The following is a 72089-nucleotide window of genomic DNA, read 5'->3' on the forward strand; positions in this document are numbered from 1 at the left end:
AGAGAGGAGTGGGCGGGCGGGTGTAAGAGAGAGTGAGAGAGTGGTGGGCGGGCGGGTGTGAGAGAGAGAGGAGTGGGCGGGCGGGTGTAAGAGAGAGAGGGGTTGGCGGGCGGGTGTAAGAGAGAGAGAGAGGGGGGGCGGGCGGGTGTAAGAGAGAGAGAGGGGTGGGCGGGCGGGTGTGAGACAGGGCTGGGCGGGCGGGTGTGAGAGAGGGGTGGGCGGGCGGATGTAAGAAAGAGAGAGAGAGGGGTGGGCGGGTGGGTGTGAGAGGGCGAGGGGTGTGTGGGCGGGTGTAAGAGAGAAAGAGAGGGTGGTGGGCGGGCAGGTGTAAGAGAGAGAGAGAGAGAGGGGGGGGTGAGCGGGCGGGTGTAAGAGAGAGAGCGAGAGGAGTGAGCGGGCGGGTGTAAGAGAGCGAGGGGGTGGGCGGGCGGGTGTAAGAGAGCGAGAGGGGTGGGCGGGCGGGTGTAAGAGAGCGAGAGGGGTGGGCGGGCGGGTGTAAGAGAGCGAGAGGGGTGGGCGGGCGGGTGTAAGAGAGCGAGAGGGGTGGGCGGGCGGCTGTAAGAGAGAGAGAGGTGTGGGCGGGTGGGTGTGAGAGAGAGAGAGGGGTGGGTGGGTGGGTGTGTGAGATAGAGGTGTGGATGGGCGGGTGTGAGATAGAGAGGGGTGTATGGGTGTGAGAGAGAAAGAGGGGTGAGTGGGTGGGTGTACATGAGAGAGAGGGGTGGGCTGGTGTGAGAGAGAGAGAGGGGGTGGGTGGGCGGGTGTAAGAGAGAGAGAGAGGGGTGGGTGGGCGGGTGTAAGAGAGAGAGAGAGGGGTGGGTGGGCGGGTGTAAGAGAGAGAGAGAGGGGTGGGTGGGCGGGTGTAAGAGAGAGAGAGAGGGGTGGGTGGGCGGGTGTAAGAGAGAGAGAGAGGGGTGGGTGGGCGGGTGTAAGAGAGAGAGAGAGGGGTGGGGGGGCGGGTGTAAGAGAGAGAGAGAGGGGTGGGGGGGCGGGTGTAAGAGAGAGAGAGAGGGGTGGGGGGGCGGGTGTAAGAGAGAGAGAGAGGGGTGTGTGGGCGGGTGTAAGAGAGAGAGAGAGGGGTGGGTGGGCGGGTGTAAGAGAGAGAGAGAGGGGTGGGTGGGCGGGTGTAAGAGAGAGAGAGAGGGGTGGGTGGGCGGGTGTAAGAGAGAGAGAGAGGGGTGGGTGGGCGGGTGTAAGAGAGAGAGAGAGGGGTGGGTGGGCGGGTGTAAGAGAGAGAGAGAGGGGTGGGTGGGCGGGTGTAAGAGAGAGAGAGAGGGGTGGGTGGGCGGGAGTAAGAGAGAGAGAGAGGGGTGGGTGGGCGGGTGTAAGAGAGATAGAGAGGGGTGGGTGGGCGGGTGTAAGAGAGAGAGAGAGGGGTGGGTGGGCGGGTGTAAGAGAGAGAGAGAGGGGTGAGTGGGCGGGTGTAAGAGAGAGAGAGAGGGGTGGGTGGGTGGGTGTAAGAGAGAGAGAGAGGGGTGTGTGGGCGGGTGTAAGAGAGAGAGAGTGGGGTGGGTGGGCGGGTGTCAGAGAGAGAGAGAGGGGTGGGTGGTCGGGCGTAAGAGAGAGAGAGGGGGGTGGGTGGGCGGGCGTAAGAGAGAGAGAGGGGGGTGGGTGGGCGGGCGTAAGAGAGAGAGAGGGATGGGTGGGCGGGTGTAAGAAAGAGTGAGAGGGGTGGGTGGGCGGGTGTGAGAAGGAGAGACGGGTGGGTGGGCGGGTGTGAGAAGGAGAGAGGGGTGGGTGGGTGTGAGAGAGAGAGGGGTGAATGTGTGAGTTTGTTTGTTTGAGAAAGAGGGGTGTGTGAGACGGAAGGGTGTGTGTCTGAGTCAGAGGTGTGAGTGTGTGTGTGAGAGAGATGCTGAGTGTGTGAGAGAGTGGTGCGAGTGTGTGTTTGTGAGAAAGAAGTATGTGTGTGTGAGAGAGAGTGATAGAGCTGGTGAGTGTGTGTGTGAGAGAGAGAGGGGCGGGTGTGAGAGAGAGGGGTGTGTATGTGAGAGAGAGAGAGGGGTGGGTGGGTGTGAGAGAGAGTGCGTGTGTGTGTTTGTGTGTGTGACAGAGACGGGTGTGTGTGTGAGAGAGGGGTGAGTGTGTGTGTGTGTGTGTGAGAGGTCGAGGGGGGTGAGTGTGTGAGAGAGATAGAGAGGGGTGTGTGCGAGAGAGATGGTGAGTGTGTGTGAGAGAGGGGGGTGAGTGTGTGTGAGAGAGGGGGCTGAGTGTGTGTGAGAGAGGGGGGTGAGTGTGTGTGAGAGAGGGGGGTGAGTGTGTGTGAGAGAGGGGGGTGTGTGTGTGTGAGAGAGTGGTGCGAGAGTGTATTTGTGAGAGAGAAGAATGTGTGTGTGTGTGTGAGAGAGAGAGAGATAGACGGGGTGAGTGTGTGTGTGAGAGAGAGATAGACGGAGTGAGTGTGCGTGTGTGAGAGAGATAGACGGGGTGAGTGTGTGTGTGAGAGGTCGAGGGGGTGAGTGTGTGTGTGAGAGGTCGAGGGGGTGAGTGTGTGTGTGAGAGGTCGAGGGGGGTGAGTGTGTGAGAGCAAGATAGAGAGGGCTACTTGTGTGAGAGAAAGATAGAGAGGGGTGTGCGTAAGAGAGAGGAAGAGAGGGGCGTATGTGTGTGAGAGAGAGGGGTGTGTGTGTGAGAGGGGCGTATGTGTGTGAGAGAGAGGGGTGTGTGTGTGAGAGAGGGGCGTATGTGTGTGAGAGAGAGGGGTGTGTGTGTGAGAGAGGGGGGTGAGTGTGTGTGAGAGAGGGGGGTGAGTGTGTATTTGTGAGAGAGAAGAATGTGTGTGTGTGTGAGAGAGGGAGAGATAGACGGGGTGTGTGTGAGAGAGATAGAGGGGGTGAGTGTGTGTGAGAGAGAGAGATAGACGGGGTGAGTGTGTGTGAGAGAGAGAGATAGACGGGGTGAGTGTGTGTGAGAGAGAGAGATAGACGGGGTCAGTGTGTGTGAGAGAGAGAGATAGACGGGGTGAGTGTGTGTGAGAGAGGGAGATAGACGGGGTGAGTGTGTGTGAGAGAGAGAGATAGACGGGGTGAGAGTGTGTGAGAGAGAGAGATAGACGGGGTGAGAGTGTGTGAGAGAGAGAGATAGACGGGGTGAGAGTGTGTGAGAGAGAGAGAGGTGGACGGGGTGAGAGTGTGTGATAGAGAGATAGAGGGGGTGAGTGTGTGTGTGTGTGTGAGAGGTCGAGGGGGGTGAGTGTGCGAGAGAGATAGAGAGGGGTGTGTGCGAGAGAGATGGTGAGTGTGTGTGAGAGAGGGGAGTGAGTGTGTGTGAGAGAGTGGAGTGAGTGTGTGTGAGAGAGTGGAGTGAGTGTGTGTGAGAGAGTGGTGCGAGTGTGTGTGAGAGAGTGGAGTGAGTGTGTGTGAGAGAGTGGAGTGAGTGTGTGTGAGAGAGTGGTGCGAGTGTGTGTGAGAGTGTGGAGTGAGTGTGTGTGAGAGAGTGGTGCGAGTGTGTGTGAGAGAGTGGTGCGAGTGTGTGAGAGAGAGTGGAGTGAGTGTGTGTGAGAGAGTGGAGTGAGTGTGTGTGAGAGAGTGGTGCGAGTGTGTATTTGTGAGAGATGAGAGAGAGAGATAGACGGTGTGAGAGTGTGTGTGTGTGAGAGAGATAGAGGGGGTGAGTGTGTGTGTGTGAGAGAGGTCGAGGGGGGTGAGTGTGTGTGTGAGGGATCGAGGAGGGTGAGTGTGAGAGAGATAGAAAGGGGTTTGTGTGTGTGTGTGTGAGAGAGAGGGGTGGGTGTGACAGAGAGAGGGGTGCGTGGGCGGGTATGAGAGGGAGAGAGGGGTGGGTGAGTGTGAGAGAGAGAGTGGGATGGGTGGGTGTGAGAGAGAGGGGTGAGTGTGTGTGTTTGTGTGTGTGACAGAGAGAGGTGTGTGTGTGTGAGAGAGGGCTGAGTGTGTGTGTTTGTGTGTGTGACAGAGAGGGGTGTGTGTGTGTGAGAGAGGGGTGAGTGTGTGTGTGTGAGAGAGGGGTGTGTGTGAGAGAGAGGGGTGAGAGTGTGTGAGAGAGTGGTGCAAGTGTGTATTTGTGAGAATGTGTGTGTGTGAGAGAGAGATAGACGGGGTGAGTGTATGTGTGTGTGTGTGTGAGAGAGAGAGAGAGATAGAGGGGGTGAGTGTGTGTGTGAGAGAGATAGAGGGGGTGTGTGTGTGAGAGAGAGAGAGAGAGAGATAGAGGGGGTGAGTGTGTGTGTGAGAGGTCGAGGGGGGTGAGTGTGTGTGTGTGAGAGATCGAGGGGGGTGAGTGTGTGAGAGAGATAGAGAGGGGTGTATGAGTGTGAGAGAGAGGGGTGTGTGCGAGAGAGATGGTGAGTGTGTGTGAGAGAGGGGAGTGAGTGTGTGTGAGAGAGTGGAGTGAGTGTGTGTGAGAGAGTGGAGTGAGTGTGTGAGAGAGTGGAGTGAGTGTGTGTGAGAGAGTGGTGCGAGTGTGTATTTGTGAGAGAGAAGAATGTGTGTGTGTGTGAGAGAGAGAGAGATAGACGGGGTGAGTGTGTGTGTGTGAGAGAGATAGACGGGGTGAGTGTGTGTGTGAGAGTGAGAGAGATAGACGGGGTGAGTGTGTGTGTGAGAGAGATAGAGGGGCTGAGTGTGTGTGTGTGTGTGTGTGTGTGTGAGAGATCGAGGGGGGTGAGTGTGTGAGAGAAAGATAGAGAGGGCTGTTCGTGTGAGAGAAAGATAGAGAGGGATGTGTGTGAGAAGGAGATAGAGAGGGGTGTCTGTGAGAGAGAGAAAGAGAGGGGGTATTTGTGTGTGAGAGAGAGGGGTGTGTGTGAGAGAGATAGAGAGGGGTGTCTGTGAGAGAGAGAAAGAGAGGGGGTATATGTGTGTGAGAGAGAGGGGTGCGTGTGAGAGAGATAGAGAGGGGTGTCTGTGAGAGAGAGAAAGAGAGGGGGTATATGTGTGTGAGAGAGAGGGGTGGGTGGGCGGATGTGAGAGAGAGAGAGGGGTGGGTGGGCGGGTGTGAGAGAGAGAGGGGTGGATGGCTGTGAGAGAGCGAGTGGGGTGGATGGCTGTGAGAGAGAGAGAGGGGTGGGTGGCTGTGAGAGAGAGAGAGAGAGAGAGAGAGAGGGGTGGTTGTGTGTGAGAGAGAGGGGTGAGTGTGTGTGTTTGTGTGTGTGACAGAGGGATGTGTGTGTGTGTGTGTGTGTGTGCGCGAGAGACGGGTGAGTGCGTGTGTGTGAGAGACAGGGGTGTGTGTGTGTGTGAGAGGGGTGAGTGCGTTTGTGTGAGACAGAGGGGTGAGTGTGTGAGAGAGATGGTGAGTGTGTGTGAGACAGAGGGATGAGTGTGTGAGAGAGGGGGTGAGTGTGTGTTTGTGAGAGAGAAGAATGTGTGTGCGTGTGTGTGTGTGTGAGAGAGAGATAGAGAGCGGGTGTGTGAGAGAGATAGAGAGGGGTGTCTGTGAGAGAGATAGAGAGGGCATGTGTGCGTGTGAGAGAGAGAGTGGCGTGTGTGTGTGAGAGAGAGAGAGTGGTGTGTGTACGTGAGATAGAGTGGGGTGGGTGGGTGTGAGAGGGAGAGAGGGGTGGGTGGGTGTGAGAGGGAGAGAGGGGTGGGCGGGTGTGAGAGGGAGAGAGGGGTGGGTGGGCGTGAGAGCGAGAGAGGGGTGGGCGGGTGTGAGAGGGAGAGAGGGGTGGGTGGGCGTGAGAGCGAGAGAGGGGTGGGCAGGTGTGAGAGGGAGAGAGGGGTGGATGGGCGTGAGGGAGAGAGAGGGGTGAGTAGGTGGGTGTGAGAGCAAGAGGGGTGAGTGCCTGTGCATGAGAGCGAGAGAAAGGGGTGAGCGCATTAGAGAGTGGAGTGAGCGTGTGCACATGTGTGAGAAAGGGGTAAGCATGTGCGTGCGAGAGAGAGAGCTGAGTGTGCATGCGTGTGCAAGAGAGAGAGGGGTGAGGGCATGCGCATATGAGAGGGTTGAGGGCGCGTGCGAGAGAGAGATAGGGATGAGGGCACGCTAGAGAGCGAGAGAGCAAGGGGTGAGGGTGCGCATGAGAGCAAGAGAGAGAGGGTGAGGGCACGCGCACGTGTGAGATAGCGAACAGGGTCAGGGCGGGCTCGGGAGCGAGAGAGGGTTGAGAGGGAGTGGAAAGTATATGTATGGCTCACTCTGTCCCTCGTTTCTCATTCACCTCATCCCCACATACTAACAGGTGTTCTCACTCACTGTCCTGGTGGGTGAGGGTGAGTGAACTGTATACACACATCTCACCCTTTCATACTAATCATTGTCTTTATTTATTACTTAATATTTTTAAAATTATCAAACTATGGTGTGATTTTTTCACTCAGCAAGTTGTTTATTTTCATATGTCAGCTTTTGTTTTGAAATTCATGTTTAATGTTTTGCCAAACCTTATCTTTCTGAAATTTGCTCATTGCCACCCCCCACCCACTCCACACAGTGGGGGCTGGCCACTGTGTGAGAGAAAAATTGACATGGCCATCCATGTGAAAAAGTTGTACAAGCCTGACCTAGACGAATAAGGACACACACCATCCTAACTTGGAACTATATCACCGTTTGTTTATTTGTAGCTGGATCACAATCTTGCACTCCCTTTATAACAGCACTGTAGGTATATGTACACCATGTGGACTGCAGTGGTTCAAGAAAGTGACTCACCACCACCTTCACAAACACAATTATGTTTGGACAGTATAAGCTGGTTTTGCCAGTAATGTTCACATCCTACAAATGAATAAAAAAGAGAGGTTACCCTGTCCTTTCTTCTCCCCCAGATCCGTCTCTGACAATTCGTTGGGGGCTCTTATCCTAATAGGCCATTCAACATGCTTTCTCCTGCTGCCTTGTTTAAATCTTGTAAGTAAATCAACAGATCAGTGGAACTTTGTGAGGTCATAGAGTCATAGAGGTCTACAGCACAGAAAAAGGCACTTCGCCCCATCGAGTCTGCGCCGGTCAAACAAGTACCTAACTATTCTAATCCCATTTTCCAGCACTAGGCCCATAAGCCTTGTATGCCATGGCATCGCAAGTGTGCATCCAAATACTTCCTAAATGTTTCTGCCTCTACCACCCTTTCAGGCAGTGAGTTCCTGATTCCCACCACCCTCTGGGTGAAAAAATTATTCCTCACATCCCCTCTAAACCTCCTTCTCCTTACATTAAATCTATGCCCCCTGGTTATTGATCCCTCCACCAAGGGGAAAAGTTCCTTCCTGTCTACCCTATCTATGCCCCTCATAATTTTATACACCTCAGTCATGGCCCCCCTCAATCTCCTCTGCTCCAGGGAAAATAACCCCAGTCTATCCAATCTCTCCTCATAACTAAAACTCTCCAGCCCAGGTAACATCCTGGTAAATCTCCTCTGCACTCTCGAGAGAGCTATCACATCCTTCCTATAATGCGGATTCCTGAACTGTACGCAATACTCTAGCTGTGGCCTAACCAGCCTTTTATACAGTTCCAGCATAACCTCCCTGCTCTTATATTCTATGCCTCAGCTAATAAAGGCAAGCATCCCACATGCCTTCTCAACCGCCTGATCTACCTGTCCCGCTACCTTAAGGGACCGGTGGACATGCACACCAAGGTCCCTCTGACCCTCGGTACTTCCCAGGGTCCTACCATTCATCGTGCATTCCCGTGCCTTGTTTGTCCTGCCCAAGTGCATCACCTCACACTTATCCAGATTAAATTCCATTTGCCACTGATCAGCCCATCTGACCAGCCCCTCTATATCCTCCTGTAACCTAAGGCTATCCTCATTATTTACTACCCCACCAAGTTTTGTGTTATCCGCAAACTTACTGATCAACCCTCCTACATTCAAGTCTAAATCGTTTATATATACCACAAACAGCAAGGGACCCAACACCGATCCCTGTGGAACCCCACTGGACACAGGCATCCAGTCACAAAAACACCCCTCGACCATCACCCTCTGCTTCCTGCCACTTAGCCAATTCTGGATCCAATTTTCCAAATTGCCTTGGATCCCATGGGCTCTTATCTTCATTATCAGTCTCCCATGCAGGACCTTATCAAAAGCCTTGATGCAGTCCAAGTCGACTACGTCAAATGCATTGCCCTCATCTACACACCTGGTCACCTCTTCGAAAAATTCAATCAAATTGGTCAGACATGACCTCCCCTTAACAAAACCATGCTGACTGTCCTTGATTAAGCCCTGCCTCTCCAAGTGTAGATTAATTCTGTCCCTCAGAATCGCTTCCAATAATTTCCCCACCACTGAGGTTAGACTGACTGGCTAACCATGGTTTATCCCTTCCTCCCTTCTTGAATAATGGTACCACATTGGCTGTCCTCCAGTCCTCTGGCACCTCTCCTGTGGCCAGAGAGGTATTGAAAATTATTGCCAGCGCCCCTGCTATCTCCTCCCTTGCCTCACTCAACAGCCTGTGATACATTTCATCTGGGCCTGGAGATTTATCTACTTTTAATGCTGCCAGACCACTTAGAACCTCCTCCCTTTCTATGGTAATTTCTTTAATTATATCACAGTCCTTCTGCCTGATTTCCATACCCACGTTGTCCCTCTCACTTGTGAAAACCGACACAAAGTATTCATTTAGAACCCTACCTACGTCTTCCGGCTCCACACACAAATTACCACAATGGTCCTTAATGGGCCCTACTCTTTCCCTAGTTATCCTCTTACTCTTAACACACTTGTAAAATAAGTTTAGATTTTCCTTTATTTTACCTGCCAGTATTTTATTATGCCCCCTTTTTGCTCTCCTAATTTCCTTTTTAAGTTCTCTCCTACACATTATATACTCCTCTAGGGCTTCCGCTGTTTTGAGCCCTCATTATCTGCCATAAGCCTTCCTTTTTCTCTTTATCCAATCCTGTATATCCCTCAACATCCAGGGTTCCTTGGATTTGTTGGTCCCACCCTTTGTCTTTACTGGAATATGTTGGCCCTGCACTTTCCCTATTTCCTTCTTGAATGAGTCCCACTGCTCTGACGCAGATTTACCTAAAAGTAGCTGGTCCCAGTCCACCTTGACCAAATCATACATGATCTTATTAAAATTGGCCTTCCCCCAATTTAGAACTCTGATTTCTGGCCCATCCTTGTCCTTTTCCATAACAACCTTGAATCTGACAGAGTTATGATCACTATCTGCAAAATGCTCCCCCACTGATGCCCCTACCATTTGCCCGGCATCATTCCCTAATATTAAGTCCAGGACCGCCCCCTCTCTTGTAGGACCTTCTACATACTGGCTTAAGAAGCTCTCTGGGATGCATTTTAAGAATTCTGCTCCCTCTAAACTTATCACACAATGACTAACCCAGTTAATGTTGAGGAAGTTGAAATGCCCCACTATTACTACCCTATTATTTTTACACTTCTCTGAAATTTGCCTACATATCTGCTCTTCTATTTCTCTCTGACTGTTTGGGGGCCTGTAGTACACTCCCAGCAATGTGATTGCTCCTTTTTTATTTTTAAGTTCTACCCATATGGCTTCATTTGAGGAGCCTCCTAAGATGTCATCCCTCCTTACTGCTGTAATTGATTCCTTGATCAATACTACGATACCCCCTCTTCTTTTACCTCCTTCCCTGTCTCACCTGAAGACCCTATATCCTGGAATATTGAGCTGCCAATCCTGCCCCTCTCTCAACCATGTCTCTGTGACAGCAATGACATCATACTTCCACGTGTTAATTTGTGTCTTCAACTCATGTGCCTTATTCGTCAGACTCCTTGCATTAAAATAAATACCATCCAACCATGCCATCCAAACTCCCTTGTGCCTTAACTGGCCTATAATTTCTATGCCTTCTAGACTCACTTGCTCTCTCTTCTAATTTTGGCTATGCATCTCCCCCTGCTGAACCCCCTCTCAGGATCCCATCCCCCTGCTAAGTTAGTTTAAACCCTCCCCAACATCACTAGCAAACCTCCCCACAAGGATGTTGGTCCCATTTTGCTTCAGGTGCAACCCGTCTGCCTTGTCCCACTGCCCAGAAACCTAAAGCCCTCCCTCCTGCACCACCTCTCCAGCCATGCATTCACCTGAACTAACCTCCTATTTCTATACTCACTAGCGCGTGGCACCGGAAGTAATCCAGAGATTACTACCTTTGAGGCCCTGTTTTTTAATCTTCCTAGCTCCCTAAATTCTGCTTGCAGGACCTCATCCCTTTTTTCTACCTATGTCATTGGTATTAATATGTACCATGATTTCTGTCTGTTTGCCCTCCTCCTTTGGAATGCCCTGCAGCTGTTCAGTGACATCCTTGACCCTGGCACCAGGGAGGCAACATACCATCCTGGAGTCACGTCTATGGCCGCAGAAATGCCCTGTCTGTTCCCCTTACTATTGAGTCTCCTAACACTATTGCTCTTCCCCTTTATTTCCTCCCCTCCACCCACCGACCCCGTGCAGCTGAGCCACTCAGTACCATGAGCGTGGCTGCACTCCCCAGAGGAACTGTCACTCTCACTGTTTTCCAACACAGAAAGACGGTTCTCGAGCGAGATGCACCCTGGGGATTTCCTGACTACCTGCCTGACACCTTTCTTCTTAATGATGATCACCCATTCCCTCTCTGTCTACACTTCCGTAAGCTGTGGGGTGACTATGTCTAAAAACGTGCTGTCCACGAAACTCTCAGCCTCGCAGATGCATCTCAATGTCTCCAGTTGGCGCTCAAGCTGCGAAACCCGGAGCTCAAGTAGCTGCAGCTGGTGGCACTTCCTACACACGTGGTCGGTCAGAGCGCAAGGAGTATCTAGGACTTCTCACATGTTGCAGGCGGTACATAACACAGGATGGAGCTTCTCTGCCATACCTCTAGTTGAAAAATAACTCCTTACTTTGAGTTAAATACAGTAAAAAAAAGTTAAATTATTTTGTACTTTAAATAAAAACTAGAACTCTTACCTTTCCTTAGCTTAATCTTTTTTAAACCGGAGTAAAACTGGAGAAAACTGTGATGAAAGTAATAATTTTCATAATATTTTTCTGGTTTATTATGAAGTAGGTTTATGGGGGTCAGTAAAGTTGGATCTGTGTGTGATATAAGTACATTTGGAGTCAAGCAGGCTGCAAGTTTGAAATCATCAAAAGAAGCTAGATGCTTGACATGTGAATGAGTTAACATGGATGCTGGCTTAGCATGGAAGGTGTGAAAGGAATTTGCATTTTTAGATAAGTGAAGGGATATTTGGATTTCAGGGGGATCTTAGCCTGTTTACAAGTGGCCAGATAAGCAAGACTAAGGAATGTGTTTATTTTTCCCAAAGGCTACTGACAATATATTGGCAACATGAAAGGTTTTATATTATGAGGAAGATACAGTTTGAAAGACATATGGAACAATAGAATTTACATATTAAAAAGAGGGAAACGTATATAAACGAGAATGAAAGATTGTGTGTCAGAAGGCCATGTAAGATCTAACAGGAGTGTGTGAAATATCCTTAATGAAGCCTCCAGCATTTGTGAGTAAGTCTGCTATATAACGAAATTGAAGTTGGGGAAAAGCCATTTGGAATTCCACTGTCAAATGGGCATTGTGCTAACTTGCTGATTCTGTTTTAACTCTAAAATCTATTTTGGACTGTTGCCTTAAAAGGAGTGTAACAGGGCCTGGTTAATTAGGAATTTTAAGAGTTATAGTAGTAAGCAATTGTCTTATGTATATGCTTGAAATCTTGTATATTTTGTTAATAAATATCTTAATTTAATTTTTAAAATCTCTAAAGGTCTTGGTGGACTTAATTGTTCTGAATTCAGTGCACACATCTCGTAATAAATACAAATTGCAAAATTGTTGTGATAGCGTGACCAAGTTTCCCTCGTGGATTTGGCCTGCCTGGCACACATCATCTGCCACATCAAAACAGAGGTAAATGGACCGAGAATTAATCAAAGAGCCTCTGTGCATGCTCCACTGAGCTCACCTTTTGCTTCTCAGCTAACTGCTGCTTGTCTGTGGCAGCTCTTCACAGAGCCAAGCACAGCACGAGCTGCTGATCAGACTTGCTGCTGCTGCCTGGAGTTCATGGTCCTGTGCCTGAGTCCCAAGGCATCCCTCATGAGTACTGGAGATGGCCATGAAAGCTTTTATATTGGAAAGTGAGCTGGATCTTAGATGTACGTCATATATGGTGATCCATCTGATTTTCTATTGTTGGAATTTGCTGAGTGTAAATTTGCTGCTAGTTTTTAACCATGTTAAAGGAGTCAATCTTAAAAACATCGTTGTGCTGTGTGACGAGGAATTCATGGAATTATTATAACTCTGCAGGGAGCCTGAAAAGCAAATAAGGTGAGAACCCCGATCCAGTACACACTACATCTGGGTTAAGTAATAATCAAGAGAGGGCACCAATGATACATTTTATTCAGTGATGGGAAGTGTAGCTGGAGTCTTGTATCTAACCTGACTGTCTCTGACCTGGGAGTTTGATAGAACAGTGTAGAGGGAACTTTATTCTGTATCTCACCTGTGCTGTACCCACAATGTGATATGGGCCTGGGAAGGTAAAAAGTGGGAAAAATTTTATGTTTGCTCATCCATTGTACCCTCACACTAAAAGTAGTAAGTTTATGAATTTGTGCCCTGTTCTGACAGTGTAATTTTGCTGATTCCCTGGAGTAAAATAAATTATTACTAACTCAGGGAAGAAACCAAACACTATATATACATATTAATGTCTTTATTTGTGGTGATGAGATGCATAATTAGCAGCAACATATGTTTTGTATACATAAATCCCTATCGTATACAGATATCAGCAACTCAGTCAAAGTGTGGTTAGGTAAATATAATAACACTGTAAATGAAATACTTATAAAACTATCAATAATAATGATCACATTAACACACTGAGCAAGATGCATAAGCTCCCAAGTAACACTCATAAAATCTTCCCATGGGACCTTGTACAATCCTGGTCTCCCTTCCAGTGAGAATAATTAGATCGGGTGTCCCTCCTCCATTGCTCATTGGAAGCAGCTGCCCCTGATATGACTGGGCAAACTAAGCAGTAATGACATCAGGCACCAAGGTGGGGGGATGGCAGCAGAAAACTCGCTGATTTTAACCCCAGGCCAGGTTTACACAAGGCTGGCTGACTGCTGGCCAAAAAGGCCACAGAGTTGATAGGTGGTAAGGGGCAGAGGGTTAGGCAGTCTGGAAACTGCCTGTCATGCCCGCGGTACAGGAGTGAACAGGAGGGTACAGGTTGGGCAGGGGCCTGCAAGCAGTCCATTCTGAGGCCTGGTGGAGCAACTTACTGTTGGAGTGGGGAACACTTCAGTGGTATGGCCAGGATTTTGGTGTCAGGCCAAATGCTATGGGTTGCCATAGCATTCACTTTCTGGTTAAGATATTGTCAGGATCCTATTAATGTAATATGATGCAAATTTTCACATGTGTCTGAGGGACCCACTTGACTCAGCTGGGCTCCTCACATGCCTGAAAAGTCAGACACTTTAAAATCGCAAAGGCTGTAGAAGGAGCAGGAAAATCACCTACTCCATTTTGACTCTGGAGGTCTTGTCCACCTGGATGAAGGGATGTGTGGAGAGTTCAAATTTCCAGCCCCTTTTTCCTGTTATTACCAGCATGGCAATAGTGGGGTCTGGAACACCAACCTCAGTGACATCCAGAGTTGCTTAGTCCAGGAATTACCCACAGAGAGTGTAGTGGGTCACAGATGTGATTTGTCTCACCTTCAAATATTTGCAAAATCATTAGGTCCATTAGGACCCCACAACTGCCATTCCTCTCACCGGGTTGATCAGAAAGGGAGTGCAACCCCCTTTGGATTCCTGAACTAAGCTCCATCTACACCCGCACCTCCACCCTGATAAAAGCAAGCTCAGTGGAACAGGTGGGTGACATGTTAATTAGGCTGACCTTGTTATGTTTCCAGGGGAAACATTATACATTCAGTGTCTCAGTTCATGGTCCTCAGGTAGGCCCCCCACACATCCAGAATGACATTGCTGCTGGAGTGAAAATTGTGAGATAACAACCCTGCAGAACGCAGCCCAGTGAGGAATCTTCACCTTCAGGGGAGGAGAGAGGGCAGAGGAGGGCAGTAAGAGGACTCCAAAATAAAAACAGGCAATTCTGGAAACACTCAGCAGGTCAGGCAGCATCTGTGGAGAGAGAAACAGAGTCAATAGGCTGGATTTCCATCTTAAGAGGGTAGCTGGAATTGGGAAATTTCTAGGCTTGACGTGCCCACCTCGGGAAAAAGCATGTCGAAAGGTGTAATTTTCGTTCCGGTGGGGTGGGTGCATGCTGGAGTTGGACCCATTGCCCCCGTAAACAGTTTGGAGGCAGTCACGGCAGATACCGAGTGTCAAGGCAGGTTTTTTAAAAGGCCCACCTCTGTTCTCTTGGACTTTGTCCTAGTTGTTTTATTCAATATTAGGCCTTCTAGCTGTCACATCCCTTCAGGCCCCCACCCACCCCTTATGCTCCACCCATGCCCACCACCCACTCCCAATGGCCCTTCATACCCTCCATGCACCTCTATCCATTCCAATGGTCCCTCATACCCTCCACACTTCACCCACCCCAATTGCCCTTATGCTATCCATGCCAATTCATAGTACTTCCATGCCCACTCATTCAATATGCACTCTATACAGAACATATGAACCCTATAGTAACAATGGCATGTGTGGAAAAACTTTAAAAACAAACAGCCATTCATAACTTTCTTTTAAAAACTGCTGTTACTACAGCCCTATAAAAGTGCCAATCATTCAGACCTTTTAAAGCAGCAATAGCAGAAACCATAAGCACTTAAAACATCTTTATCTTGTTTAAATAAAAATTGGGCCACTGACAAAATAGATCTAAGAAAGAAAAGCTGTCAACCATGTATGATTTTCCTTTTCAACAATCTAATAGAAATTTGGGCTCTTGGCCAAGCATACATAATGAGGCATGGCTGAGATCCCAGACTTTAACATTACTTTGTTAGAACAGGTGCACACAAGAGAAAACATTGCTTGATTAACAGCTTTCTTTTCTTAGATCTTCTTTGTGCAAGATAAAGAAGTGTTAATTGCTTTTAGTTCTGCTATTGATATTTTAAAGGTCTGCTTGATTCACAACCTTTATAGGGTTGTAATGATAGTTTTTTTTAAAGAAAGTTATGAATGGCTTTTTTAAAGATTTGCCAGGCATGCCATTTTTACTATAGGGTTCATTGATTTTGTATAGAGTGTATACTGGGTGAATGGGCATGGAAGTTCTATGAGTTTGTATAGAGGGTATGAGGGGCCACTGGGGGTCAGTCGGGCAGGGTGGGTGGTGAGGGGATATGAGTGGGCATGGGTAAGACCTTTTGAAGTTACCTTTCAAAAGGTTCCCTCATCCAGACTATGGTTCACAGCATCTTTTGGGGACCATGAACCACGAGTCTTGAGAAGCTGGCGTGACTTCGTGAAAATTATGGGGGATAGGCATGTCTACCCCCCACAATAGAGCTGGCCTGATCTAGAGTGCAGGGTGTGGACTCGTTGCCTGCACCCTTCTTCCACACTAGTGAAAATTGGGCACTGGGAATGGGGGTGGGAATCGCAGAATTGTGTCCCATCCACCATTTTTAAAGGTCTGCGGAGTCTCCCCGATTGTGCAAAAATTCAGGTCAATATTTCAGGTTGATGACATTTCATCAGAACTGGGAAAAGTTAGAGATGTAATAGGTTTTGAGCAAGGGGTGAATGGGACAAAGACAAAATGAACGCCTGTGATAGGGTGGAAGACAGGAGAGATTGAATGACAGAAAAGTTAGTCTTACTGAGCCAAAGGGAATGGTGATGGGGCAAGAAAAGAAACAAAGAAAGAACAAATGTGCCTAGAGCAGGTGTGCTACTGTCTGAAAGTAAAAATAAGAGAAAAACTGAAATATGCAAAGAAAAAAACAAAATAGGGGGACAGAGATTACGGTCTGAGTTTTTTGAACTCGTGTTGAGTCCAGAAAGCTGTAAAATGCCTGAAAGATGAGATATAGGCATTTTTCAGAAACTCTGTTTCTCACTCCACAAATGCTGCTTGACTTGCTGAGTACTTACAGTATTTTCTGCAGTATTCTGTTTCTCAAGTGGGGGGACTCCTGCTGTTAACATTGGCCCCAGGAAGCCAGTCAACATGCGCAACCCTAAGACATAGTCATAGTGAGTACACTGACTGGATGCGGAGTCATTGTGGAAGTTGCTGCTTCTCTGTTGCTGCTGGAGGGTAGGTTGCTGCCATCAATTCCATCAAAACTCACGGCCACCTCTCTTTTCTCTGTCTGGCATCCGTTGGTCATATTGAGCCGGAGCCCAATCTTTGCAGGCACCAGATCATGGCTGGTATCAGATTGAGAGAGTATGCAGTATTCATCACTGTAACTGTACCCACCATCCGGATCCTGGGGCACCATGGACAAGGTAGCAATAGCTAGGTCCTCAAACAGCAACCAGCTCTCAGCCCTATTCTGACCCTCAGCAAGCACAATGGGCAGGTTCCCACTCAAACCAGAAATTCTATCACAATATTCCAGCATCGAAGTGGAATAAAAACTTTTGCTGGACTCATTGTGATAATTCCTCTTTACATACATGGCATCTGCATCAAAGTTATGTTTGATGCTGTCTGGGTTTAGGGACAATGTGTGATTGATTGGGATGGGCTTTAGGTAGGCGATGTTAGAAACATCTTCAACCCTGGGATTCACAATCACTAAGTCAGCTTCACCTTCCAATGGTCTCTTCATCTCTCTCACCTCCTGGACTGAGCATCCGCCAGGGTTTTGCCGAGTGATTGATTGGTTATTGTGGATCCATTCCTAAAAGACAAAGTCAAAATTAGACAGTATTTCTACATCTTCTGTTGCAATGTTGCACAAGCTTGCTTATCATCCATTGGTGCTGCTACTGAGTAGCTAGGTTCCTCATTCTCATCCCTCTTCTAAGTTGCCTCCTATCCTATGGGAAAAATCTCTAATCCTCCTTCGATGTGCCCCACCGCTGTCCCCCAAACACCCATAAAGATGGGGATCAGAAATTATCTATTTGTATGAACTGATGAACTGCAACACAGTCATACAGTACCAGGGTGCCAACACTCTGCCCCTCAGTGTTAATCTCTAGGAGGGTTTGACGGATACAATTTAACTGACTGTTTTTCACAGCCCCTCACTTTCTCTCGCTGTCCTCAATTTTAAAACCATCTTTGTTTCCAAAACTCTCCATGGCTTTTTTTTTCATCACTATAACCTCCTTTGGAATTCCATCCCTAAACTTCTCTGCTGCTTTCTTCTCCTTGAAAACCTAATTCTTTGACTAAACCTTTGACTAAGGCCTTCTGAGCTAATATAGTCCTTCTGTGCTTGGAGTCAAAAATGATTTTTTTTTTATTCGATCATGAGGTGAAGCACTCTGGCAAGGCCCAGCACTTTATGCCCATCCATAACTGCCCTTGAGCTATTAGTGGTGAGCTGCCTTCTTGAACCGCTGCAGTCGTGTGTGGTGTAGGTACCCAAAATGCTGTTAGGGAAGGAGTTCCTGGATTTTGGTAATACTTTTATTAAGTGACTTGGTATGTTTTGCTATGTTGAATGGGGATGTTCGCTGATGATTGCACAATGTTCAGCAACATTTGCAACACCTCAGATACTGAAGCAGTCCATGTCCAAATGCAACAAGACTTAGACAACATCCAGGCTTAGGCTGGCAAATAACCAGTAACATTTGCACCACACAAGTGCAAGAGAGAACCAATCCATCGCCCCTTGACATTCAATGGCATTACTATCATTGAATCCCCCACTATCAACATCCTGGGGGTTACCATTGGCCAGAAACTGAGCTGGACTAGCCATATAAATACTGTAGCTACAACGGCAGGTCAGTGGCTAGTAATCCTGCAGAGAGTAACTCACCTCCTGACTCCCCAAAGCCTGTCCACCAGCTACAAGGCTGCTCTAGTGCAGCTGCAACAACACTCACGCAGCTTGACAGCATCCAGGACAAAGCAGCTGCTTGATTGGCACCCAAATCCACAAACATTCACTCCCTCCACCACCGATGCTGAGTGGCAGCAGCGTGTACCATCTACAAGGTGCACTGCAGGAATTCACCAAGGCTCCTTAGACAACACCTTCCAAACCCACGACCGCTACCACCTAGAAAGACAAGGGCAGCAGACACATGGGAACACCACCACCTGGAAGTTTCCCTCCAAGTCACTCACCATCCTGACCTAGAAATATATCGATGTTCCTTCACTGTCGCTGGGTCAAAATCCTGCAACTGCCTCCCTAACAGCATTGTGGGTATACCTATACCACATGTACTGCAGCGGTTTAAGAAGGCAACTCACCACCATCTTCTCAAGGGTAATTAGGGGTGGGTAATAAATGCTGGCCTAGCCAGTGACACCCACATCTTATGAACGAATAAGAAAAATGTTAAAGCTGCTATATGAATGCAAGATGTTTTTGTTGTTATTGTCCTGGCCTACGCAACCATGAGGTGTTTCACTGGCCAGCCTGACTCTGCCCTGACCTGCAATCTACACATATGGGAATTATCTGGCAGTGGTCAGAAGTGGAAACCCTAGGTGATATTGTTTCCTGCAGCTAAATATTCTGGGGATAACTGCATAGCCTTCTTACCAACCCACCAGCAGCCAGGTCATGTGGACCAGATGCCTGGGACTTCCCCTCCCTGACAGTATGCTACCTTTACCCAGTAAGCTTTGGGGTCTGAGAGTAGGTAACCTCAGTTGTGGGTGTAATTGCATAGAGCATAGCTGCCTTTACCTTGAAGTTTCCATTGTGTTCACTGTAGAGTGGCTGGAAAAAGGTGGCTGGGTTTGGAACATGAATCCATACCTTATTCACAACACTAGAAATGGATAGAAATTAAAACTGAAATTAACATATTTAATATATATTAATTGGATAAAAGACATCAAATATTTATCATATACTGTGAGTGAGAATGCGGGTGGTGGGGAGGAGATCTTGTCACTGACAAGGTTGGTAGATGCAGAAAATGTGTCCTTAAATGAAAAGAGCAAATGAGAGAAAACATTAAGTCATCAAAACAGAATGAGAGTGAGAATGAACGTCCTACATAAATGGTGACTGGAATATGGGCTCATTTCCCACAAAATGTGATGAAAACCTAGTCATTCACTGAGAAAAATCAGAGAACTACTTACAGAGGAAAAATATTAATGAGTTGGGGAAAGGGTAGGGAATGAGGACAGGGTGGCTGTTATGGACAGAGAAAAGTGGTGGGATAACTTTCCCCTTTCTCCTTACCTCTGGGATGTCTGCAGCAAGATGTGCTTTACAGGGAGTGTTTTAATCCTTTTTTGTGCTATGATTTCCAGTAATAAACACAAAGCAGCTTTCAGGTAAGTTTAAATCAAAAGGAAATAATGTTTATTCACACAACACTCCGAAATGTAAATGCTACGAAACACACTCACTCCCTCATGCACACAGGCATACGCACAAGTAAAGATAGATTCTAGAGACAAAGGTCCGGATTTTTGCCATGAACTGGCCGACGTTTCTAAGTCCCGCCTCCAACTTGGCATTTCCCACCATCGCCTGGGTGGATTGGAGTCAAAGAAATTACAAGAAGTAAATCACATGTCCAAATCTCAGTCCTTTAAAAATGCACGCATAGCAGGTCTGGATGAGTTCTCTCACATTATTCTTTGGGTGAATGGAAGTTGGCAACTTTTGGGTCTCCAGATAAAGTCCTGGCCAAGATTTGTAGAGGCGAACCTTTGCAGGTGAAAATGAATTGGTCCCCCTCTCCACTGCCTGGGTTAGCTGGTTGTTAGGCAGAATTCTATTTTTGCTGGAGGATGGTCCCTCTTGTTCTGTTGGTTTGCAGACTCAACAGTGTCCCCACCCCCCTGCCACCATTCTGGGAGCACAAGAATTTGTGATCTGGAGTTGGTTTTGGTCATGTGACCCCCATGATCAACATCTTCATTGTCTACCTTGTTCAAAGTTAGAAGCTACTGCTAACTACACAATGGGGTTTTAATGGTAGCTGTTCACACCTACTTGTGATAAACTAGTTCCCCTGCATGTTCTTTGTCAAGGGTTGAAACTTGCAGACAGTGCATCTGGGAGGCTTATTGATTTTGAGTTTAGGTAAATATCCAGTAAATTCACAAGGGGTTTCACGTTCTGAATAATAGCAAAATACTGCAGATGCTTGAAATCTGAAATAAAAACAGAAAATGCTGGAAAAACTCAGCAGGTCTGGCAGCATCTGTGGAGAGAGAAATGGAGCTTCTTCAGACTGAATTTGAATGTTTATTCAAAAGTGGGCACCCATCCACTGTCATTTGCATTTTAAGAGCTTTCCATAAGCATCGTCAGATATAAGTTAATCCGTTGTACAGAAAGTCAACTGACCCTTTTCAGCTACCTTGGGCAGCATTTTGACTGCATTTTAAAGTCAGTATCTTGAAAGTTGGAAATATGATGTTCTTGCAGGCATGACATGACCAACACAACTCTCTGAAAAAAGGGAAAAAAATGAAATTCCTTCATATTTCCTTTTTGGTTTATTACATCATGGAGAGTAAAAAAAAATCGGTAATAGATAATAGTGATCATTCACACAATTTGTTCCTTGCTCTCCTCAAAGACATGTCCATTAACCTTTTACAGCTTACTTGTAACTTTTTGCTTCTCACTTACAATTTGGAGTGCACATTATCCTTATGATGAGGCAAAAATAAAGATTTTTCTTTCTTTGGTCATAGTGCTTGGGAGTTAGGAAGTCTAGAGAAATGAAAAGAAACTTGACGCCTTCTGTGCCTGTCCCACCTTTAATTCTCTTTAAGTCTTGCCAAAGGGCATTACATTCTTATTAATAAAGGCTGGTGGTTCTCCTAATAATCTTACTCAAAAATACTGATTTCTGGTGACTGACTGGTGTGTGCAAATTCTGGTTACTACAGTCTGTAACTGTTTCTGCTGTTCGTACTATAGCCTGACAAGATTTTAACCATTTGACTGCTGTCTGCACAACCCATGGTTTAAACATTTCAATTTCAGGCAAGTAGGTAATCCTGATTTCAAGGGTAATATTAGCTGTTAGACTGCCTCTCAGCACATGCAGTGAACCTTCCTCCTGCATTTTGTTCCTCTTGAGGTTTAAGTTTGGGTGTCCAGGTTCAGATGGCCTGAAACTGGAACCTCAAAAATCTGCATGTCTGAATCTTCAGTGACAAAACTGCATTGACTTTATTTTCAGTCCTCTGATGGTTTTCACAGGAGTCTTTTCATTTTCCTTATACTACTGTCCTTCTTTCCTATAGTGGTGGGGTGGCTTTTCCCCTGACTTGTCCCATGTCCTCTGGGACACTATGGACCCCCTCCCCCAATGGCTGCTCATCTTCCCCTGCACTTCTCTGCGGCATTTAGATTAGGTGATGCCTCTTCCTCACTTTCTGCTTGCCTGTTTGGGAACTTTTTTGATCCCTATTTAAGTCCTGAAAGAAGATTTCTGCCAACCACACTTCTGGTGAATTTCCTTCAACCCTTTTACCCTAGCGTCTTTGCTTTCCTCTAGCCCTGTTTCAGCCACTTTAAATTCCACAAGCTCTCGTTTCTGGCCCTTTTTAATTCTACTGGTTTTCCTTCAGCCTCCTTAATCCTTACTGGCTCTATTGACTCCTGTGGGACCTTTGAAACTTCCTCAGCCCTCTGCATCCATGCAGAATTTTGCATGTCCCCATCTGTGTTCCCGGTCTCAGTGGACTGTCCTGGACTCTTTAGGGATAATACCTTCCAACTCGCTAAATCATTACTTAATAAAAGATCCAGTCCCTGCATGGGCAGGCTTGGGATCACTGACCATCACTAGCCCCATAACTAGCTCACTCTGCAGGTATATCTTTATTAAAGGAACCTGTACACATTCTCCAGTGAGTCCCTTAACCAGCACACTGGCATTCACTTTGCTTTCGGGCAGAAAATCTCCATCTCCTGCCTTGAGCAAAGTTTGCAAACAAATATTACCTCTGAGAATGGTTATTTCTTTTTCACGTTTCTGGTAAAAGCTGGGTATCATTTTCCTTTTAAATGCAAATTCCTGACAGACTTTTGGGTCAGTTGCCATAACATTTGAGCATAGGCTGACTACTTTCATAGCTACAGCCACGGGTTTAACCACAGAGACCGCTGTAATGCCAGCAGTCCATCTTTGCATGTCTGGGCTTACATAATGGAAGCAAGTTGGATGAGTCCCTTCCTGACTTCTCCTCCTAAAAATTAGAGAGCGGTTTGCCTTTTCTACCAGTTCTCCTTCGTCTTTTGAGTTTTTCTCTCCATTTCCTTCTACCCTTTCACTTCCATCCCATTTCTCATTGTTCTCTCACCAGACCTCCGGTGATTATTGGGAAAGGTTTTCCTGCATTAAAGGGTCTGTGCTTCAGTTCATAATCGTCTGTCATGATAGCAGCAGCTCTCACTCATATTTTTTGTTCCTCGATATGAGACCTTATATTAACTGGGACACAGTTTTTAATTCCTCTAATAAAATTATTTTACATAGGTTTTCGTTAGAGGGTTCTAATTTTAGTGATCTTACCCAGTGATGAAACGCCATGTGTTTCCCTCTCTCAAACTCAGTGTAAGTTTGGGCTGGTCATTTTTGGAAGTTTCTGAATTTATGGCAGTATGCCCTAGTACTAGCTCATTGGCGTTAAAAACGGCAGTTTTCATTTGTTCATAATCAAGAGAGCTCTCTCTTCTGATAACGTGGAATAAGCTTCATGAGCACTTCTAACTAATGCAGCAGGGTCCAATTGTCCTTTGGCCATTTTAGTCCTTTTGTTATTTTCTCAAAGGGAATGAAGTAGGATTTGACTTCCTCCTCTTCACTAAATTTGGATACTAGCCATAAATATATCAGAAAATCAAAACACTGCTCTGAATCCGAGAGAATTGGAATTTCTAGTGGTACCTTCGCTATTCAATCTCAGTTTCACCTTTTCCAATTCAAACGGTCTGATTTCTCTGTCTTCCGCTGAATTCTCTCTTCCTTTCTCTTTCCTGTCACTACTCTTTTTTTCCTCTGCATTTCTCTTTGCTCTTTTCCCTTTATATTTCAAACTCTAATTCCATCTTTCTTATGGCAATTTCCATCTCTGTTTGGATCCCATCTAACATTACTTTGTCAGTTTCTGATTCTAGGTTTGCTTCCTCTGCCTCCAGTTCAATATCAAAGTGATTGGCTGGGATTTTGATGATTTTGGCTTTTTTTTCACTTTAGGTCTGCTTAACTATAACCCTTAAATCTTCAATATTTAATGCTTTTAATGCAGTCCAAGTTACCTCACCATGATCTACAAAGGTTTTAGCATAAAATGTGGCTATCTTAGATAATTAGTACAGTGAACCTACAAGAAAGCCTGCTGATTGATTTTTTCCTTTTATTTTCTAGGTTCCAGTAACCAATTTTAAACTTCCAACTTAATTGCCATCAAATGTGTTCAAATCCGGACTCAAGCCCCAATCTGTTAAGGACGGGGAGAGGCGGTGGGATAACATTTTCCCTTTCCCCTCACCTCTTGGTTGGATGCAACAAGATGCATTTTAGAGGGAGTGTTTTAAACCTTTTTTGTGTTGTGATTTTCAGTAATAAACACAAATCAGGCTTTTGGGTAAGTTTAAATCAAAAGGAAGGATAATATTTATTGACACAACACCCCAAAATGTAAATGCAATGAAACACACACACACCCCCATGCACATATACAGGCCATTGTCAGCTTGCCTCCAGTAGCCTAGACAATAATTATTAATAGCCAATCCTTATACTTATGACCGTACATGTGGTGCCTTGTAAGCCATGACCAGTACACTGGGAACATTGAGGTTTGTAGTGTCCATTTAGCTTCTGTGCAGCAGATTGATTGTTTACTCCTCCTTCTGTTTTCACAATCCTTTGTGAGGATCAGATAGCCATTAAGACCAACTGCACTGCAGCACCAAAACTTAATGGATTCTCACCTGAATGCACACCTTTAGCAAAGAAGCAAAGCTCGTTCATTGTGCATTAGACCCTCGAGTTCAGCACTCAGCTGAGCCATGTTCTCTATGGTTTGATGAGGAAATTAATAGGGTGCCCCTTCAATTGGCCCAAAATTGTTTTGTGGAACTCCTTCCATTCGCCTTGAGACATCTCCCATATCATTATTTTCAAGCTTATTTTTCCAACTGTGTCATTGGTCACTGGATGCGAACATGGTGCTCATTACATTCATAAGTACATTCTTCAATGTTGATGACCCCATGCCCTTTGTCAATCTGACCCCATCCCTTCTCCAGGCCACATGCACCTTTGCTTTTTGAGACCCCCCCCACCACGAGACCATCCAATAGCACCCCCCATGACTTTTCAGCTACTGAGATGCAGAATACAGATGCCTCCCCTGAATATTATTGTGCCCTCTTTCTCCCAGTACTATTACTCGAACCCCCGGACCAAATGTCTTAGTTGACTGACCACATCCTACACACAGCTCTGTGCCTGATCGTCACTGCTCAGAAGGGCTTTCCCCCACTCAAATCTGGGACCAAGATATGCATACCATGCAGAGCACTCTAACATGGCCCGTACAGCCCCAGGACAGCCTCTGAAATATGTCCCTGCAGCATGGCCACAGTCCCAGGACAGCCTCTGAACCTTCCCCAGACAGTCTTTTAAACTTTGCCCCCAGATAGTCTTTCACTCTTCACTGGACGGTCTTAACTTTTGCCCCTGAACATTCATTCATTCTTCACCAGAGAATCATTTGATTTTTGCCACCGGACAGTCTTTTAACTTTTGTTCCTGGACAGCCTTTCATTCTTCACTGGATAGTCTTTCACCTTTTGTCCCCAGATACTTTTGCTCTTCCCCTCTGTTCTTTGCCCACCCCTAGTTCTGTCTCCATCTATACTTCCCCTTTTGTCTACCCCCACTTCCCCCCACCCTGAGTCCCGTCTCCATCTCACCCTCCCTACTCATCTTCGCACTCCCAGTCCTGTCTCCATCTGACCGCCTCCAACCCCAACCCCCGAATCCTGCCTTGGCCTGACCCCTCCCTGACGGTTGTGTCTCCCATGCCCAGACTTGGTGCAGCTTGTGCCACAGACACACAATATATGTAGTAGTGACAGGATTAAAGGAAGGTGAAAGCAGCATCTACTGACCTCCCAAGTCGTGGATGAAGTGAAGCATGCTGGGTGCGTACCACTTATGTATAGCCATAAAGCAGAATGTTCTAATTAGCTGCTGATGGGGCACTTAATTTGGAGGAGAACATGATTCTGGTGAGTTGACCTTTAATGAGCATTCATGAGAAATAAATCAATGCAAACGGGGTTCCTGACATTGCTCAGCAGGAAACTTGACCCTCCTTTTACCTGCCTTGAAAGTCTGGAGAACAAAATTCCAAACTTTTTCTGCTGAAACTGATATTTTTCATTCGCGCCGAATTTAGTGCCCCCACCTGCCACAATTCTCACCACTGGCATGAACAGAAAATTCCACCCCTGGATAGGTTCTCTCTCCTGGTTCTTTGGGTGGATGGAAGTTGAAAGTCTCTAGGTCTCCAGACAAAATTGTAGCCAAGTTTTGTAAGAGACGAACCTTTGCAGGTGAAAACGAGTTAGTCCCTCTCGCTGCTTGGGTTGACTGTTGTTAGGCAGGGTTCTGTTCTCCTTGCAGGAGGATGGTCCCTTCCTAGTTCTGGGAGCAAAATCAGTTGTGATCTGGAGTCTGTTTCAGTAATGAAATACTCCATAGATACCCCATAGAGCAATACCTCCATCATCCACATAACTGGTTTGAAGTTAGAAGCCACTGCTACACAATGGGGCTTTAGTGGTGGCTGTTCACACCTACTTCTGATAAATTGGTTTCTCTGTGCCTTTCTTTGTCAAGGGTTGAAACTCGCAGACACTGTGTCTGGGAGGGTTATTGATTTTGAGTTTCAGTAAATATCCAGTCAATGGGAGGTGTAAATCCACAAGAGGCTTCATTTTGTGAATGCCTATTCAAGGGAGGGCATCCTACCCACTGTCATTTACATTTTAAGAACTTTACAGAAGCATGTTCAAACACAAATTAATCTTTTGTCTGTGCAGAAATCAGAGAAGGTCACCTGACCCCTTGGCAGCCATCTTGGGCAGCATTTTGACCACTTTTAAAGTCAAATTTTGAATGTCAGCATCGACTGAAGTCTGTATCTTGAAAGTTGGGAATACAATACCCTTGCAGCCATGACAGGACCATCACTGTGATGGATGGAGTATAATGTGGGGAAGTGTGAGGTTCTTTATTTTGGTTGTAAGAATAGAAAAGCAGAGTATTTTTAAAAGGCGTGAAACTTTTAAATGTTGATGTTCAGAGAGACTGAGTTCTGTTGGAGTCTTCTGGACTTGAAACATTAACTGTATTCCTCTCAGCAGATACTTACCTGGCAGGGGAGAGACCATGAGCATGGTTCTGCCAAGGCAAGGTCGGGAAGCAAAGGCTATAACCAATCGAAACCCATACCATGGGGTATCTAACACCGTCCGAGTCACGGTGAAGGACAGCGAAGGAGGATCACCTATGGATCGGGCCTTCTTTGCCAGGAGGATACTGTTGAAGGCGTGCGGCTTTGAAGCTCCGGAGATCTACACCCTGCAGGACTTCCCCAGCGCTGGATTTTTCGACGTGACGTTCAAGCGGGTGGCAGACTGCGTCCAGCTCCTGAGGGTGTTCGAGGAGAAGAGAGACCTGCCGGAGATGAAGATCCTGACGGCGGAGCCGCTCTTTGCTCTGCCGTTGCAACGGGACCGGGTGGTGACGGTGCATCTGTACAACCCCTTCGTCCCTGTCGCCGACGTGGTCACCTTCCTCACCAGGTACTTCGATAAGGTGGGGAGCGGCACCGAGATTCGAGACGACTTGGGGATCTGGACAGGCAAACGCCAGTTTAAGGTCACGCTAAAGACCGACGGTAAGGGACCACTTTCCACCCTCCTTCCAGATTCGCTATCGGGGGAAACCGTGACTACCTGGTCTACGCTGGGCAACCCAAGCATTGTCGCTCATGCGGCAAGGCTGGTCATGTGGCGGCCAACTGCAGCGCCTCCCTCTGCAAGATCTGCAAACAGGAAGGGCACCAGACAAAAGACTGCAAACAGGCTAAGTGCTGCAACCTGTGTGGCGAGGCAGGTCACCTCTACAGGACCTGCCCCAAACGCTGCCGTACTTATGCACAGGCAGCCAAAGCCAACGAGGGGGAAGCAGAAGAAATGCATCGTGTCACTCCAACCACCAAGGCCCCCAGGGAGCTCACCGGGACAAAGGAGGACACAGAGAGAAACAAGGTGGAGGAAGAGATTGAGGCAACAGATAGCCAATCAACAGAACTACCCCCTGAACCTCCCAGTCCTCAGGACAGCGAATCAATGGAGGAGGAGGCAGCAGTGGAAAAGCAGCAAGGGGAGTGGCAGACGGTGAAGAGAGCCAAAAGGAAGGAGGAGGGAAGAAGAAGCAAAGCCACTTCCCAGACATGTGGCAAGAGGCGTCTCCCATCCGACATGGATGACAAAGGCAGCAGTTCTTCGGATGAAGAAGTGCCAGAGCGGCACCGACAGAAGAAGCGGCCAAGCTCCAGGGCGTTGGAGGACGAGACACCTGAGCTCCAGAACATTGGAGACAACAAGGAGACCAGCGCATCCCAACTTTGCCTGCAACCCGAGGAGGCCAGTGCACCACAGCCCCAGGAATCTGGGAGCAGTGAGGCAATCATCGCACCCCAGCTCCGGGAAGCCGGGAACAGCAACGCCCCAGAGGGGGTGAGTTTTGGAGAAGTTTCTCCAGCAAAGGTCCTCTCAAAACCCGCTCTCTACGCGAACCCCCAGATGCCACCTGAGCAGAACACTGCCAATGGGAACTTCCTCAGCCCATCCAAAGTGAAGGATTTTGAGCTCACTACGGGTATGAAGGAGCAGACTAAAGGTCTGTGACTCTCAGAGACAACAGGTTTGGTAGGAGAATAAATGCTTTAAAATAGGTTTAAAGATTGTATCCATATATGTGCGTAGCATTAAATCTACTACGTGATGTGTTGCGACCTTGGACTACCTTGCCAAGGTCAAAGCCGACCTGTTGTTTCTGCAGGAGTGTGCGATACCGCACCTCAGCTTCTACAGGCAATGGTCACGATGGTGGTCCCATGGGCCATCGATCTGGTCGGGCGGAAACGACTCTCGTTCCTCCGGCCTGGGTATTCTGCTGCGGGGAGGCAACTTCACCGTCTCCGAGGTTAAGGAGGTGGTGGGTGGGCGCCTCCTCGTAGCAGACGTAATGTACAAGAATGCTCCACTCCGGTTAATTAACGTGTATGGCCCGTCACAAGGGGCCGAGCGACTGGAGGTTTTTCAGCAGCTCCCACTGCTGCTGGCGACCTCCAGACCGGTCATTCTGGGCGGTGACTTCAACTGCATCATCGATGCGGCTGGACGATCCGGCAGGGCCGACAGCAGATTGGACACTACGTCCAGATCCCTGATGGAAACAGTTAAGGATGCCAAGCTGCACAACGTCTTCAGCAACCCTGCAGACGGAGCGCAGCGTAGATACACCTGGTCGCAGCCAGACGGGTCCATCCATTCTAGGATAGACTTCCTGTTTGTGTCCCGTGCATTCACAGTCAGATCCACCGACGTCAAGCCGGTGTTTTTCTCTGACCACTGCCTCCTACTGGCGGACTGCCACTTAGAGAAGGACCAGAGGGTGGGCAGGGGGGCATGGAAGCTAAATGTGCAACTGCTGACCCCAGAGAACATTGAGGAGCTCAAGAGGGATTACAAAGGTTGGAGAACCGTGAAACCCCTCTTTGAGTCCCTGACACACTGGTGGGAAGCGATCAAGGGAAACATCAAGAGGTTTTTCATCCTCAAAGGCACCCAGAAAGCTAGAAAGGAACAGAGGGAAATGTCTCGACTCCAGAAAAACATGCAGAATCTGCTCCGGCTGCAGTTGATGGGGGTCGATGTCAAGGAGGAACTCCAAGAGGTGAAGTGCCAGCAAGCCTCGCACTTTGCCTCGGAGGCCTCCAAGATCATCTTCCGTTCCAGAGTCCGCTCCGTGGAGCAGGATGAGGCATGCTCACGTTTCTTCTTCCAAAAGGTACACACAGAGAGCTCTGTGATCAGCAGCCTGAAGGAAGAAGACGGCTCAGTAAAGTCATCGCAGTCCGACATTTTGAGGATCAGCAAATCCTTTTATGCCGGATTGTATGACGTGAAGCCCATGGACAGCACGGCCTCCCAGTCCTTCCTGTCCTCTATCATGGAGGTCTTAGACAACAGTACGCGGGAGAGCCTGGACAAACCGCTAACTCCTGATGAACTGACTAAGGCCCTTGAGTCCTTCGAGAAGAGTAAAACTCCCGGAAGCGACGGCTTGCCGGCGGAGTTGTATTCGGCTCTGTGGGACTGGATTGGCCCAGACCTGCTAGAAGTGTACGAGAGTATGCTTCTGGCTGGCAGCATGTCAGAATCCATGAGGAAAGGCATCATCACCCTCATCTACAAGCACAAGGGGGGAAGGGAGGAAATTAGAAATTGGCGACCCATTTCACTGTTGAATGTGGACTATAAGATTCTGTCCAAGGTCATCGCCAATCGGGTCAAACCTGCTCTGGAATTGGTGATTCACCCTGACCAGACCTGCACTGTGCCAGGCAGGAAGATCTCTGACAGCCTCGTGCTGCTCAGGGATACGATTGCCTATGTACAGGACAGGGGTGTGGATACCTGCCTCATCAGCTTGGATCAGGAGAAGGCCTTTGACAGAATATCGCACACCTACATGGTGGATGTGCTCTCCAAAATGGGGTTTGGGGAGGGAATTCGAAATTGGATCCAACTGCTCTACACTAACATCAGTAGCGCAGTCTCAGTCAATGGGTGGGAAACAGATAGCTTCCCGATTAAATCTGGAGTCAGGCAGGGCTGTCCTCTCTTGCCTGTTCTTTTCGTGTGTTGCATAGAACCCTTTGCCGAGTCCATCAGGAAGGATCCAGGCATAAGAGGAGTGACGATTCCAGGCAGTGGAGGCACTCAGGTAAAAGCCTCCCTGTACATGGATGATGTCGCCGTCTTCTGCTCGGATCCGCTGTTGGTGCGCAGACTGATCCACATCTGCAACCTGTACGAACTGGCCTCGGGAGGCAAGGTAAATCGTGGGAAGAGCGAGGCCATGTTCTTTGGGAACTGGGCTGACCGATCCTTTGTCCCCTTCACTGTCAGGGCTGACGGCCTGAAGGTGCTGGGGATATGGTTCGGAGGGACCAGGGCATGCGTTAGAAACTGGAAGGAGCGAGTGTCTATGGTGAAAAGGAAACTGGGCATGTGGGAGCGACGCTCCCTCTCCATTGCGGGTAAGAACCTGGTCATCAGGTGTGAGGCACTCTCGCTGTTGCTGTACGTGGCGCAGGTCTGGCCCATTCCACACTCCTGCGTGGTGGCGATCACTCGAGCCATCTTCCGCTTTATCTGGAGGTCAAAAATGGATCGTGTCCGCAGGGACGCGATGTACAAGCCTCTAGATAAAGGGGGAAAAAACGTGCCCAACATCGCCCTCATACTGATGGCCACCTTTGTGTGTGGCTGCATCAAGCGGTGCGTAGACCCTCAGTACGCAAACACCAAGTGTCACTATGTGCTGAGGTTCTACCTGTCCCCGGTGTTGCGAAGGATGGGTCTGGCCACGCTGCCGCGGAACGCTCCAAGTAGTTGGACCGTGCTTTACCACCTGTCCCTCGTGGAAAAATTTATGCAGAAAAACACCTTTGACCACAAGTCCATCAGGCAGTAGTCAGCACGTAACGTCTTAGAGGCCCTGTGGGAAAAGGAGAGGGTGGATCCTGTGGGATGGTTCCCCGAGCAGACTGTCAAAGTCATTTGGCAGAATGCCTCATCGCCAGAACTTTCCAACAAGCACCAAGACGTGGCTTGGCTGGTGGTGAGAAAGGCCCTTCCTGTCAGATCCTTCCTACACGCCAGGAGTCTCACCCCCTCGGCACGTTGCCCTCGAGGTGGCTGTGGTGGGGAAGAGACCATTGTTCACCTCCTTGTGGATTGTGCCTTTGCAAAGAAGGTCTGGAGAGAGATGCAGTGGTTGCTGTCGAGGTTCATCCCAAGCAGTTCTGTGACACAGGACTCTGTGCTCTACGGGCTGTTCCCAGGGACACACACCGAGACAAACATCAACTGCAGCTGGAGGATCATCAACTCGGTGAAAGACGCGCTTTGGTCTGCCCGAAACTTGTTGGTCTTCCAGCACAAAGAGTTGTCCCCGACCGAGTGTTGCGGACTGGCACAATCCAAAGTCCAGGACTACGTGCTGAGGGACGCACTAAAGCTTGGGGCAGCCGCCGCAAAGGCGCAATGGGGAAGGGTCGCTGTCTAAGACCTTTCTGCCACAGCGCACCGAGGGGCTGGGAACTGTTTAAACCCCCTCGGGCTGTACAGCTCAAAATGAAAGGCTGTAAATGATTGTAATATTGTTTGTACTGATGCACCTGGTGATACATTTTGTTAAAGTTGAACCGGATTGTACCCTTGTAATGGTGTTTTTGAAATGGTTTGGAATGTGGTTGAAGATACTTTATGAATAAAGTATATTTTTGCAAAAAAAAATGTTCAGAGAGACTTGCATGTACTAGTACAAGGATCACAAAAATTCAGCATGCAGGTGTAGCAAACAATTAGGAAAGTAAATAGCATGTTGGCCTCTATTGCAAGGGGATTGGAGTACAAGAACAGGGAAGTCTTGCTGCGGTTATATGGGACAGTTGAGAATGCTGTGAGGAATTTTGGTCTTCATATTTAAGGGAAAATTTACTTGCACTAGAGGCAGTACAGCAAAGGTTTCACTAGATTGGTCCCCGGGATGAGAGGGTTGTCCTATGATGAGAGGCTGAGTAAATTGGGTATATTCTTTGGATTTTAGAAGTTGAGAGGTGATCTTGTTGAAACATTCAAAATTAGGAAGAGGCTTGACAGGATAGATACTGAGATGTTGTTCCCCCTGGCTGAGGAATCTAAAGCATGGGAACACAGTTTCAGGATAAGGAGCCAATCATTTAAGACTGAGATGAGGAGAAACTTCTTCACTCAAAAAGTTGTGAATCTTTGGAATTCTCTACCCTAGAGGGTTGTGAATGCACCATCATTGAATATATTTAAGGCTGAAATATCAGGTTTTGATCTCTCAGGGAATCAAGGGATATGGGGCGTGGGCAAGAGAGTGGAGTTGATGCCCAGGATCAGCCAGGATCATATTGAATGGTGGAGCAGGCTCGATTTGCTGTATGGTCTTCTCCTGCTTCTATTTCTTATGTTCTTATGGGACCAGAGTGTGAGATGTGAAGGAAGCACTAGCACTAGCATGATGGGCTGAATAGCCTCTTCTGTACTGTGATTTGTGCATTTCTAAAAGATTGGTTCCTGACATTATCAGTCACTAAACACTGGGAGACCGTTACTGGCTCCAATTAGCACTAGGATGATTGGTACCGGCTCCAATGACATTGGAATAGACTGTTGCTGGTTACAATGACACTGAGAGAAACTGTTACCGACTCCTATGATATTGGGAGAGACTGTTGCTGACTCCATTGACACTGGGATGGACTGTTACCAGTTACAGTGAGCACTGGGAGAAACTGTTACTGGTTAAAATGAGACCTGGGGTAGACTTTCTGGTTCCAATGACACTGGGGGAGACAGTTACCAGCTCCATTGACACTGGGATAGACTGTTACCAGTTTTATTGAGCACTGGGATTGACTGTAACTGGCTCCAGTGGGCACTTTGGAGAGACTATTATAGGTTGAATTAAATAGACTTACTGTGTGTGAATCCTGAAGTACAGAAATACGAAAATGATGACAACCAACGAGAGTGGAGCCAGCAAAACAAACAACAGGCTGCTCTGCTTGGAAGGACTGTCCACAGCTTTAAAGGAAAGAACAGAAATAAAGTATTTATTATTGGGGTAAATCATGGGGCCAACTTCACAGAACGTTGTTGGTTGGGGATCAGTGGGGAGTGGGAATGAGGTATGGAATTGTCTACTTTCTTGAAACACCAGTAATTTGAGAGTAATTTGTCTCATACATCATGTGACCTGGGTCACTTGATAGAGATTCCTTAAACATTTTATTGAGAAATTTGGATTATTAAGAAATGTTCATTAACTTTAAACTCTCAGTGCCAACACTCCAGTGTAAACCTCAGCACAGAATAAAGCTCTCTTTACCTTGTCCCATCAAACACTTCAGAACAGGTACAGCAAAGGCTGGGTGCAGAGGAAAACCCCCTCTTCACTCTCTGTTAGGCATTCCAGGGCAGGTATAGCACAGGGTAGACATAGAGTAAAGCTGCCCTACACAATTCCACGAAACAATTCCAGTGCAGGTACAGCATGGGTTAGATACAGAGTAAAGCTCCCTTTGCACTGTCTTGCTAAACATTCCCAGGGGAGGTGCAACATGAGTTATATACAGGGTAAAGTTCCTACAATTAATAAGTTACATATTTTACAATAACATGCTCACATTTATTTATTGAGATGTCTTTTTCAGCCTTGATTAATGGCATCCCGCAATGCTACCAAAACCCAGGACCAACCCCCCATTACATAAACTCAGCACCTTGCCACGGATTTTGTGGTCAGTTAATATACAACAGGACCATGAATTGCCCTTTTTGCTCTATAGATTCGTAGAACTTTTTTTATTCATTCATAGGATGTGAGCATTGCCACTCAGGCCAGTATTTATTTTCCACCCTAATTGCCCTTGAGAAGGTGGTAGTGGTGAGTCACCTTCTTAAACCACTGCAGTGCAGGGTGTTGGTACTCCTACAATGCTGTTAGGGGGAATGTCCGGGATTTTGACCAAGCCACAGTGAAGGAACAGCGATGTATTTCAAAGTCGGGATGGTGTGTGACTTGGAGGGGAACTTGCAGGTGGGGTTTCCATGCAACCTGCTGCCCTTGTCCTTCTAGGTGATGGAGGTCACAGGTTTGGAAGGTGACCTCGAAGGAGCCTTGGCAAGTTGCTGCAGTGCATCCGTAGATGGTGCACACTGCCGCCACTGTGCGATACTGGTGGAGGGAGTGAATGTTTAAGGTGATGGATTGGGTGTCAGTCAAGCAGGCTGCTTTGTCCTGGTCGGTGCTGAATATCCTGACTATTGTTGGAGCTTCACTCATCCAGGCAAGTGGAGAATATTCCTTTATACTCCTGACTTGTGCCTTGTAGATGGTAGAAAGGCTTTAGGGAGTTAAGAGGTGAGTGACTTGCTGCTGAATTCTTAGCCTCTGACCTGCTCGGTATTTTTGTGGCTGGTCCAGTTAAATTTCTTGACAGTGCTGACTTCCAGGGCGTTGATGAGCATCACTGAGCAGGTTATTGCTGAGTAAGTGTCATTTGATAGCATTGTTTGACATTGTCCATCACATTGCTGATGATTGCGAATAAACTGATGGGGCAGTAATTGGTCAGATTAGACTTTTCCTGCTTCTTTCTGGACAGGACATAACAGGGCAATTTTCCAAATTGTCAGGTAGATGCTAGTGTTGTAACTGTCACATCTGTCACTGGAACAAGTTAGCTAGAGGCGGTAGCTCTGGAGCACATCTTCAGCACCACTGCCAGGATGTTGTTAGGGCCAGGAGCCTTTGCTATATCCAGTACCCTCAGCCTTTTCTTGATATCAAGTGGAGTGAGCCAAATTCATTGAAGACTGGCAGCTATGATGATAAAGGATAGGCCATTTAAGACTGAGATGAGGAAGAATTTCTTCACTCCAGGTGGTGAATCTTTGGAATTCTCTATCCCACAGGCTGTGGAAGTTCAATCATTGAGCATGTTCAAGACCGAAATCAATAGATTCTGTGGAGACTAATGACATCAAGGAATATGGAGATAGCGCGGGAAAGTGTAATTGAGGTAGATGATCAGCCATGATCTAATTGAATAGTGGAACAGACTCAACAGGCTGAGTGGCCTACACCTGTTCCCATGATGGGGACCTCAGGAGAAAGCAGGGATGATTCATCACCCAGCATGTCTGACTGTAGATAGTTCCAAACACTGCAGCCTTGTCTTTTGCACTGATGTACTGGACTCTGTCGTCCTTGAGAATGGGAAAGTGTGGAGCCCATCCTCCTATTGTTCAATCATCCACCACCATTCATTACTGCATTTGACAGAACTTTGAACTGAAGGCTGAAAAGAAAATCATCTTGCTGTTTGCCAGCTATCTAAAAGAAAGAGCCACATGTTCCATTCCCTTTGCAGTCTCAATCCAGCATGGATGACTAAAGAATCCCCAAGTAGATCTTCTATGGGGAATTTTCCCAGGTGAACAACATCAGGTGGCCAGTACAAACAATCCAAACACACCCTAAAAAAACTGCCTTCCAAACTCTGCATTGCAGAACAACTCTTTTGGGCCAGTCAACTGCAGTCTTTTCCTATGACGAGGCGAGCACTGAAATTTGGTTTAGCATGCAGTGAGCACCATCTACTCGCAAACTTGCAACATACACAATGTGGCCAGAGGAAGACCAGAGGTGGTGCAGCTGCAGAAGTTTCCCTAAGCATCAACAACAAGAATAATAACAACAATAATAACAGTAAGAATGTCAGTTCTGTAGATGTCCATGCCAGTCTCGCATTGGACTCTTCAGTTATGAGAGGACCCACATAAAACAAAGATTACAATTTGGACATACTTGAATAGTGAGTCTACTACAACAGTCACAATCCAGTTCAATGTGAAATGAGTTTGAAGCATTCTCTGCTCATTTCCTCATCCAAAGCTGTGGTTGGTGCACTAATTCAGAATTGCTAGTATAAGAATCAGTAATGAAAAATGGTATGAATAGGTAAGGCTAGAGATTTAAAATGAGACAGCACATCAAACTGAGAACTTAGTCTTCTTTGAAAATCAGAGCTCTGTAAGTTGAGGGAACAAGGCAAGGAGACTGGTGAGAGAAATAGAGAAACATACAGAATGCCAAATATATAGAGGAGCAAGGGAAGAGAGAGTGAAACAGTGAAGAACAAACAGAATGTGGGAGAAGCACAGATTTATAGAGAGACTGTTAATTGAGTGTTTAATTGTATTCAGGTGGTGAGGATTCACTTGTGTTCCAATATATAGGAACAAACTGAAACTGTGCTTTTTAGGTTAGGAGGTGCACATTTGTAATGTGTATCTTTGTGAACAAAAGCTTATAACTGTGTAAAGGTTAGGCTCCAGTTCTATCCTTCACCCCCTTGCTATCTGAGACAGAAACGAGAAAGGGAGTGAATGAGAAGAACAGATAAATCAAGTGAATGACAAAGGAGCAGAAAGAGAGACAGGTAGGCACAGAAAAAGAGAGAGAGAGAGAGAAAATCAGAAGAGAGCCCTGTCCGCTAATATTCCAAATTGGTACTAGGTAGCAGTACACTTACCAGGGTTTGTCTTCCATTCTATTTCTGAGCTCCACGTGCTCCAGCTGCCATTATATGTTAGATTTTCTAAAGGTTTGCTGCGGACCCTTGCTTTATAATTAGAGTCTGGTTCCAGTTCTGTTTCCTCGATAACCAGATGCCGGATATCGTTAACATTCCTTTTTACCTTTACATCCTAGAGATAAAAAAGAGATTCAAATAGGATGCAAAATGGAACACAGGATAAAAATTACCTTGAAACAAAGAATATGGTTATCATAAATGGGAACTTTTCAGAACAGCGCTGGGAGGTTTAATTACGTAGGCATAGGGATTTCTAACGTAAATGTAAAAGGAGGCCAAAGAAAGCTGTAAAGAATATTGACAAGATGGGGAATGGCCTAATAAGTGGCAGATGGAATTCAGTGTAATTGAGTGTGAGGTAATGAATTTCTGTTAAAAAAAATCAGTAATTATATTCCTAGGGTACAGACAGAGTTACTGCAGATTTACCAGGATGTTGCCCAATATGTGGAGACACAAATGAAAAGAAAACCTTGAAAAATTGTTCCTGTTTTTGTAATGCAAGTTAAGGAGCAATATAATAATTTTAGCAATTATGATATGATAGTTAAGGGTAGATAGAAGCAGGCTGTTTCGAGTGGTTGAGAGTCAAGAAATAGGAGTCATAGATACATGATACATTAGAGAGTATTTAGAACAGAGGGCAGGAGAAGCTTCTTCAGAGTCGTGAGACTTGAATTCATATTCAGAGTTAATGGTTGGGCAGAAAGTGCCCACATTTTAGATGAAACTGGATGGATGAAAGATGAAGGATTCAAGGGATCTGGGAACATGTTGGGTAAATGTGATTAGAACTATTTGCTTATGTGGAGGGTAAACATCGTCCCAAGCTGGTTGGACCAAATGCAAATGGCTTGTTTTTCATCATCTTGTAACTTCTACATATAAAAAGCAGGGCAAATCTAGGGCACTAAAATGGAAACTAGTTTCAGCCTATAGTTTTTGGTCTGATTATCCTCTACCCTGCTATATAATTAAAGAAATTAGCATAGTAAGGGAGGAGGTTTTAAGTGGCCTGGCAGGCTTAAAAGTACATAAATCTCCAGGCCCAGATGAAATGTACCCTAGGCTGTTGAGTGAGGCAAAGGAGGAGATAGCAGGGGCGCTGGCAATAATTTTCAATATCTCTCTGGTCACAGGAGAGGTGCCAGAGGACTGGAGGACAGCCAATGTGGTACCATTATTCAAGAAGGGAGGAAGGGATAAACCAGGGAACTACAGAGATAAAAACAAAAAACTGCGGATGCTGGAAATCCAAAACAAAAACAGAATTACCTGGAAAAATTCAGCAGGTCTGGCAGCATCGGTGGAGAAGAAAAGAGTTGACGTTTCGAGTCCTCATGACCCTTCAACAGAACTGAGTAATATTAGGAGAGGGGTGAAATATAAGCTGGTTTAAGGTGTGGGGGGTGGGGGGTGGGGGGGTGGGGGGTGGGTGTGGTTGTAGGGACAAGCAAGCAGTGATAGGAGCAGATAATCAAAAGATGTCACAGACAAAAGAACAAAGAGGTGTTGAAGGTGGTGATATTATCTAAACGAATGTGCTAATTAAGAATGGATGGCAGGACACTCAAGGTACAGCTCTAGTGGGGGTGGGGTGGAAAGACTAACAGGGCATAAAAGGTATAGATTTAAAAATAATGGAAATAGGTGGGAAAAGAAAAATCCACATAAATTATTGGAAAAAACAAAAGGAAAGGGGAAGAAACAGAAAGGGGGTGGGGATGGAGGAGGGAGCTCAAGATCTAAAGTTGTTGAATTCAATATTCAGTCCGGAAGACCGGAATGCTTCCAATCTCCACCCCTCCATCATTTGCACATGGTCCATCTCTGACACTTCCCTTCCCTTCCTTAATAGACTGGTGATAGACTGTCCATCAATATCCATTTCAAGCCTACCGACTCCCACAGCTACCTTGACTACAGCTCCTCACACCCTGCTTCCTGTAAGGACTCCATCCCATTCTCTCAGTTCCTTCGCCTCCGTCGCATCTGTTCTGATGATGCTACCTTCAAAAACAGCTCCTCTGACATGTCCTCCTTCTTCCGTAACCGAGGTTTTCCACCCACGGTCGTTGACAGGGCCTTCAACCGTGTCCGGCCCATCTCCCGCGCATCCGCCCTCACGCCTTCTCCTCCCTCCCAGAAACATGATAGGGTCCCCCTTGTCCTCACTTATCACCCCACCAGCCTCCGCATTCAAAGGATCATCCTCTGCCATTTCCGCCAACTCCAGCATGATGCCATCACCAAACACATCTTCCCTTCACCCCCCCAGCGGCATTCCGTAGGGATCGTTCCCTCCGGGACACCCTGGTCCACTCCTCCATCACCCCCTACTCCTCAACCCCCACCTATGGCACCTCCCCATGCCTACGCAAAAGATGCAACACCTGCCCCTTCACTTCCTCTCTCCTCACTGTCCAAGGGCCCAAACACTCCTTTCAAGTGAAGCAGCATTTCACTTGCATTTCCCCTAACTTAGTCTACTGCATTTGTTGCTCCGAATGCGGTCTCCTCTACATTGGAGAGACCAAACGTAAACTGGGCGACCGCTTTGCAGAATAGCTGCGGTCTGTCTGCAAGAAAGACCCAAACCTCCCTGTCGCTTGCCATTTTAACACTCCACACTGCTCTCTTGCCCACATGTCTGTCCTTGGCTTGCTGCATTGTTCCAGTGAAGCCCAACGCAAACTGGAGGAACAGCACCTCATCTTCCGAGTAGGCACTTTACAGCCTTCCGGACTGAATATTGAATTCAACAACTTTAGATCTTGAGCTCCCTCCTCCATCCCCACCCCCTTTCCGTTTCTTCCCCCTTCCTTTTGTCTTTTCCAATAATTTATATAGATTTTTCTTTTCCCACCTATTTCCATTATTTTTAAATCTATACCTTTTATGCCCTGTTAGTCTTTCCACCCCACCACCACTAGAGCTGTACCTTGAGTGTCCTGCCATCCATTCTTAATTAGCACATTCGTTTAGATAATATCACCACCTTCAACACCTCTTTGTTCTTTTGTCTGTGACATCTTTTGATTAACTGCTCCTATCACTGCTTGCTTGTCCCTACAACCACACCCACCCCCCCAACCCCACTTCTCTCCCCCCACCCCCCCACCTACCTTAAACCAGCTTATATTTCACCCCTCTCCTAATATTACTCAGTTCTGTTGAAGGGTCAAGAGGACTCGAAACATCAACTCTTTTCTTCTCTGCTGATGCTGCCAGACCTGCTGAGTTTTTCCAGGTAATTCTGTTTTTGTCAGGGAACTACAGGCCAGTCAGTCTAACCTCGGTGGCGGGGAAACTATTTGAAGCAATTCTGAGGGACAGAATTAATCTACACTTGGAGAAGCAGGGCTTAATCAATCACAGTCTTGTTTTTGTTAAGGGGAGGTCATGTCTGACCAATTTGATTGAAATTTCAAAGAGGTGACCAGGTGTGTAAATGAGGGCAATGCATTTGACGTAGTCTACTTGGACTCCAGCAAGGCTTTTGATAAGGTCCCACATGGGAGACTGATAACAAAGGTAAGAGCCCATGGGATCCAAGGCAATTTGGCAAATTGGATCCAGAATTGGCTGAGTGGCAGGAAGCAGAGGGTGATGGTGGAGGGGTGTTTTTGTGACTGGATGCCTGCGTCCAGTGGGGTTCCACAGGGATCGGTGTTGGGTCCCTTGCTGTTTGTGGTATATATAAATGATTTAGACTTGAATGTAGGAGAGTTGATCAGTAAGTTCGCGGATGACACGAAAATTGGTGGGGTGGTAAATAGTGAGGAGGATAGCCTTAGATTACAGGAGGATATAGATGGGCTGGTCAGATGGGCTGATCAGTGGCAAATGTAATTTAATCCAGATAAGTGTGAGGTGATGCACTTGGGCAGGACAAACAAGGCACGGGAATACACGATGAATGGTAGGACCCTGGGAAATACCGAGGATCAGAGAGACCTTGATGTGCATGTACACCGGTCCCTTAAGGTAGGGGGACAGGTAAATAAGGTTGTTAAGAAGGCATATGGGATACTTGCCTTTATTAGCCGAGGCATAGAATATAAGAGCAGGGAGGTTATCCTGGAACTGTATAAAATGCTAGTTAGGCTACAGCTAGAGTATTGCGTGCATTATAGGAAGGATGTGATTGCACTAGAGAGAGTGCAGAGGAGATTTACCAGGATGTTGCCTGGGCTGGAGAGTTTTAGTTATGAGGAGAGATTGGATAGACTGGGGTTATTTTTCCTGGAGCAGAGGAGATTCAGGGGGGACATGATTGAGATGTGTAAAATTATGGGGGGCATAGTTAGGGTAGACAGGAAGGAACTTTTCCCTTTGGTGGCGGCATCAATAACCAGGGGCTAGAGATTTAAGGTAAGGGGCAGGAGGTTTAGAGGGGCTGTGAGGAAGAATTTTTTCACCCAGAGGGTGGTGGGAATCTGGAACTTGTTGCCTAAAAGGGTGGTAGAGGCAGAAACCCTCATAACATTTAAGAAGTATTTGGATGTGCACTTGCGATGCCATGGCACACAAGGCTATGGGCCTAGTGCTGGAAAATGGGATTAGAAAGTTAGGTATTTGTTTGACCGGCGCAGACTCGATGGGGCGAAGGGCCTTTTTCTGTGCTGTAGATCTCTATGACTCTATGACACTTCAAGACTGAGTTTGTTCTTTACTTCCCAAATGCAATGTTACGGGAGATCTACTGGAACACATTTAAATAATATGACTTAAAGGGGAATACCGTGAGCAAAATCTTTAGGGATGCAGGCAACACCAATAAAAACAGGGCAATTAGAGCAAAACAATATGACCAGTGTCAGAAAGATTAAGAACAGTTAAAATAACAGAGCAAACAAGGAGCAGACCTAGGTAAGTATGAAAAAGTACAGAATATCAGAGCAGCTGTTTCGAATTCTTGTTTTCCAGGAATATCCAGTTTCCTTGGTACAAAGCTGTTAAGGGGGTTGACTTGTTTGTCCATCTTTTCCCCTATTTGCAAATAATTGTGTTGGATAATTCACTGTGTATAATGTACAAAAATGCAGAATTATTCTTTTATTATTTTTCGGGATGTCTGCGCTACTGACAAGGCTGAAATTTATTGCCCATTCTTAGCTGCAGGCTGTGTGATGAAAGTGCTTCCACAATTCTCTTATGTAGAAAATTCATGGATTTTGACTCAGCAATGATAAAGAAATAGTGATATATATATCCAAATCAGGATACCATGTGTCTTGAAGGGAAACTTGGAGGTGATGGTTTCCTAATGCTCCTGCTGTCCTTGTCCTTCTGGGTGATAGAGGTCGTGTGGGTTTGGGAGAGGCTGCTGAAGAAGTCTTGGCAAGTTGTTGCGGTGCATTCTGTAGACAGTACACTACAATGCTCTGTGGTGGAGGGAGTGGATGTTGAAGCTTCTAGGGCCATGGGATGGAACCTGGAGGGGTGCTTTGTGGGATGGTGATTGTCAGTGAGCAGCAGCTAGAGTCACCCACCTCTTTTGTCTTTTTCTTCCAGTACTCTAGTTCATGCTCCAGAGAGTTTTTCAAAAACGTCACTGCATCATTCTGCCATGTGATGCTAACCTTCCGTGTGGTGGAGTTCACTGTCACAGATAGTTGCCGAGGTGCTTTCAGCTGGACTGCAAGATATGAGTGATCCAAGAGTTAGGCAACAAGATATCAGATATTGTCACAAGAAGAAAAGAGCATCCTGTTGAGAGTGAAATGGAGAAAAAATAACTTTTTTGTATATTATGCGAACAGCTGAATGCACTGAGAGAGAAAGCTCTTCCATTTCAGACATCCAGCTCTAGCATTAAACACTCAGGGCAAGCACAGCATAGCCAGTTAGAGAGTAAGTATTCCCCTTTAAATATGCACTTACTATTATGGAGGAACTACTGCTATGCAGTAAATATGTACAATATTATGGAGGGAGTACCCTTTAAATACACATTTACCATTAAGGAAGGAGTGCCTCATAAATTACACACAATGTTATGGAGGGAGTACCCCTTTAAATACACACACATTGTTATGGAGGGAGCACCTTTTGAATACACAGTTACAGTTATGGAGGGAGTGCTCCTTTAAATAAACAGTGACTGATATAGAGGGAGCGCCCCCCTTAAATTAACACTTACTGTTCTGACATGGCCTAAATGTCTCAGTAGTACAACTGTAAGATGTGTTGGCTTGAATGTTTGACTCAAGAACCAGTCTGAAATTTTGTGCAGTCATGAACCGCAGGAAGTGCATGGTACAAGTGTAGCTGTGAATCCATCCCTCCTCCTCCGTTGGCAACACTGAACTTCTTGTGAAGGTACAATTATTCTTCAGTTTAGAATCCCTGTTTGGAAATGGATCAATTAGAAAGTAAGAGTCCATCAATGTTCTTAATATGGCCTAGGGCATTTGTGGCCACCCCCCTTCAGCTTCCATCATGTGGCCTTAGACGTTTAAGCATTCCCTCCCTCTACCACTGGCACACTTTATCTGTAGTGTGTACTATCTACAGGGTGCCCCTTTTTTTCTTTCACAGGATATGGGAATTTGTTGCCCATCTCTAATTGCCATTTAGAAGGTGGTGATGAGCCGCTTTCTTGACTGCTGAAGTCCATGTGGTGTAGGTACACACACAGTGCTATTAGGGAGGGAGTTCATGATTCAGCAACAGTGAAGGAATGGCAATAGTTCCAAGTCAGGATGGGGTGTGGCTTGGAGGGGAATTTGTAGGCGGTGGGTTTCCCATGCATCTGTTGCCTTTGTCCTTCTAGGTGGTAGAGGTTGTGAATTTAGAAGGTGTTGCCGAAGGCGAGTTGCTGCATTGCATCTTGTAGATGGTAACACTGATGCCATTTTGCGTTGGTGGTGGAGGAATGAATATTTAAGGTGGTGGGTGGGGTGCCAATCAAGCAGCCTGCTTTGCCTGGATGGCATTGAGCTCCTTGAATGTTGTTGGAACTGCATTCATCAAGGAAAGTGGAGAGTATTCCATTACACTCCTGACGTGCCTTGGAGTTGGTGGACAGACCTTGGGAGTCAGGAGGTGAGTTACTCTCTGCAGAATACCAAGCCTCTGATCTGCTCTTGTAGACACAGTATTTATATGTCTAGTCAAGTTCAGTTTCTTGTCAGTGGTAATCCAGGATGTTGATAGTGGGGTGTCAGTGATAATAATCAATATCATGGGGAGATGGTTAGATTCTCTCTTGTTGGAGATCGTCATTTCCTGGCACTTGTGTGACACAAATATAACTTGCCACTTATCAGCCCGACCCTGAATGTTGTCCAAGTCTTGCTGCATTTGGACAAGGACTGCTTTAGTATCTGAGGAATCGCAAATGGTATTGAACAACGTGCATTCATCAGCGAACATCTCCACGTCTGACCTTATGATGGAAGGAAGGTCATCATGAAGCAGCTGAAGTTGGTTGGGCCTAGCACACTACCCTGAGGAGCTCCTGCAGCAGCATCTTTGGACTGAGATAATTGACCTCTGAAACCACAACCATCTTTCTTTGTACTAGTTATGACTCCAACCAGTGGAGAGTTTTCCCCCTGATTCCCATTGACTCCAGTTTTGCACTGCAGCAACTCGCCAAGACTTTTTCAACAGTACCTCCCAAACGCGAAACCTTTACCACCTAGAAGGACAAGGGCTGCAGGCCCTCAGAAGATCAACTGCTTCATGTCCCTCTAGGCCTCATTCAGTTCCTACCTAGCTGTGCAGTTTTGACTAGGGTGGGATCATTTCAGTCTCCTTCTGATTTCTTGTAAAAAGTGATGATATGGTATAGGATGCAGAATTAACCCAGTTTCCATACAGCAAGTGATCAGGTACCATTAAATCTAATTATTGCACTGATTTGGCCTGAATGTTTGTTTTTATTTCTATTATGAGAAAGACTTAGTAACAACAATATGATTGAACGCAGGGTGTCATTGTGAGGAAATTGCAGGACTAAGAGGAGACCATGGGTTAGATTCAGGGTAAAACTCCCACTACACTGTCCCATCAAATCCTCCCAGGGCGGGTACAAATGAGTTAGATACAGAGTAAAAGCTCCCTTTACAGGGAGTTGGAAGAGTAGGGAGGACCATATGATTGGCCCTACACATTTAAACTGAAACATGGCAGAGCAGCTGCAGAGAGAAGTTAACAGCATGGGAGAAAAAGAAATCACAAAATGACTTCACAGTACAAGGAGCGGTAGTAGGGGTAAGTTTACAGGTAAACATTTAAGTTAACCTTCCTATAACTTAAACTACATCAAGCAATTTAAAAACTAAAAAAAAGCTTAGTTGATTAAATACATACATTTTAATTAATTGAATAAATAAAATAAGATTAAATAGGGCTGGCAGTGCAGGTGGTGTGCCACACCGTGGGGATTTGTGGAGAGCATTGTGATTCCACACAGCCTCATCTGCAGTTAGTGACTGCATTTAGACAAATTTCAATTCAGAGTGTTGAGCTAGAGTCTGAGGTGCAGATGTTGCAGGCTTCAGGGAGGGGGAGAATTACCCGGATACTTCAGCCTAGGAGGCAGTCACGCTTCTCAGGTTAGTGGTGCAGGGTTGGTTACTGGCTACAGACAGGAGGATGTGACTGCAAGGTAGACAGATACAGAGACTCCAGGTGCAGTGCTGGAGGAGCCTCAGCTACAAGCTTCTTGGTTTCTGTGTGGATGAGGAAAAAGTCTGCATGGTTGAGCAAACTGCCCATGGCACCTCAGTAGAGGACATCATTCAAATGGAGCAAAAAGGAATATGGTAGTGATATAGGACAGTGTTGGGGAAATAGATACTGTTCTCTGAAGCTGCAGTTGGAAGTTTTGAAGTTGTGTTGCCTACCCGGTACCAGGGTGAAGGACATCAGCTCACAACTGGAGAAGCACTTGGAGTGGGAGGAGGAGGAATCAATTGATCTTGGTCCACATATGAACTAACAACATAGTTAGAACTTGTTCTTCTTGTCATGAAGCCACACCTTCCCTTGCCACTGCTCCACACAGATTTTGGCTTAAGAGTTGAAGACCACCAGATTTTCATGGCTCTGAGGTAGAGGAGATTCTAGGAGATGTTTTATCATTTGAGATGCCTCTCGACAGTCAGAATCTACAGAATTTGTTTGCCTATATCCCCACTTCTGCATAAGGACTTTGCAGTGGTCGACAACATTCCAGAAGCAATTGAGACACAGCCAAGTAGGCCTTGTTTCACTGGCTTCAAGTGTGAGGGATTCCTCTGCCGTCATTAGACAGCACATGTGACTGTGTCTCTAGATGTGTTGACCAATCAGCAAGGTGGCAACTGTGCGGATTACAGTCTAGGGGCCGGACAGTATGTTAGAACCTGCACCTCGATTTGAGCCTCTTTGTTGCTGGCTCTTTCTGGAAGAGTGGATGGCGAGGGTGAATAGTCTGCTTAGTCCGTTATATTTTTGATATAACTTGCCTCCTTATGTTGGATAGAGCAATACAGAAAGCAGGTATAGGTCATCTACTTTAGTAGGTTTCAGGCATCCACTAATAGCTCTGCAAAATGCATTGAGGATGGGATCCAAATTCTTGGAGAGCGTTCCCACACTCTGCAGGCATTTTCAGCTGCTGAGTAGCACAGGGCAAGGGCAGTTGTTCATAATGCTCTTGGGTCAATTCCCATTTAGCGTTTCCTTAAGGTATTTCTTCTGGCTGCCAGGGTCATCTTTACTTTTATTACATTGCCTTTAATGCTAGGGTGTAATCTAACATTACTCCAAGGTATACTGACTTAAAGTTGTGTGCCATTGATCTTCCATTCATATGTATGTTAAGTTTGCACTTTGCATCTCTATTCCTAAAATGAAAAGAACTGATGTGTGTCATTTCAGGTGATTAATCAAATAGTAGTTGGTTAGCTCAGCTAGTGCATCGCCAAGGAACTTCTCTGTTAGATCAAAGGATTGGTGCTGAGCTACAGCGCACAGGTCATCAGCATAGGGGAATCTTTTGGTATGTGGATGAGTGGGCTGCCTGTTGAAGTATTGAACAGCAAGCATGTGAGAACACCCTTTTCTGTCTGCGCCATCTGCTTCACTTGTCATCTAGGTCAATAAAGAAACGTCTGTTGGACAACATATTGCTCACCAACTCAGTCAATCTGGCTTCTTTTGTTACATGGAATAACTTCTGTGCAAGAATCTATTAGAACTAGGAATGAGGTTCTGCTGAGAAAGTTCAACAAGCTAGGAGTGACACTAAATGCAAAACCTCACGTAACAATTTCTACGTGCAAACTTGCATGAGGACAAACAGATTAACAGGTTAAATTTGTGGCTGAAAAGGTGGTATGGGTAGCAGGGGCATTGGCACCAGTACTAGGGAAAGATGGAGCTGTTCCACTGGGACAGGCTCCACTTAAATCAGGCAGGGATCAGTGTCCTAGTGAATTAAATAACTAGGGTCGTAGATAGGGATTTAAACTAATGGGTGGGAGGATTCAGGAAAGGGTAAATTCAAAATCAATATTGGAAATGTTGAGGCTGTAGAGCAGAGTAGCGATTTGGATTAAAAAAATAAGCTGATTGGGTCAAGAGGGGAAAGAGCATTGTGCACTCGTTGACTCATTGACATGTCTTAAAATTTCTTTAAAGAGCTGGGCAGGGGTCTGTTCATACTATGAGCTTCATTTTAAACGTAAATGCAAAATTGTAGGTCTGTCTTTCATGAATTAATGCTCCTGGTACTGAGTAATAGGAGGCTGTGTTTGTAACTTGGTTACAAAGGCATCTATCTTAGGTAATGGAAATTAACACAGTAACCAAATTGTGATATGCCCTGCTCTGTGCTGGGAATGCTAAGCTGCCACACTCAAATAATTCTCTATGCCTGTCCTCATTACATCTTAGCTATGAAACAAGGAAGTTATGCTGAACCTTTATAAAACACTGGTTAGGCCTCAGCTGGAACATTAAGTCCAGTTCTGGGCACCAAACTTTAGGAAGGATGTCGAGGCCTTGGAGAGAGTGCAGAAGAGGTATACTAGAATGGTACCAGGGATGTGGGACTTCAATTACTTGGAGAAACTGAGAAGCTGAGGTTATTCTCCTTAGAACAGAGAAAGTTAAGGTGAGATTTGATGGAGGTGTTTGAAATTATAATGGGTTTTAATGGAGTAAAAAGGGAGAAATGTGGGTCAATAACGAGAGGAGACAGATTTAAGATAATTGGCAGATGAGGAGAATGTTATTTTAAGCTGCAAGTTATGATGATCTTGAATGCTCTGCCTGAAAGGGCGGTGGAAGCAGATTCAGTAGAATCTGGAAATTGGATGTATACTTGAAAGTGAAATTGCAGAGTTTGGGGGAAAGAGCAGTTGAGTGGGCCTAATTGAACATCTCTGTCAAAGAACTGATGCAGGCATGGTGGGCTAAATGGCTTCCTTCTGCACTTTATGATTCTATTCTCTGATTAGAGCTCAACAATGTTATTTGGTCATCGGGAACAAGGATTACAGCAGGAAAAAATAAATAAAACTGAAGGTGCTATACTTGAAGGCATAAAGCATTCACAACAAAATAAATGAATTAATAGCACATATAGAATTTAAAGGGTTTGATCTAATAACCATTAAGGAGATGTGTTTGCAGAGTGACCAAGGTTGGAATTAAATATCCCAGGGCATTTGACTTTTAGATGGGATAGGCAAACTGGAAAAATGGGGAGGTTGTCCTAGTAATAAAGGATAGGAAAAAGACATTAGAAAGAAAGTTGGGGCGGGGGGGTGGGTTGGTATGGGTGTAGTTTGCACATCCGTGATTCACAGAGGCAGCTGCGCATGTGAAAATTGGATCAAACAGATCCAATTTTAGCTAGTGGATGTCCAAAACATGACTTGTGAGCTTTATACTTTTCAAGAGAATGCCTCAAGCTGCTGGAGTTATTTGGAGAGGTAGGGTACCCTTTTGGGTAGGTCTAGGGATACCTTTGGGAAGGTTAGGTGCCCCTTTTCAGGGGAGGTCAAGTGCCCTTTGCGATTGTTAAAAGTAGACATGAATGTGCATAAAAAGTGGATTAACTCATTGGAAGTGTTGAGGCATTTAACTCTTCTGACCGTTAAATTAAAAAATAACCATTCTGCAGTTTAAAAATTTCACTCTGTCCATTGACATAAGCCTGAGGGCTATCATTATAAGTTTTATGCTGTATGGCTGATTTCAAAACCTATCATTATCACAGTGGGGTTCACAGTTTGATTGACAGCTCCAAGCAGTTATAAAGTCTTTGATGTGGGGCTATGAATACAAATATTTGTTTTTATAAGGGATTAAGTACTTGAATTAAATGTTTGTTTTTAGACAGGATTAGCTCTTGAGAGAATGTAAATGTAGTGATTGGAGTGGGTTTTTATCAATGAGAGTTTTTTTTAAAATAAAGTCTGCATTAGACACTTATAACTTTACCTTATTTCATCTTAGCATGTGTCCTGAGGTCTGCCCATGGTGGATTCTGGGTGAGTTGACTGGAGGGTGTAAAGGCAAAGGGAAGTTGGTGGGGGGCATGAGTTGGCACTAAGTTGGCATGAGGGCTATAAAGTACCATTGGTATGGGTGGAATGGCATAGGTTGACATGGAAGATGTGAGAGGCCATGGGGTGGCTGAGGGGCATAGATTAGAATGGAGGGTATGAGTGGCCATGGGGTGGTGGGTAGGGGGCAACAGTTGGCATCATGGATTGGGGCACAGGCAGTGTGAGGGATGGGGGATGGGGGTGAGGGCTGGAGAAATGTTTTTTGTTTTATTGTTCCTCTTACAGCTCAGAAGAAGTCCCAGATCAGCAAGATGGGCCTTTCATACAGCTTACTTCCACAACCAGCAGCTCCTGTGGCTGCCTCCGCACTGTTTCCAGGAGCGGCAAACCTGACCCCCCACCCCCTTCCCACCACCACATCAGCACACCCCCTCACCCTCAACACCCGCCCACCCGCCACAACGCCCAGAATCAAATAACATCCAGGGCACTTTCTTCCAAGTTGGGTTTGCGGAGCTGGAAATTTTCCCGACTTTGTGCTCCTGACTTGGGAACAAAAATTCAGGCGATTTTATATGTTTTCACAGTATAAGACAAAAAAATCCAGAAGTAGTGTGGAACTAAGGATCAAGTGACAATGAGGGTGAGCAATGAAGGTTTACTGGACTGATTCCTGGAATAAGGGAATTATCCTATGAGGAGAGATTGAGTATATTAGCTTTCTATTCCCTAGAGTTTAGAAGATTGAGAGGTGATCTCATTGAAACATACAAAATTCTTAAGGGGCTTGACAGGTTACAGTAGATGGTCAGAGAATGTTTCTCCTATTGGAAGCCTAGCACTAGGAGATCACAGTCTCTGAATTTAGGACAGATCAGCTATTTAGAACCGAAGTTTCTTCACTCAAAGGGTTAAAACCTTTTGGAATTCTCTACCACAACATGCTCTGGCGCACAGTCATTGAATATATTCAAGTCAGAGTGTGCAGGATTTTTGGATATTGAGGGAATCAAGGGATATGGGTAATGCAGGAAAGTGTACCATGATTAAAATAGCGAAGAAAACTTGAGGGGCTGAATGGCCTATTCTTGTTCCTATTTCTTTTGTTCTTACACTGTCAATTAAACGTTCCTGCTGCAGGTTCAGTATGGGCTAGAATTAAACTCCTTCTACTATGTCCTAGGAAGCACCTCCAGGGCAGGCAGATCAACTTTCTCATTGGAAATCGGATTGATCTTTTGAGTAAGACCCCCACTTTCTGTTCTTTTGTTTTTACATTATTCATTAGGATGTGGATTGAAACGACCCAAGCACCAGTGGATAGTGCTTACCAATAGACTTTCAGCGTGATGTGGCTGTTGTTGTTTTTCTCCTTCCACATGCAATCCATTGTATGATTGTAGTCAACATAACAGTTTAGAGAACCTTCATAACAAAAAATATTTCCAATGAAATATGAAGAAACATTATTGAACAGTTGATGCATTAGATCATTGCCCAACAAGAAAACATTTGTAACCAACCTACACTCAATCAAAGACCTGAAATATGCTTGCTCTTGCTCAGCCCTACCTATGAAATGATTAATTTAAGATTTGTTTCAAAATTCAGTTGCAGACCACTTGGAGTAAGACTTTTATTCACAGTAAAGTTGAGACTTCCTTTAGCTATTAAACAGCGTTAGTGGTAACTTTCACTTTCACCTATTGGGAACAATAAGGTGATGGACCAGAACAATTACTGGTGACAGAAATCAATGGGAATGAAAATTAGATGGTTTTGACAATGGGCTAGTGATCCACTTCCATCAGTTTGCCACCCAAGTGGTGAAAATGAAAATAACTCCCTAATTGTGTCTGCACGAGGTAGAGTTGAACACAGATGAGATGATGGGTATCAGCTCTCTGAACCCAGATGTAACATTTTGATCCCCCTTGGTTAACCATGAAGGGATCTTAAAAATGTCTGGATGCTGATTACTGCATTCTAGAACAGTGGGGAAAGCAGGGAGATGGTTGTAGTATTCATCTTTGGACACTTCTGGCCTCTCGGCAATGGAAATGTGGTTCAACACTAAACCCAAACTGACTGAGATATCTAAAGGAACTCAATGTCCCTGGGATAACCTCTCTTTTCTGCTCTCCCGTCAGTTCCCTTCTGTCCAAGATGGGCTGTGTGGATTATAGACACTTTGTACATGTGAGGATATACTGATCAATCAATATTTAGACAAACAGATTGATACATAGATGGACAAATCAGTAGATTTCTAAGCGGACAGACGGATGAATCAATACATGGATAGAGAAACTGATCGATAAAGTATATGGACAGACTGATCAGTTGTCACACAGAGAGCGCAATTGACATGTAGATGAATAATTTTCAGGTCAGCTGATTTTGGTTTTAAGAGTGGAGCCAAGTCTATGTATAGTCCTTACACATGACTGAAAACTTCTGGCTTCAAGATACCCTGTATTTTGAAAGTTTAAAGGTTTGATGCGTAAATTCACTGAGCTGTTCATCAGATAATCTGCTGGTTTGTTGCTCTGTAGATGTTGATTTAGCTGATCTTAGTGTTGGCAGAAGTGACACTATATTATCTCTGTTGTTATGATGATGTGCTTTGCTTAAAAAAAAATACACTTTCTAATTCTTTTTCTGGCTGGATTTTTAAAAAAATAGTAAACTGCTAAAACAATGGAGGACTGCCAGCCAGCCATAATATACAATTTGCATTCCACCTATTTGGGATGAAAAAGTGCCAGGCACTCAACCCCCTCTGGGGAGCATGAAAAGCCCCACTTCCTGTTGGCTTTCACACTACCCTGAAACTCTTCAAAAGTTTCTGAGATGAGACATCAAAATGAAATTACCTATTTTAAAATTTAATGACTACATCAGACATGGTAATTGAATTCCTCTGGATTATACAGCTAGCAGGAATTTAAGAACTGTTTACCAAGCCAGAGAGATCAGAGATCAGAATGCTGTACTAAAAGGTTGCAAAGAAGCTGTTTTCCCTCTCTGTCATTCTCTCTTGAAAGTATTGGGCCAGGATTTGCAAAGTAACCATCCTGAGAAGAGAAATCTACTGCAAACCAAGATCTTTAGGAAATAAAACGTGGAAATCTGCTCCACACAACTGTACACAGGAAGACAACTGAACAAAATGGCCTCAGTGTGGAATCACTGCATCAAGACCAGCCAAAGGATAGTTAACCCTATATTCCTTTTGTTTATTTATCTTCTTCACGAACTGTAAAAAAAAACTTTCAGCCTATCCTCTTATTCTACCATCTGTATTAGTATGTGTGTGGGTCTAGGGAATGTGTGTGATGTGTGGTTGCAATTTACCTCATTTTTAAAAATTTGGGAATTAGTTTCAATAAGCTTATCTTGCTCTTTGTTTAGACTCAGAAACCTGTCCGGTTAATTCTTTATAATCTGAAAGCGTACATAGTGATACTCCTGCAGTATTGGCAAAGCACACCCTTTCTCAGTTCACAAAAAAACCCTGTTACAGTCAGACCTGGAGAGATTAGGGGAGTAATTTTTACCCTTCCTTGTGGTCGTAACACTGATCACTGAATAGGGAGGAAACTGATCGTTGTCGTTCCTGCTCCCTGATTATTGGACCAGCTTTTCAGTTTGGTGGGTCTGAGATTGGAGGTAGGCAGGCGTACAACTTCGTACTGCCGGACTCCATGCCATTTCTCCACTACCATCCTGATCAGACTGGATGCTGCTGCTTCTTGGCAGACAACCAATTTAGGGCAATTACTATTAACCCAGGGCTTATTGAGGCCTCAATCCTGGGCTGTCTGAGATTTTCAGTTGGCAATGCAGGCAGCCCACATCAACCTGACATGGTGGACTCATGGCGGGAAGTTGTGGGGGTGGGGGTGGGCATGGGGAGGGCAATGGATCACTTGATGGATCCTCCATGATGCATAATGGTTACTGAGTGACAGTTGTGGTTGCTGGCTGCTCCACGGAGAGGTTCCCCCCCTCCCCCCCTCCAAAACCAGGCAGCCTAAATCACAGGCGTACTGAACCTGTTCTTCAAAGGGAGCCTCCATGCCCATTACAAATTTGCAGCTCCTGACTCAGATGATAGTGCTGTTGATATGTCATTACTGGAGAGCCTCCCAGTGGCCCTCAAGCCTCGGGAGCCTGACCACTAATTGAACAGTGAGCCTGCTCCCTGCCATTAATTGGTTTGACCCTTTAAAAATTCTAGTGTGTGCGTCTGGAACCCACCGTACAGGGTTGGGACCCAAGCTGAACCAGTGGCCGAGTTCTCGACCCAAATTGAAAATCCCAGCCATAGACTCCCACTGGAAAAGTCAGTAACATGCGAGCACAGAAGAAGGCTTGGCTATGGAGTTGTCCCTAGCCAGCTAACATTTACTGGCTTAGCTTCCACAAGAGGCTCTAGAGGGCTGTCAGTACTGAGAACCGCAACTCAACATAAATCATCAGATTCGAGGAAGATAGGGATCAAAGTGGAAGAGGAAAGGGGAGAAAACTGGGAAAGATACAGGTAAACTGACTAAGGAATGATTCTGATGAAGACAAATCTCCAAATACCTACATTGCTTCTGAGTTTTGACAGTGAAACACAGCAGTGGAAGAAGGATTAGGGTCATTCTGTTGGTTGCCATGGCAAAAGCAAACCTGTGAAACAAAATGAAAAGATATTAATAAGTGTAAGAGCCTACAGTGCAAAAAACGGCACAGATCTAGAGCTGGGAATGTCACATGGGTCCAACCCATGCTGTACCTGCCCCCACAGTGTTTGATGGGACAGTGTAGAGGGAACTTTACTTGGTATCTAACTTGTGCTATACCTGTCATGGGAATGTTTGATGGGACAGTATAGAGGGAGCTTTACTCATTGTCTAGCCCATGCTATACCTGCCCTGGGAGTGTTTGTTGGGGCAGTGTAAAGGAAGCTTTACTCCCAATCTAACCAGTGCCGCACCTGCCCTGGGATTGTTTGATGGGACAGTGTTGAGTGAGCTTTACCCTGTTTCTAATCTGTGCTGTACCTGCCCTGGGAATGTTTGATGGGGTAATGTGGAGGGAGATTTATTCTGTATGTAACCTGTGCTGTACCTGCTCTGGGAGTGCTTGATGCGACAATGTGGAGGAGATTTTACACTGTATTTAACCTGCGCTGTACCTGCCCTGTGAGTGTTTGATGTGACAGTGTAGAGGGAGTTTCACCCTTTTTCTAATCTGTGCTATTCCTATCCTGGGAGTGTTTGATGGGATAGTGTAGATTCGAGGGAGCTTTACTCTGTATATACCCTCTATGTACCTGATGTGGGAGCGTTGAGTGTTGACAAGAGAGTGGAAAATCGTCACCTTTATTTGCAAACGTTCACCCACATCCTAAACAGTTATACAGAGACTTGAGTTTGATCTTGTCTAGGAAGTGCCTGCGCTTTGAAACCAAAGTGATTGTGATCAATAAGAGTTCATGGAATGACTAAATCTGATTAGTGATTATCAGCCAATAGTCTCAGAACTGAGCTGCATGTTGTTGCTGCTTATTGCAACATGCAGATCAATCATTAATATGTAGAGATTGGACTCTGCTTGTCAAACATTCTGTCAAGGATTGACTCTGAATTCCAGCTTCTCATTGAGGCGACACATGGAATAAATAAATTAAGTCACTTTTGTCATTCTCTTGGAATGTGGATCTAATTTCAAGTTGCAGTTTTCATAACATTTCTAACAGTGATGGTTTAGAATAGAAGATGCAGGCCTATTTGTTCTGGTGTATCTGTCACCTTCAGCAGTGCTGAGGGGAGATATTCTATCTGATTCGGGTACAACGCCTTTGCTAATGTGGGTAGTTTGGTGGTCAGTCTCAGAGTTGAGTTCTGTGAGGAGGATACATATCTAAGTTATCTAAATACTCCTCCACCCTTCCCCCCTCCATTTTCTGGCAACACCGCCCTTCCACCAACCTGAGTTATTTTGCTTGAACATTTGTGCATGGATTTTGTCTTGTATTTTATAAATAGGGCTGAATTATAACAATGATATTATACAGAATAAAATACTCCATATTTAGTAATAGATATTTACTCTCCTCTGGTAATGTAAGGCCCATGTGTGTCTCAATGTCAGCTTCTGTACATTTATTTATTTTTTCCGTTCCCAGAGATACTCCATTACCGGGTCGATACGTGGAGTGTCTGTACATTTATAGTGCACAGCAGCCATTAATTGGGAGTAATTGTATTGTTCCAGGTGTGTTCAAGTGGAGCAAGATATTCTGTTGACAGATAGGAGGTGAAGACACCCAGTTCAAATATAAGCATGCTGTGTGATCATTTGCAGTCTATATTTGCATGGGAAAGCACCATTATGGATTCTGGTAATATCTGACCACTGAAATATAGTTGAATGAATTCCCTTTGTTCTGGGATATGCTCAAAGAAACCTGGGGCTATATCTTGAATGTTCTACAATAAAACACAGGTTAGTTGAAAGAAATCTGAGATACAAGGCCGAGTCACCAGTAGGTGTGGCAGTGACTAACCATGCAAGAAGCCAGGGATTGTGTTTTATGCTCGGTGGGATAATACAGGAGTGGTATCTTTGTTGTTTATGATATTCTGGGATGGACACTGATTGTGTGGTCGTGGTGTGTTACAGATCACTCAGGCAGTCTGAGTTGCTGTAACAACATGCACTTTTACTTGGTCTGGAGCTATGGATTGTGATGGTAGACACATGGTTGACCAGGAATCTCTCTTGCTGTTACTGCCTGCTATTGGCGGGCATTGGAAAGATTTACAGGTTGATAATCAACCTGGTTAGCTGCATTATGAATGCGTCTTCCTTGGCCATCAAGTCCCAGGTGGGATCGAACCTACAGCTTCTGACTCAAAGACAGGGTCACTACCCACTATGCCACTAGGCCTCCCATAGGTTTGTACTTACTATAATTTTATTGCCCATGAAATACAGATTCATTTATCTGTACAGTGTTCAATGAATATCTAGGTTAGCAGAATGGGCAGTAAAGTAGCATAGGAGCAGAATCACATCCTTAATTAACAGAGCTACCCCACCACCTTTTCCCTTCCTATCTTTTTGAAATGCTAATAGCTCTTCAATATTCAGGTCCCAGCCTTGGTCACCCTGCAACCATGTTTCCATCAGGTCACACATATTTATTTCTATCTGTGCTAACAATTCACCCATTTTGTTACGAATGCTGCCGCATTCAGATACAGAGCTTTTAACTCTATCTTTTTACCATTTTTGCAATCTCTGGCCTTATCTGCTGGTGCACTAAATTTGTAATCTCTGATCCTTCCTGCCACACTCTGGTTATTTTTACTCAAACTCCTACCTTGCTCTAATATCTCATTGTTACCCTTTGATTTACTACATCTCCTCTTACATGATTCCTCCCCCCCACTATTTAGTTTAAAGCCTTCTCTACCAATTTACCTATACAACTCAACAGAACACTGGTGCCAGCATGGTTCAGGTGAAGCTCCTACACCAGTCTTTGAACTATGCATTCTTCTCTTTAATCTTATTTACTCCGCACCAATTTGCTCATGGCTCAGGTAATAATCCAGAGATTGTTACCTTTGAGGTTTTGCTTTTTAATTAAGCCCCTAGCCACTCATAATCCCTAAACACATGGAATTTGATGCAGAGAAGCATGAGGCAATCATTTTAGCAGACGGATTAGGGACAGGCAGTATATATTTAATGGCACAGTTTTAAAGAGTGTGCAGGGTCAAGAAACCTGGAGGTTGATGTGCATGGATCTCTGAAGGTGGCAGAACATAATGAGAGCATTTAGCAAAGCATATGAGATCTCACACTTCATAAATAGAGGTATTGAGTATAAAAGCAGGAATGTTATGCTGAACCTTTATAAAACTCTTGTTAGGCCTCAAGTAGAATATTGCATCCAGTTCTGGTTACCGCATTTCAGGAAGGATCTGAGGGGTCCTTGAGAAGGTGCAGAGATTTACTAGAATTGTTCCAGGCATAAGGGATCCTAGCTACAAGATTGGGTTGAAGAAGCTGGGATTTGTTTTCTTGGAGCAAAGGAGATTGAGCGGAGGTTTGACAGAGGTGTACAAGGTAAAGGAAGGTTTAGATAAGGTGGACAAGGAAAAGCTGTTCCCATTAGCTGATATTACAAGGAGTAGGGGACACAGATTTAAGGTTTTGGGCAAGAGATGCAGAAGGGCTGTGGGGAAGAACTTCTTCCATAGCGAGTGATAATGATGTGGACTCATTGCCAGTGAGCTTGATGGAAATGGAGATGATCAGTAATTTCAAAAGGAAATTGGATGGGCACTTGCAGGGCTACAGGGATACAGTGGGGGAATAGGGCTAACTGGATTGCTCTACAGAAAGCTGACAGACCGATGGGCTGAATGGCAACCCTCTGTGCCATTATGATGCTATGTTAATATTGGACAAATCAGATCCCAGAGTGAAACCTAGCTTGATAGATCCTAACTTTGCTTTTTTTTTGTAGAAACCATGGAGGAATGTTACAGAACAAATCCACAGGAGTTTACTGGTGAACTTTTAACATAAAGAATAAAATATTTATTAAACAGTGGAAAATGAACTATATTACACCAGACAAAAAAGTTGGAAAGATCTCATTACAAACACAAGAAAATGATTCAAACTCACACTATTCCTTTTATCTCAGCAATACTTTTACAGACACAAAAACCCAGTGTAGATTTACCACCATCTTAACACCAAGGCTACTTACTTGGACTGGCCCAGTTGCAAACAGTTTGTTTCCAGTGGATTTATGAGCATCCACTATGTTTTTCCCCAGCTGGTATCTCTCCCCGAGATACTCAAAACTCTACACTCACTATTACTTCAACTGCAGAGCAAACATGAGCTCCCTAAACTCAATCCCCTAGCAGCCTTGCAGTATTTCTTATCAGAGAGCTTGAACTCCTGTTTTCCCTTTCTGACATACACACCCCAAACTTCTTTTCTGTCTTTCTGTGTGTGTTTGTGTGTTTTACAGGACCCCTGTCGCTAGGCAACAGCACAGTTTTTTCTACTTTGTGGGCAGGATTTTTACCTTGTCGGGTGGGCCCGGGAGCAGTCGCAAAACTGTTTGCCACCCGTGATCGGGCCCCGACCACGATTTCATGCTGGCTGGTTAATTAATGGCCAGCCAGCGTGAAAGGCGCAGTTAGACCCAGGGTGGGGGTGGGAGGAGCGCGAGCACTGAAATGTGTTCATGCGCGGGGGTGCGCTCAGTGAAAGCTCCCTGAAGACACAGAGCTGCCTCAGGGAGCTGAAGATTTTTAACATTACAAATGAAGAGCTGAAAAAGAGGAAAACATGTCCCCTCATGTGACATGCTAAAAATGAGTTTTCAAAGTTTTTTTTAAAATCACTGGTCGAAACCTCATCCCATCCGTGGATGAGGTTTCGCAAAAAATACAAAGGCCGCTTGGCCTATTCACCCGCCCGCCAACTGTACGGTTGGACAGGCAGCGAAAAATTTAATTTAATTAATTGATTAAAGACCTTAATAGGCCTCTTAATTGTCGGCGGGTGTGCTGCCGCCTCTCGCACGCGCCCACCAAGCAAAATATCTCGAGAGTGCGTGATGACGTTGGGACGCTCACCCGATCGTCATCACGCACTATTTTGCTCCTGTTCGGGTCAGATGCACGCCTGCCCGGCAAGGGAAAAATTCTGCCCTGTGTTTCTAAACCAAAATCACTAAACCCCTTTGCAACCCACCTCTTCACTTCAAGGGTTGTAAAACCTAATTAAAAATGCATGTAAACAAACAATCCAGAAAACCTGATCTATTTGCTATGAGGCCCTCCAGGCTTCCCAGCACCAAGCTCACAAAAAATCTAAATGAAACTGAAAACATGTTCCACCTTTCTTAACATGCTAATATAAGTATAAACTAAACTTAAAGTTATACATTGTTCCTAACATATGAAATTGTCTGTTAGTTTACAACTTCAGCCGTGGGCTGATGAAGAGTCTTATCCACCCACTTACTGTATAAGGGAAGATAATATGGTTGCATTTAAAAAAATTAAAAACTTATTTATTCTTAGGAAAGTGGCCATCATTGGCACAGAGATATTTATTGCCCATCCTTAGTTGCCCTGAGAAGATGGTGGTGGGTCACCTTTTTGATATATTCCAATCAGTCAGTGTATAGTGATAAGGGATCTGATGAAGGGTCCAGACCAGAAACATTAAGCTTTCCTTTCTCTTTCCAGATGCTGAGTTGACTGTTGTGTATTCTTGGTATTTTTTGTTTTTATATTTGATCCCTGGTCTTGCTACATTCAACAGGATATTAAGTAAAGGCAAACATTATTTTGTAGGGGACTTCAGATTTGCTTTTAGGAATGGCTAGTGACCAAACTCGAGGACAACATATAAGGTAAAACCCCTAGGGGGTGGATTTTCGGCTTGGTGAGCAGGGGTGGGGCCCGCTCGCCGAGGCGTAAAATGATGTGGGGTGATGGCGGGCGTGCATCCCGACATCACCGCGCGTCATATGGATTTTCAGTTTGGTGGGCGCGCAGCCGACCCGGCTGTGCCCGCTGAACTGTCAAAGGCCTGTTAAGGCCATTAATTAGCTAATTAAACCTATTGAGAATGCTGCCTGTCCAACCTTAAGGTTGGCGGCAGGCGAAGAGCCCAGGCGGACTTCGCATTTTTCATGGAACCTCATCCACGGGCGGGATGAAGTTTCATGAAGGGTTTATAAGTTAAATACAGCTTTTCATTAAAGTTCATTAACATGTCCCAGCTCATGTGACACTGTCACATGAGGGGACATGTCCTAAAATTTTTTTTTCTTTTATTAAAATTTTTCAGACTTAAAATTTATCAACCTGAGGCACCCCTGTGTCTTCGGGAGATTTCTGCACTCTTTCACGTGCATGCGCGAAAGAGCGCACTCCTGACTGAAGAAACCGCCCCCCCCGGCCGCACAGGAAGCACACAGCGCTTCCGGGTGCACATCACGCTGGGTGGGCCTTAATTGGCCCGCCCACGTAAAATGGCAGCGTGGACTCGATCAGGGGCGCCGATTGGGTCTGCGCCCACCCCCGCACATCCCTCCTGATGGGGGGAAAATTCTCCCTCTAGAGTCGATGGCATCCAATTATGTAACCTAGCTCTGATTCATAGTGCAGTAGCATAGCGATTATGATACTGGACTGGAAACTCAAAAGGCCAGGACTAATAATCCAGACAATGTGAGACATGGCAGTTTGATTATTAGAATTTTAAAACAAAACCTATAAATACAAAGCTGGTATCAGTGAAAGTGACCATGAAGCTGTAGGACTGTAGTAAAAACTCAACTGGCTCACTAATGTCCTTTAGGGAAGCAAACCTTGTGTCCTTACCTTGTTATGTCTACATCTGACTCCGGTCTCACACCAGTGTGATTTAACTCTTAACTATGCTGTGAAGTGGACAAGCAAGCCATTCAGTTGGGGCACTTAGGGTTGGGCAATAAATGCCGGCCCTGCCATCGACACACACATCCCGAGAATGAATTTAAAAACTGGGGTGTCATTCCTATTTGTCATTCCAGTCACTTTATGGGATCTGAGAGTGTGCTGGTTTATTTAGTGCCAGCTAAACCCTCAGTATAAATGCTGTGGGGCTGTACCAACTACGATTGGCTGACCCTTTCCCAAACCTGTCTAACATAAGGTCCTTAAAGGTAATGGAGAATCAGGACTGGTATTGAACCCAGGCCCCAGAGGCTAATTAGAGAGTATTTAACCCAGAGCATGTGTGTGCAGTCTTACGCAACTGAAGGAAAATCCCCAATGGTTTGAAACAGTAAATGTCACAGATTAGCAATAAGCATCAGAGGGGAGCTGTGGAAAATATAAAAGAGCAAAGGAAGAGGTTAAGTGGCATCTGTATCAGATAAGTTCCCCTTCTGTACAGATTCTCACTATAGGTACCTGATTATTTTGGTCTGAAAGTCATAATGGTTTTATTTAACCTCCTGACTGTTGCTCCGGCTAAGCTGTATGTGTGCATGTCTGTGCAGCAGCCTGGAAGGTAATGTGCAGGATTTGTTCTGTATTAAATACTGCGCCTGCATGGTCGAACAAAAATATTTGAAGGTACTGTGCTGAGAAAAACTGGCCACAAAAGAACAACATTTTACTAGGAACATTGCTCCTAACCACAAGTTTCTGATTTTTTTCTGGCTCGCTGACATGCGTAGGGACTGTGATTCACAACCTATTTTGTGGTACTGCACTGTACAGATCCCTATGGTTGAGGATCTATCTCTCTCTGGAGCTCTACCACATTAGTTTCTCCTTCAGTTCAAGGTCAGTGGCTCTTCATTAATCTTCATTCCCAAGTAGGTTAATTATTCACTCTTTATTCTGCACAGTGCACAGGTCCATAGGATAATTACAGCTGTGGGAGGCCAAGAAATACACAGCATTTTATCCTTTTCTCTGCATACATGTAGCCTCTGTGATCTCAGGGTTAAGTCCTAAATGGGTATCCTGTTTTTAAAGTGAGAAATTCCCCTAACTTACTTTCTGGGGCAGACCCATGCACAGAAAGTGCTGAAAAATAGTTACAAAGAGAAAAATAGTCACAACATGTCTGGGAAGAATTACCAAACCAGCGATTATTGTGTTCACTTGTGACTATAAATCTGGGAAAAAGTAGCTTACAAACACAACGTGCAAAAGACCAAAACAAAAAGCTAAAAGCTACTGCGGATGCTGGAAATCCAAAACAAAAACAGAATTACCTGGAAAAACTCAGCAGGTCTGGCAGCATCGGTGGAGAAGAAATCAGTTAACGTTTCGAGCCTTCACGGCCCTTCGGCAGAAGGGCCGTGAAGGCTCGAAGGGCCGTGAAGGCTCGAAGGGCCGTGAAGGCTCGAAGGGCCGTGAAGGCTCGAAACGTTAACTGATTTCTTCTCCACCGATGCTGCCAGACCTGCTGAGTTTTTCCAGGTAATTCTGTTTTTGTTGTGCAAAAGACCAAGACCTTTTTAATGGGGAGAATTATTCTTGTGCTCATTTAATCGGTGTTCCAGTTAATTAAGAGGCTTCGATCTCATAGCAATAGGAGGAGGCTCTTCAGCTCCTCAAGCCTGTTCTACCATTCTAATAGATCATGATTTGACCTATACCTCAACTGCATTTACCTGCCTTTGCTCCAATCTAGATTCTTGTTAGGTAAGTCTATCTATCTCTGTCCTGGAAATTTCAATTGAACCCCGACAGTCACAACCCCATCACCCTGCACCACAGAAAAGAGACAGTGTCCATCTCCTTACATCCACTCTGCACAATTGCAAGCATAATTCCAATCCTGTGTACAGTACCAGTATTAGCAGACTGAAGTCTAATATTTCTGCTGTGCATGAACTCACCCTCAAAACATGCAGACTGAGGCTATTCACTGGATGCTTCTAATCAGGGTTAGATGTGCTCAGGGTAACTCAATCAAAGTCCCATTCATAGAGTTGAGGAGAAACTTCTCTTACAAGCTCTTGTTGGTTTTACACTCTCACTAAGGGAGGTGGAGGTGGCTAAACATTGGGGAAAACCACAAATGAGAGGTACCTCCCTGGGTCCCCACCCAGAAGGCATTGGGATACCCTGAATAATAGAAGCTGCTTGAACACATGGAATGGACAATTGCCTGAAATAAGAATGCTGTGTATTTAAACTCACATGGTCACATGATCTGTTCAAACCGAAAAAACCCTCAACCCATTTCACCCAATTGCTCCAGAACTCCCACATCACCCTCACCCCATCACAGATTGTAGCTGGCTTTTAAACACATCCCTTGTCTTGGCCTTACTCACACTCTGAAACTATTTCAGCTGTTGATCACCCTCCATGCACAGGAATCATTCCTAGCTATCCCACTTTCACCCCTCACAACCTGCACCCTCTTGTCCCACTTCCTTGGCCCGAGAGACATGTGCTCTATTTAAGTATCTCTCGTGCCTTTTAACGGTGAGACCCCACTTTAATGAGATCCCCTCATCAACAGGCTTCCCCTCATTAAATGTACACCTCATTAGTCAGGTCCCTCGTTAATCAGACTCCACTTTAACCAGATCCACCTTTAACCAGACCCTCTGTGCTTGATTTATCCCTTATTTTGTTAATTTAGTTAATTGTTTTAACTCTAAAAGAGTTTAACCAGACCCTTTGTTAATCAGACCACATTTAACTAGACCATCCTTTTAACAGACCACTCTTAAATCAGACCCTCTTAGACTGAAGCAACCCAGATTACATCATTGTACAAGACTGTAGCCTTGTTACTCTCTGGACAGTGTTTGGAGTCTGGCATCTCTCCCAGTGTACACTGCACCCCATCTGTGACCTACATAGGACACTGCGTCAATCCTGGAAAGGTTTTGAGAGTAGCACAGGAGTGCAACACATTACAGGACTAATGAGCAGCTCTGCACAGCATACACAGAAACCCATTCTTTCCCTCACCCCCAGGCCCACAGAGGATACACCCCTCACACCCCATCATTGCCTTGTCATCATTGTCGTTGTCGTGAGTTTCCGCCATGGGTCTTCATGTGACCGAACAGGCCGATTCTGACCCACAGATATTTGGACACATAGGGCAGGATGTCCAACGAGGCAGATGCCCCTCGCACCCCATCACCCCCCAACACACAGTAGACACTCATACCCTATTAACCCCACAGAGCAGTCACCCTCTTGTACTCCATCACCCCCTCACAGAGCAAATACACCTCTCGCACCCCATCAACCCCTCACGCCTCATCACCCCCTTGCCCACAGAGAAGACACCCCTCACAGCCTATCACCCTGCCACGTCCCCCATAGAGCAGACATCCCTTGCATCCCATCACCCTCTCGCCTACAGAGCGGACACCCCTCACATCCCGTCACCTCCCCACAGAGCAGTCACCCCTCGTGCCCCACCACCTCCTTGCCCGCAGTGCAGACATCCCTCTCACTGTCTCACCAGACAGCCCATAGGGGAGGGGGAAGCACAGCTCTCACAATGCCTCGCGTTTCACTGAATTCCCACTAACAAGAGTGTTGCCGAGTAAACCTAAGTGTAGACTAGGTGACTCACATTATATGGGGAGGGATATAGAAGTCAAAATAAGGAAGAGATCATGTGGCTTATCCTCGGCTCCTCCTTCTGTCCACAGAGCTGGAAACGGGACCAGGCCGTGGCCTTTGAGGGGGAGGGAGTAGAAGTAAAAAAAACGGAGTGGGCAAAGATATTCTCTTTTCAGTTCAATTCATCATGAGTTACTCTTACGACTGTCAGCAAATTTACTCATCAGTGCTTTGAAAATAGCCCAGAATACAAAGAAACTGCAGAGACCGACGTTGACTGAAAAACTAAGAATAATCCCAAAGAGTGAAAACGCCCAACCCTCTGTACATCACATTCTCCAGAGTGCTCATGGACATACCTGCAGTAGCTGGGTCTGGATTAAGAGCCCTTTCAGCTGGTCCACAGATCAGACAAGCTCAGATGTGGTACCGTGGGATGCTTTCCATTGTAGCTGCGAATGATTTTTGTATGCACAAAAAATGCAACCTTTTGAGTTTTTTTTAAAGCTTATCTGTGAGACTCATTTTATATCTCACTCCCACTTAACTGTGCACATCTGATAAAGATTTGAGAGACCAATGAGCGCTAGAAGGCGTGACCAATTTCCCCAGATGTGATATAATCTCCTCATCTCCCTTTTCTCTGTTTCATTTTAACTTTTTTATATTTTTGACTCTTTTTCCTTCTATCTTCCTTTAGTTATTCTCTACTTCTTTTTGTTCTTTTATCTCTTGGCTTTTCTCATATATTTTCTACCTATTCCCTTTCCCTATCTCTCTCTCTTGTCCCCTATCTTCATTACCTCCCTTTTCATTTTCCTGCAGCCTCCTCCTCTTTCTACTTCTCTCTTTTTTAGCTTTTTAATTTTCTCTTTCTGTGTACCTTTTCTATTTTGCGTTCTTCCTTTTTGCAGGATGATTTTCCCTCTCATCCTGCCTACGTTTGTAAGAAGAGTCATGGATTGCTGGAAAAAGGACTGAACAGTATTTACACATTTTCCCAGGGATGCTGCTGCCTCTTTTGTTACGATGAATGAATGGGAAAAGTTGTGGTGAGAGGCACCCGATATCATTTTCCAGCACTGACGGTTTTCGTCACATTACCCTGTGTCCTCTCTCAGAAAGAGCTGTTTCATCAGTCCCATTCCCCTGCCCTTTCCCCATTTGGCCTATTGCACTCTATGCTATCTCTTTGAAAGAGCTCCCTGTATACCCTGTATGGAAAGGAATGCCCTTTCCTTGCCTCCTCCCGCTTAAAAGGAAGGTGGTTGTGGATGTTAGAGACCAATCATCTCAGCCCCAGGACATCACTGCAGGAGTTCCTCAGGGTAGTGCCCTAGGCTCAATCACCTTCAGCTGCTTCATCAATGACCTTCATCATAAGGTCAGAAGTGGGGATTTTTGCTGATGGTTGCACAATATTTGCTACTATTTGCAAATCCTTAGATACTGAAGCAGTCTGTGTCCATATGCCGCAAGAGCTAAACAACATTCAGGCTTGGGTTGATAAATGGAAAGTGACATTTGCCCCACACAAGTATCAGACAATGACCATCTCCAACAAGAGTGAATCTAACCATCTCTCCATGACATTCAATGGTATCACTAAATTCCACCACCAGCAACATCCTGGGGGTTGCCATTGACCAGAAACTGAACTGTAACAGCCATATAAATATTGTGGCTACAACAGCAGGTCAGAGGCGGGGAATTCTGTGGTGAGTAACTCATCTCCTGACTCCCCAAAGCCTGTCCACCATCAAGGCACAAGTCAGGAATGTGATGGAATACTCTTCATTTGCCTGATCAGTGCAGCTCCAACAATATTCAAGTAGCTCGATTCCATCCAGGACAAAGCAGTCCGCTTGATTGGCATCCCATCCACTGGTGCACAGTGACTACAGCGTGTACTGTATCCAAGACGCACTGCAGCAACTCACCAAAGTTCCTTCGACAGCACCTTGAAAACTCAGGACCTCTATCACCTAGAAGAACAAGGGAAATAGATGCCTTCATGTTCCCTTCCAAGCTACGCACCATCCTGACATGGAATTATATTGCTGTTCCTTCACTGTCACTGGGTCAAAATTATGGAACTCCCTTTCTAACAGCACTGTGAGTGTACCTACATCCCATGGACTGCAGTGGCTCAAGAAGCTGATTCACCACCACCTCCCCAAGGGCCATTAAGGATGGGCAATAAAAGCTGGCCTTGTTAGTGATATTCACATCCCATGAAAGGGATAAATTGATGTTATTTTTTAAAAATCTATTTGGATACTGCCTCCCCCACTGCTTTTGGTCAGGTATTCCATATCTTACTAGCTATCTATATAGTGTATATAAAAACCTCTCCTAACCTTAACTTTTGCTCTTGGCAAATTTGTGTTCTCTAGTTACTGACTCACCAACCAGTGGAAATAGTTTTTTCCTATTTACATCATCAAAGTCACACCTAATTCTCAGCACCTCCATCAAATCTAATCTGAACCTTCTCAGCTTGAGTGAAGAGAGGTTATTTTGTTTAATTTATCTCTAAAACTGAAGTCCCCCTGTCATTACTTCAATGAATCTTCATGGTCTTGACAAAAGTGAGACGCCCAAAATATTCTAATTTTGGTCATAACCACTGATCTTTACACATTTGGCATCACTTTTCTGCTTTTATATTCTACCTGTTTATAACATTTCAGCTCCCAGATGCTTTTTCTTTAATAGTGTCAGGCTTATGCAACATAGACTCATGGATTCATGAAAAATGAACACTACTTTTGAAACAAAATGGAGAATGGGCCCTTCACTTTTAAAAAACAAAATTGAATTGGGAAGTCAGGTGACCTTTTCTTTCCTGTAATATACATGAAACTACACCAGGAGCTAGCCTTCATGTCTGGCGAAGACATTAAAATGCAAGCAAAATTTTGGGACATCTCATAGACAAGTCATTAAAATGCAACAGACCTTTCCTGTGGATTAATGGCTACCCTTTTCCAAATAATTAAAGAAACTAGTTCACAATACATTTTGCAGATTTTTCAGCTTACGGTGGAATTCCAAAGGATGGGTCTGCAAAAACCCCATTCTATCACAATGATATGTGAAGGGTGAAACTCTGACCCTATTGTGTGTCAATGGCCAAGTCGTCAGAGACCATTTGTGAGGACAATGAAAAAAAGATACTCTGGTCACATGACAGAAACCAGGTTTCTGATAAGGGACATTTAATAAGACACATTTTTGGGAGAAAAAACAGAGGAGAAAAGATCCAGACCAGCAAAAGAACATGACCCTGCCTAAGATCCATCAACAGGCAGAGAATTCGGGCTAGCCTTTACCCATCTATTTGAAGAATCAAACAAGGTTTTTGCTACAAGGGCTGAATTGCACTTTGACCAGAGTGAAGCAAGATAAGCCTGCTACTGCAAGCAGCAAACCACTGCAAATCCATCCTGATCAATCTCCACACTCAATTTCTTCAGCGGACCAAAAATGAATCACAGGCCTGCAATGTTTCAAAGCTTCATCTGAAGAGAAGCAAATGTGACCATGAATCTTTGGATGCTTAAAACCTAAGTGCATGCTACCTCTTTTGTAATCATCATCTTTTCTTGAGAGTATGTGTATCTCTCAGTGTTTGATTGGGTGCGATTGCAAATACATTTCAGGTGTTGAGTAATAAACATTTATCCTTCCTTTTTTTCTAAACTATCTGTAACAATAGCTTTATCAACTTGACTCTCCTACTTAAACAAAATATATGTATTACCTCCCTATTTGTGTCTCTTCTTCACTTTAGCATATCAGTTCTCTTATTCACCCTCCCAAAATGTGTCACCTAGATTTTTCCACATTAACTTTCAGCTGCTAGATCTGTACCTGGCTATTCCCCTTACGTCACTTACAGTCCTCTTCACACTGCCTATTTTTGTGTCACCTGTAAATATTGTAAATATTGCCTAGATCATTCATCTACAATAAGAAGGGCAATGATCCCAAAACGGACCCGAAGGGAACATCAATGTTTATAACCCTTCAGTCTGAAATACATATTGTAACCACTGCTGTCTCTATCCTACTGCCTACCCATGATGGTCCATTCCTTTTATACCGTGAGCCTTGTTTTTATCAACAAGCTTCTTAGATGGCACCTATCAAAAGCTCTTCCATATACATAAGATTCATAGCAGTTCCTTCTCCAATATACTGAAAGTATTATTAGAAATTACTAACTTTATTTTCTCAGTTTTTTCTACCATTCTCCAACTTCCTTCTGCTTTTTGCTCTTCACTTAGCCTCTCATCATTTTTTGTTTCAGGTTATTTTTCTCTATTCCTTTCCTGTTTTGTTTTCTTTCTATTACTTTTCCCATTCTTTTTCTACCTTTCCATCTTCCTTCTCTGCTCCGTTTTGGATTCTTGTTTTTTTTCTGTCACATGCTGTTTTCTTCTTCTTCTATCTTTCTTCTTCTATCTTTCTTCTTCTATCTTTCTTTCTCTGTTCAAATTGCTCTTTCTCTTGGGCCAGCTCCATGGATTTTGCTTGTGCTGGCAGTAAAAGAGCTGATTTCACAAGAGCTAAGTCCATTCCTGGTTCATTGGTAGCGCCTATATATTTTACCCAGTAGTAAGATATGGAGAGAATTTCCCCAGAATGCCTGTGCTTTCTTATTTAAAGATAGCTGGTGTGCATCGTGCATTGGGAATGCAAGGCTGGTATTTCCTAGCAAGCAACAGAACGTGATGGTTAATGCCCAGGGGGAAGGAGATGGCCAAAGTCCCTGGGGGAGGATAGGAAGAGGAGGAGGCTGTTCAGCCCCTAGAGCCTGCTTGCATTCGTTGAGATCATGGCTGATCTGTATCCTAACTCCTTTCATCCATCTTGGCTCCATATCCCTTTATCCCCAAGGCTAGCAAAAATCTATCAATCAGAGAAAGGAAATGACACTGTGATACTTTTCATAATGTTACTAGCTTTAAACCTTCTTACCAGCTTGGTAATTCTTTGATTATTCACACACATCCTTCACTTGCATGTAAGTGAATGAGGCCATGTAGAGACTGGAAAGGAAAGCTTGAAACTATTAGGTTATTTTTGGTCAGAGAATACAGGTTATCAGGGACGAGTAATCTGTTTTTATTTTTCAATTCAATGCCTGTTTTTCATTCTTCTCCCAGAGAATCAAACTAGGACACTTCAGCCTGTCACCTTGGCACTTTTCACTTGCCTGGATGAGTGCAGGTCAATAATAATCAAGAAGCTCTACACCATCCAGGACAAAGTAATCTGCTCAATTGGCACCACATCCATCACTTGAAACATTCACTCCCTCCCTCCCTGTGTCGAGTGTCTCTAGATACTCCAAAACAATTGGCTCTATAAGCAGGGTCTCCATCAGCAACTAAGGAACTGATTGGCTGGACACATCAGGCAGGTGAGTACTTTTCTTTACCACCCATAGTTAGGGTGTAAGTTTGATGACTGTGTGACAGTTTGCAGAGGCCCGAATCTGAGAGTCAGCTGGAGATGAAAAAAGCGGGAACTGTGCAGATTAGCTGTGAGCCGCCAATAGATAGGTCAGAACCATTCCTAGGCGATAGGCCAGGTCGAGCCGTGCCGGGAGACAGGCAGGTCAGAACCCATGTGCAGGCCAGAGGCAAGGTACCATATAATCATGTCCGGATTAGATGAGAATTAGTGGGGATCAGAAAGGTCAATAACCAGATTTATCAGAAATAAATATCAGAAGTTGATAGAGAAGATGAAAAAGAAAGAATTGGACCCGGATGAACCCCCTTCTCAGCGTAAGGGATGTTGGAAGGCTCAAAATAAAGGCAAGGAGGGAAAGGGCATGATTATAATTATCAGTAGCCACTTAAGACTTAGTAAACATGTAAAAAATCAGATTGAGAAAAGACAGAAATAAAATGAACACAGCGCCACAACTTGTATCCCCGTCCAGTAATAATGACAGTGACTGGAAAGGATTAGGGTAGGAAGCTGTTGAAAATGACTGGGATTGGGGGGAACCACCTGATTATGAGATTGCATCCCCGGACCCGCCTTCTACAGGGCCACGCCGAGTTGTCAGCTGTGGCTCAGTCCATAGCACCCTCGCCTTTGAATCAGAGGGTTGTGGGTTCATGTCCCACTCCCGGAAACCAAAAACTGTGATTGTACTCGAAAGGGTTGCAATCTGTGACTGTTGATAACTCGAAAGAGTTTCCACAGGGCCACTAGCCATGGCCCTAGTAGTGCAAGAACAACGAATCAATATATTCGGGGATTCCACTATTAGGGCTAGATACATTTCCCTTCATCCCTGCTGAAAAGCAAATGCTGGTGGGAGCGTTGCCAATACCAAAGCAACATCAAACTGACTTTTGAAATAAGAGTCACAAGAGTGAGGAAATGGTAGATATACACTCCCTATACCCTTAGGATATTCAAGCGTTAGTTAGGGCAAAGAGTCCCCATCACCTGTGGGCTAGGATGTCAGAAGAAACCAAGAGAAGTGACTGAAGAACAGTCAAAGGACAGACAGATAAACAGAAATTTGACCGGTTCAGGGCAGAGGTGCAGCAGGGACTGGGGGGATCCCACTCTAATTGGTCAGCTGTAGTCGGGATAACCCAGAATAAAGGTGAAACTGCCTATGACTATGCAGAGAGGAAATATACAGCATATTGCGATTTCTCCGGAATACAGGACCTGGATAGAGGTAACCCAATGTTCCTGAAAATGTTAAAGGAAGGATTTAGTCCGGAACATCAAAAGGTCTTAGAATTGGGATTGCCAGTAGGGACAGATTACAATGAGATACTGCAGTGGGCTACCAAGGTAGATACAAGGCATAAGAAGGGAATGCCCACAGACAAGAGAGTGGCCGCAATGGCCGGCACCATGAACCGCTACACTTGTGGCAAAGCAGGACATATGGCCTGAGATTTTCAGACAGGCAGTGGAAACAAGGGCCTAAGGTGTAGCAATTGTAGGAAGTTAGGCCACAGTCAGATAGACTGTTGGGCGAGAGGGCAGGGAAAGAAGGACAAGGGCCAAAGCAAGGGTCCACATTAAATGATGCACCCCTTACCCGGGAAGAAATCAGGGAGGTGATCAAGATGGCCTCTGAGAAATAGGACGTCCCAATCCCCAGTGCAGTTAGGTCAGAGGACCCTAGGATGTATATGGGCACATTGTTAGGGGGCCGACAGTGCAGAACGTTAATAGATACTGGAGCCTCTGTATTTGTAATCGATTTACCCCTTCCCTCTCAACACTATATAGTTATAGCAGGTATAGGTGGGACCCCTCTGGGCACAACGGAGCGAGACCATATTATTAGAAGTAAGGGATCTCATGATTCCAACCCACTTATGGGTATGCAAGACCATGGAAGGTACGGTCTTGGGAATTGATATACTCTGAGAATTGGGAGAATTGTCCCCAAAGGGGGACAGATAATTTGGCCTAACCAAGCTGGACCCAGAACCCAGTTTCCCTGAGTCAGCGACACCTTGGATGGCAAGCATAACGATAGCCAGTGCCATAGAGGTGGACTGGAAAGAGCGCAGGACCTGGGGACTGATCTGCCAACAGGTTCCCAAGGTACGGGAACAGGGGAGGCTGTGGCATGATGGTATTGTCACCAGACTAATACAGAGTCCCAGGGTAATGCTCTGGCAACCTGAATTGAATAAAAATAATGATGACCATGAAACCATTGTTGATTGCCGTAAAAATCTTATTCGCTAATGTCCTTTTTAGGAAAGGAAATCTGCCGTCCTCACCTGGTCTGGCCTACATGTGACTTAAGATCAACAGCAATGTGGTTGACTCTTAAATG

The 72089-nt window shown here is 45.4% G+C and overlaps 1 protein-coding gene and 1 long non-coding RNA gene across 2 annotated transcripts; both read right to left on the bottom strand.

Annotated features, from left to right (window-relative positions):
* Positions 1 to 16053: 16053 nt before the first annotated feature.
* On the bottom strand, positions 16054 to 42918 carry LOC144690686 (uncharacterized). The gene is made up of 6 exons (XM_078558428.1): positions 42731 to 42918; positions 42081 to 42226; positions 36523 to 36697; positions 32902 to 33007; positions 18776 to 18860; positions 16054 to 16798 (listed from the first exon to the last, which is right to left on the bottom strand). Exons 1-6 carry the CDS (start codon positions 42843 to 42845, stop codon positions 16127 to 16129), a joined length of 1299 nt encoding a protein of 432 aa, XP_078414554.1. The 5' UTR covers positions 42846 to 42918; the 3' UTR covers positions 16054 to 16126.
* A 7515-nt stretch (positions 42919 to 50433) lies between these two features.
* On the bottom strand, positions 50434 to 64724 carry LOC144690687 (uncharacterized). Its single transcript, XR_013578934.1, has 3 exons — positions 64606 to 64724; positions 53698 to 53780; positions 50434 to 50525 (listed from the first exon to the last, which is right to left on the bottom strand). It is a non-coding gene; the product is annotated as an uncharacterized LOC144690687 (long non-coding RNA).
* Between the last annotated feature and the right edge of the window lie 7365 nt (positions 64725 to 72089).

The sequence above is a fragment of the Cetorhinus maximus genome, chromosome 15, assembly GCF_964194155.1.
Source record: "Cetorhinus maximus chromosome 15, sCetMax3.hap1.1, whole genome shotgun sequence".
Taxonomy (NCBI): domain Eukaryota; kingdom Metazoa; phylum Chordata; class Chondrichthyes; order Lamniformes; family Cetorhinidae; genus Cetorhinus; species Cetorhinus maximus.

What these genes read in the sequence shown, in the direction of transcription:
- LOC144690686 (XM_078558428.1), bottom strand. Translation starts at nt 42,845, where the DNA reads ATGCACTTCCTGCGGTTCATGACTGCACAAAATTTCAGACTGGTTCTT. An exon ending in ATTTAGGCCATGTCAGAACA is followed by an intron (nt 42,227 to 42,730) that starts GTAAGTGTTAAT and finishes CATATCTTGCAG; the next exon opens with TCCAGCTGAAAGCACCTCGG. An exon ending in TACTTCAGGATTCACACACA is followed by an intron (nt 18,861 to 32,901) that starts GTAAGTCTATTT and finishes ATCCATTTCTAG; the next exon opens with TGTTGTGAATAAGGTATGGA.